This window comes from Notamacropus eugenii, chromosome 1 (genome assembly GCF_028372415.1).
Source record: "Notamacropus eugenii isolate mMacEug1 chromosome 1, mMacEug1.pri_v2, whole genome shotgun sequence".
In the NCBI taxonomy this organism is placed as follows: Eukaryota; Metazoa; Chordata; class Mammalia; order Diprotodontia; family Macropodidae; genus Notamacropus; species Notamacropus eugenii.
In genome coordinates, this window is record NC_092872.1 from 217,077,851 (window position 1) to 217,138,798 (window position 60,948).

Here is a 60,948-nt window from a genome sequence, read left to right on the forward strand (position 1 = left end):
TGACCTATCAGGTACCTTCCTACTCATTTTGTTACACCCCCATTTTAATGTGGATATGTATGTGCTTACAGCAAGATTTGAAATCAGGTGTTCCTGGCTAGAATTAAGAACCTTCACTGAGAAATGCATTATCTACATAGGTTTCTACATCTAGTGATGGAAATTACCTGAGAGGTCATTTGGTCCAACCTGCTCATTTGAATAGGTAAGGGGGGCATTCAGGTGGTGCAGTGGATAGAGCATGGGCCCTGGAGGCAAGAGGATTTGAGTTCAAATCCAGCCTCAAGCACCTACTGACTGTATGACCCTGGGAAAGTCACTTAACCCTAATTGCCTCCAAATAAAAATTAAAGGTAAGAAAATAAAACGGAGGGAACTTCCCTGGTTGGCCTTTGAGCTGACAGCAGAGAAAAGTGATACGCACAAAACCCTCTGGGTAGCTGAGAACCATGAAAGGGACAGGCAGTCACCATGGAAGAGGGGCAAGAGAGATACTTCTTTAAAGTGTCAGTTTCCTTATCTGTAAGAAAGAGCAGATCAGTAATACCTGTACCCATGACAGACCTCAGGGCTTAATGGATAGGCTGCTGGCCCAAATTCCAACCATGATTTTGGCTGTCAGCCTGCTTGCTCTTTCCAGCCAATCACACATGTTTTTGATGACATCCTTTACACCAATCTTAATTTGTCATTTCCTGTTGGTGCTACATTATCACCAAGTCATACCTGCCATATCCTTCTCCTTGACTCTTTGAATGATGTTCCCCTTCTCTTCGTTGAATGAAGAATTGTTCCATGCTAGAAGAACAATTACAACTAACTATAGGGAATTGTTAAGGAGTGAAACCTTCTGTATCCTTTGAAGATATCCTGAAATATCAACAGTGTTTCTTTGCATACAAATTCATCTCCCTGGTCAATCAGAGCTTCTTTACTCCTTGGATATCCATGAAACACAATGACTCTCTGTAGTCCCAGGCTTCCAGTGTGTGCAGGGCTATATTTTTCAGCCAGCTTAAAAAGTGATCTAAATGTTGGTTTCTAGTCATACATAAGCCCATAAGGCATAGCTTGGGCAGACAGTTACAAAGCTGTTTATTAAAACCCATCATTGCCACTTGATTTAGGAACATACTCCTTTGTAGATATGGCATGGCAGCCAACTGATGAGCAGAAATGAGCCTGGACATTACTCTAAAAACCTCCTACAGTAGCAGTTAGCCATCACTTGGGGTGACATGGGGGGAACTGCACTCCAACATTGATAACTTTTTTCGAATTTCCCCAGATTACCACTCTCTCTTCTTATCCCTCTCTCCACTTTCCTTTACATACTAGGAGAGAAATCGGTTCCAGGACTTGAAGGAAGGACTCAACAGACTCGTAATCTAGCTGTGTTTCCACTACATTGCCTCTGTGAAGAAAACAAGAACCATGGTCACTCATAGGGAGAAGTCATGTGCACCTGGCATGGTCAACGACAGGTCCTTCAGGTGAAGGGAGGATTGGAAGGAGGCCTTGCAGAGGTAGGATGTCAATACATTAGAAGGAAGGAAAGATCATCCCAGGAAGTTTTGAAAATAGATTAGAGAGGCTCTGTCTTGGAGGCAAGGAAACTGACAAAGAGGTGATTAGAATGGAAAAGTGAATAAGAACCTCATAAAATTCAGAAAAAAAGTGAAAAGGAGTCATGGAGAGTAGAGACATTTTGAAGTGAGCACTCATCTTGTCAGAGATAAAACTAAAAGTTACATTATTTTTGTACCCAGAATAACGAATCAAACATGTAATTTTCTAAACTGGAGCCTGGACTAGCTTTCATTTCTTAGCTTAACCTTTCTGGGTCTCAGTTTCCTCTTATGTCATCCAATGAGGGTGAGCACAATCCTTTCCAAATCTAATGCTCTGTGACACTGAGTCTATTAAGTAAAAACAAGTAGAAATAGGTACCTTCCTATGTCTCCAAGCTTCTGATGTACGCAAACATTTGGAGACTCAAGAGTGAATGCTAAAACCTTGTCCTCCCTAGCTCTTCCCAGTCATCCCCATGCCCTTAATAGTTAGTTAGACACTGGAAAACATAATCCTATATTGAGAGCCTCTGGTAAAAGTACTCACTGGGATTCAAACTCTATTCTGATCCAGTGGGGAGGAGTTGCCTGACTTCTCATTTTATCTTTTAGCCAAGTACAGTGATTAATGCATTTAATTATATCTATTGGTGCCTTTTGTTTTGACATTCTCCTGCAGGGCTTCTTACATCTACTTGTGACCCTGCATGTGGGTGGCAATTGCTGTGTATGTGCAGTGCAAAGTATGCATGTTTAGTGGTCAGAATAAAGACTGCAGTGAAGTTGCATGATGTTATACAAACATACAAACAGGCATACATGCTTACAGTCTTGTGGAAGTATGAGGCTGTTTGTGTGAAATCACTTCTAAGTTGTGATTCCTTTACTCCTCAAGAAACAACACTGTAACCACATTCCTTTTTCATCATTGTCTTTTTCTGGGCTAACCATCCCCAGTTCCTTCAACAGATCCATTCCATTGTGTGATCTCAAAAAAATTCACTGGTTCCCCACTCTGGACACACTCCTGCTTATTGAGGACTTTCCTCATGTGGGCAGAACCAATGACTGAACACTGTGGTGGTCATGGTTTGATGAATACAATGGGACTCTCACTTCTTCAGTCCTGGACTCCAGGCTTTCCTAGTAAAGCCTAAAAATGAGTTGCCCATTTTAAGGGTAGCTCCAGTATACTGTTGTTTCTTATGGAGCTGACACTGCCCTAAAACCTCTGAGACCTTTGTCAGATAAATTGCTGTCCAGTAATGCCCTCCACCTTTTATCCCTGGGCATTGAATTCTTTTAAACTGAGTTAGAAAATTTTACATTTATTTCTAATCCACTGTGTCTTGCTGGACCCAATCCAGTGTTCTAGCATATCAAGATCGTTTTGAATCCTAACCATCATCTTGTCTCTGCTAGATATCCCTCCCCATTTTCTGTCTTGTGCAAAACTTGTAAGAGTGTCCTCTTGGATTTTATCCAAGTTATTAACAAAAATGTTCACGGTACATGGTAAAGCAGAGCTCCTTAGACACTCCATTAGGTGTCTTTTTCCAAAGTGAGGTAGAACAGTTAACATCTATGTTTTGATTTGAGCCATTCAATGAGCTTTGAATTTGCCAAAGTACATGACTGTGTAGCATGTATCTCTTCAACTTGCTCCCAAGATTCCTCCTAGACTAATATGGTGCTTTGTTGGGAATGAATTCATATATGTATGCATATGTGTATTACTGTGTCAAGAGTGAGCCTACTGTAGCTAGAGACCAAGATGGTGTAGGCAAAAGTATATGCCCCTGGTGCATTCGGGGAAGGTTGGAACTTTATTCTTGCTACATCTTTGAAGTTAATTCCCTTTCAAAAAGTTAATGACTCTTGAGTGATTACATGGAACTGGGGTCAGTCAGTAGCACAAAACATGCACTCAAAAAGCATTAAGTGCTTACTGTGTAGCAGGGATTGTGCACTAACATTAGTGCTGGCAGTAATGGGTGGAGATGTAACCCAGTATGCCAGGGCTTGAGACAAAGGCCATAGAGAAGAAACACCTCACAAATCCTTTAGGGTGCCCTGGAATACTGAAAGACAGATGTAATAGCCTGACTTTGAGATGGTGGGCTACAAAGGATCAATAGATAGATAGATAGATAGATAGGTAGATAGATAGATAGATAGATCGATAGATAGATAGACAGACAGAAAGATACAAATGTATATCTATATGTATATGTGTATAGACATATATTTTATATATACATATACACACATATACATGTATACAGACATATTCAGTCTTCTTGAATTAAGACCCTTTTTGGGTAGAAACAATTCTTGGGGGGGGGGCGGAGCCAAGATGGCAGAGTAGAAAGACAGACATACACTAGCTCTGAACCCACAGCCCATAAAATGCCTGTAAAAAAGAACTCCCAACAAATTCTGGAGCAGCAGAAGCCACAGAACAATGGAGCAGATGGGATTTCTGTTCCAGAGAGCCCAAAAACCTCTCGCAAAAGGTCCTTCATGCTTCGGACCCAGAGCCAAGCCAAGCCCTGCCTTGGCCACACAGCACCAAGAGGAGTGGATCACAGCAGGCTTCAGGAACAGAATCTCCAGAGCCCGCGTGGGTCCCTCCACCCACAGGTGACAAGGGTCTGTGAGAGGGTCTCTTTGGCAGGTTGAGAGGGGTGTGGGGAGCCCCCATGGCTCAGGGCCCCTCGGAAGGCAGCAGCAGAGGTGGGAGCAGAGCAGGGCTCCCCATGAAGGCAGGAGCTTGGAGCCTTTTTTGAAGGTCTCTGCATAAACCCCCTGAGGGAACTGAGTCCTGTGGGGCAGCCCTGCCCCTACCTGAGCAGCTGAACTTAATCTCACACTGAAGAGCAGCCCCGCCCCTGCCCAAAGCCCTGAGGTTGGGAAGCAGCATTTGAATCTCAGCCCCCACGCCCTGGCTGGGTGGATCTGGAGGCAAAGTGGGTGTGAAGAGAATACTCAGAAGTCAAGTCACTGGCTGGGAAAATGCCCAGAAAAGGGGAATAAAATAAGACTATAGAAGCTTACTTTCTTGGTGAACAGGTATTCCCTCCCCTCCTTTCTGATGAGGAAGAACAAGGCTTACCATCAGGGAAAGACACAGAAGTCAAGGCTTCTGTATCCCAGGCCACTCAATGGGCTCAGGCCATGGAAGAGCTCAAAAAGAATTTTGAAAATCAAGTTAGAGAGGTGGAGGAAAATCTGGGAAGAGAAATGAGAGACATGCAAGCAAAGTATGAAAAATAAATCAACAGGGGGGCGGAGCCAAGATGGCGGAGTAGAAACACACAAATACGCTAGCTCCAAACCCACAGCCCATGAAATATCTGTAGAAAAGAGCTGCCAATAAATTCGGGAGCAGGAGAAGCCACATAACAGCGGAGCGGACAAGATTTCTGTTCCAGAGAGCCTGAAAACCTCTTGCAACAGGTTCTTCGCACCACGGACGGGGAGCCGAGCATAGCCTTGCTGCGGTGACCTGGTGCCGAGAGGAACAGATCCGAGCAGGCTTCAGGGACATAATCTTCAGCAGCCGCCCACAGGTCCCCCACCCACAGGTGACAAGGGTCTGTGAGAGGGTCTCTTTGGCAGGTCGAGAGGGAAGTGGGGAGCCCCCATTACTCAGGCCCCCTCGGGAGGCACCAGCGTAGGTGGGAGCAGACCAGGGCTCCCCAAGCAGGTAGGAGCTTGGATACATTGTTGAAGGTCTCTGCATAAACCCCCTGAGGGAACTGAGCCCGTGAGGTGGCCCTGCCCCCACCCAGGCAGCTGAACTTGATCTCACACTGAATAGCAGCCCTGCCCCTGCCCAAAGCCCTGAGGCTGGGAAGCAGCATTTGAGTCTCAGGCCCCAAGCGCTGGCTGGAAGGATCCAGAGGTGAGGTGGGTGTGAGGAGAATATTCAGAGGTCAAGTCACTGGCTGGGAAAATGCCCAGAAAAGGGAAAAAACCCAAGACTATAGAGGGTTACTTTCTTGGTGAGCAGGTTTCTCCTCCCCTCCTTTCTGATGAGGAAGAGTGGTGCTCACCATCAGGGAAAGACACGGAAGTCAGGACTTCTGTATCCCAGCCCACTCAATGGGATGAGACCTGGGAAAAGCTCAAAAAGAGCTCAGAAAATTTTGAAAATTATGTTAGAGAGGTGGAGGAAAAACTGGGAAGAGCAATAAAAGACTTGCAAGCAAAGTATGAACAGCAGATAAGCACCCTGCTAAAGGAGACCCAAAAAACTGCTGAAGAAAATAACACCCTGAAACATGGGCTAACTCAATTGGCAAAGGAGGTTCAAGAAGCCAATGAGGAGAAGAATGCTTTCAAAAGCAGAATTAGCCAAATGGAAAAGGAGGTTCAAAAGCTCACTGAAGAAAATAGTTCTTTCAAAATTAGAATGGAACAGATGGAGGCTAATGACTTGATGAAAAACCAAGAAATCACAAAACAAAACCAAAAGAATGAAAAAATGGAAGAGAATGTGAAATATCTCATTGGAAAAACAACGGACCTGGAAAATAGATCCAGGAGAGACAATTTAGAAATTATGGGCCTACCTGAAAGCCATGATCAAAGAAAGAGCCTAGACATCATCTTTCATGAAATTATCAAGGAAAACTGCCCTGAGATTCTAGAACCAGAGGGCAAAATAAGTCTTCAAGGAATCCACAGAACACCGCCTGAAAGAGATCCAAAAAGAGAAACTCCTAGGAATATTGTGGCCAATTTCCAGAGTTCCCAAGTCAAGGAGAAAATATTGCAAGCAGCTAGAAAAAACAATTCAAGTATTGTGGAAATACAATCAGGATAACACAAGATCTAGCAGCTTCTACATTAAAGGATCGAAGGGCATGGAATAGGATATTCCAGAAGTCAAAGGACCTAGGACTAAAACCAAGACTTGCCTACCCAGCAAAACTGAGTATAATACTTCAGGGGAAAAATTGGTCCTTCAATGAAATAGAGGACTTTCAAGCATTCTTGATGAAAAGACCAGAGCTGAAAAGAAAATTTGACTTTCAAACACAAGAATGAAGAGAAGCATGAAAAGATAAACAGCAAAGAGAAGTCATAAGGGACTTATAAAAGTTGAACTGTTTACATTCCTACATGGAAAGACAATATTTGCAACTCTTGAAACTATTCAGTATCTGGGTACTGGGTGGGATTACACACACACACATGCACATGCACATGTGCACACACATAGAGACAGAATGCACAGAGTGAATTGAAGAGGATGGGATCATATCTTAAAAAAAATGAAATCAAGCAGTGAGAGAGAAATATATGGGAGGAGAAAGGGAGAAATGGAATGGGGCAAATTATCTCTCATAAAAGAGGCAAGCCAAAGACTTTTTTAGTTTGTGCAAAAAGAGGGGAGGTGAGAGAAAAACATGAAGTTTACTCTCATCACATTCCACTAAGAGAAGGAATAAAATGCACACTCATTTTGGTATGAAAACCTATCTTGCAATACAGGAAAGTGCAGGATAAGGGCATAAGCAGGGTGGGGGGGATGATGGAAGGGAGGGCATGGGAAGGAGGGAGCAATTTGAGGTCTACACTCACGGGGAGGGACAGGATCAAAAGAGAGAATAGGAGTAATTGGGGGCAGGATAGGATGGAGGGAAATATAGTTACTCTTATACAACACGACCATTATGGAAGTCATTTGCAAAACTACACAGATTTGGCCTGTATTGAATTGCTTGCCTTCCAAAGGGAAGGGGTGGGGAGGGAGGGAGGAAAAGAAGTTGGAACTCAAAGTTTTAGGAACAACTGTCAAGTACTGTTCTTGCCACTAGGAAATAAGAAATACAGGTAAAGGGGTATAGAAAGTTATTTGGCCCTACAGGACAGAGGAGAGGATGGAGACAAGGGCAGAGAGGGATGATAGAGGAGAGAGCAGATTGGTGATGGGGGCAATTGGAATGTTCAGTGTTTTGGGGTGGGGGGAGGGGAGAATGGGGGAGAACATTTGGAACCCAAAATTTTGTGAAAATGAATGTTAAAAGTTAAATAAATAAATTTTAAAAAAAGAAAAGAAACAATTCTTAGATGTGATTCCTTTATTTCTCTACAAAGAGGACTATCACCAAATTTGAAAACAATTACCAGGTCATGAAGGACAATCTGCAAGCTTTCAAGAACTTCTTAAGATTGGGAATGAATGCTTAAATTGAGCACACAGCTTCCCTTTGATGCAGCTCTTTGCTGCTGCCAAGGCAGAGTGGCCAAGTATTAGGCAGTGGTGACTCCATTGTTTCTTGGTCTGGTTCACTTCTCTTGCAGGAGTTGTCCCAACACTGCTCCTCACCTAAAGCAGGTAAAAGTGTTTTCCCAACATCAAACACCAAGGTGATCATTTACATAGAAATTAACTGTGCTGGTAATTTATGGGAATAAAGCAATGAAGCTGTGGCCACAGGACATCTTTATCTAGGAAGAAGAGATAATTTATAAACTGGGGGGATATTGAGAAGTCCAGTTGTGAGTGGGGTGATGTCAAGTTCCTTTGGATCAACCAAGGGCTTCAAGGTGAAGTTCTGCAGGATAGTGGTCAGGAAGAGAAACACCTCCATCCGAGCCAGGCCCTCTCCAAGACAGAGACGTTTTCCTAAAAGGAACCAAAGAGTCTGCTTGATGATAGCCATTTAATTAGCTTCTACATCAAGAGAGACTTACACACGTTGATGAAGGAGAAGATGAGAGAAGAGTTATCTTAAGTTGGGTTCTCCCAGATGGTCAGTGGAAGTGGCAGTGTCTTATACTAGAGAGGCCAAACATATCTGGTGGTCCCATTGTCAGATGAGCAGGGAAGGAAATGGGTGCTAATCCAGGGGCCTGACAAGCTCCTGAGATGGGTTTCAAGTGTCATCATCAGAGATGTAACATAAACATGCAAAATTTTCAAGATTTGAATTGAAAATCTGGTGAATTTTGTTCCTAGAATAAGCAATGGATAGAAAGAAACTTTTGAGGAAAAAGGAGTCAGACATGAGCTAGCTGGGGAAATCCCTTTGTGATCCATAGGTACAGGTCACGTACCTGGTGAGCAGGTGGGAGGGTTGCTGAACTGAACTTGTGATTTCATGATACCCTTCACAGATACAGGTAGGCAAATCCTCCATAACTGAGAGTCTTACAAAATTTCCTAGGGACCTCAAAAATTAAGTGACTTTCTCCACACACACAGACACACAGTGACTATATTTCTGAGACAGAACTTTATTCCAGGGCTTTCTGACTCCAAGGTCAGGCTTCTGCTCACTTTACCTCACATTGTCTGTCTTCTGCTAATATGTGTGTTGAAAAGTCCAGGTCATTTAAAAACAAAAACCTGACCTTCACATAGGATTTAAGTTCCAAAATAGTAGACAGTGTTATCCTCATAATAACCTTGTAAAGCAAGTACCAAAGGAAATATCATCCCCATTTTGTAGAGCAGGAAACTGAGGCTCAGATAGATTAAATGACTTGCACATGGGCATATAATTAATATATTTATAACACAGGATTAAAATCTCAGTTTCACATCAGTTCCAAATTCAGCATTCTTAAAAATCAATCAGCAAGCAGTAAGCTCCTGTTCCTACCTTTAAACAGATACAACTGTTAAACACCAAATACTACCTTTTAATTTTCTTAATGAAAGAAAGAAACTAATAATGATAGCAATAATTCCTTTTATGTAGTGCTCTAATGTTTCCCAAGCACTTTTTCCATAACAACTATAAGATATAGGTATTAGTATCCTTATATTACATCTGAGGAAACTGAGGCTGAGAGATTAAGTGATTTGGCCCTTAGCTATATCTTTAGAAGTGTCAGAGTTGAGATTCAAACCATCATCCCCTGAGCCTGCTTTCCCCTAATCCATGTTGTATTCAAACTGTCTGAATATTTCTGTGTTTCCAACAATGAGATCAAACGCCTTTGAGTTTGGAGTTTGATTACCAATGCCTGTATCATGGTGTGGTCAATGAAACTGACAAATGGACAGAAGCACGCATTATTTTTACCCAAAGAGAAAGGTGTAAAGTATTCATTCTTCCAAAAGTTGCCAGACTTGTCCAAGAAGTTCTCTGGGTCAAACTGGTATGGGTTGGGAAATGCTTTTTTATCACGCAAGACAGAGTGGAGGGAAGGGAATATAATTGTACCCTGGAATCAAAAAATTAGGGTTTTAGCTGGGATATTGTCATGTTCATACATGTATTATAAAGTATCTAACATGAATACTTCATGGCATATCCATTTAATGTACACAAATTCTGAGTAGTTCTCAACGACTTTTTTGAGAACAAATGGCTACAGGAAAGACTTTTCATTTAACAGCACTCTATCTGGTGATACATTAGTTATTTTTCTAAAAGTGATTTTGATAGAACATGCTGTAGCTGATAGTGTAAATACAGTATTGATGTATGAGATTCATAGAAAATGCAGACAAATTTCTTACATATCCTAGATGTTTTTTGAGACTGGTTTCAATATTAGGACACTAGTTTATCCTAAGAGTTATGATTTTTAATATAAAATATATTAACATTCAACTAATATTTTTAAGTTAAGTAAATGTTACTTAATGTTTCGTATTCTCCAGGCATAAAATAGTCATCATACAATAGTTTTTTTTTTTCAGTTCCTTTGTGATAAAACTAAACCTTAGAGAAGTTATGACCATATCCAAATCACTCTGTAGCTCACCTCATTACTCCCTATCCAAAGGAGTTGGTGGCAGGTTTCCTAGTTCCCCTTCTCTCCCCCTACCATAGGAAAACCACAAATCTCTGTTCCATTCTTACTAGCATGATTTGCTTTAGCTCCACATAGATATATGCAGGTTATGAGAGCTACATTGGAAGCTGGAAACCATATATATAACCATTCTTCCCATAGATGATGTCAAGGCCCAGAGGGATGATATGAAATCCTCAGTTACAGTGCTACTAGGTGGCAAAGCCAGAAGTAGGTCCCAGATCTCCTAACTCTTAGACTTGGGATAGAGGCAATATAACATAGCTTTTCTTCTATCAGTGAACAGTATAAAAGGACCTGGCAGTTCACCAATACAGGGAATCAGAGTTGGGATTGCTGGGAAAATTCCATCTGCCAATGTAGATACCTACTTTAAAATATGGATTCTTAGATGCCTGGGCCCCTGAGAAGTAAGGTGGCTGCCCAGTATGTGTTAACATGGCCAACGTGTTAGAAGCACACCCAGAACACAGCTCTCCCTGCCTCTAGAGGCCAGCTCTCTATCGTCTCTGATACAGTTCCTTCTCTAAACAGCTCTCTACAACAAAATAAACAAATAGAGCTGATATTCTGCACCCACTGCCAATAGGGTGCTTTTAGGCCTTGTGAAAATCACAATGAAAATAAAGACATATGACCTTGGGAATCACATAGTTTCTGAAGTGGATGTCCTGGGGTGCTGATCGAGGAAGACTGATGGGGAGAAGATCAATATATCTCTGTATCTCATGCACAACAGCATCCACATAGGGCATCTTGACTCTGTCCTGCATGGAGGACCTCCTGCTTGAGCCAACCACTCGGTCAATTTCTTCATGAACCTTGGCTATATGGAGATGAATGCCAATGAATAGCTCCCAGGGTTGCAAAATCTAATGAGCATGTTTATTGGTTAGTCACTCAGCAGCCTTTATTAAGTGCCAACTGTGTGCCAGGCATTGATTGAAGTGGTGGTAGTACAAAGAAATGAAGAAAATAGCTTATACTCTGATAGTTTGTTCTCAATCTAACGAAGAAGACAAAATGCCAACAACCATGTACTAACAAGATATAGCAGGTCTGAAAAGACTCAAGGCCGTCCTAAGTTTTATTAGGCTTTCCAAGTCATCCAGAGGATTTATATTTGACCATGGAGGTAAAACTGGAGTCACTTGTCTTTACTGAGTTGGGATGCTGTAACCTGTGCTTTAGGAAGACTAACTTGGTAGTTGATGGGAGGGTGGGCTGGAGTGGGGAGAGGTTTGAGGCAGGGACACCCATGACAGGCTCTTACAATAGCCCAGGAATGAGATGGTGGGCAGCTCTTTTGAGGTAGTAGGAATGTGAGAGGAGAGCAGGGCTGAGATGTGAGCGATGTTAGGAATGGGCGTAGCAGGCACTGAAGTGGTGTTCATAAAAAATCACAACTGTAACAACAACTAACCATCATGTAGTGCTTACACTGTGCTGAACGCTTTCAGTGATTATCTCATTCGATCCTGCCAACAGCCCTGCAGGGTAGGTGCAATTATTATCTCCATTTCACAGATGAGGAAACTGAAGCAAAGAGAGCTTCAGTGACCTGCCCAAGGTCATATAGCTAGTAACTACGCAAGGCCAGATTGAAACTCAGGAGTTCCTGAGTCCAGGCTGACACTCTCTTCACTGAACAAACTACCTGGTGTTAAGTCAAAGGGCAGTAGAATTTAATCTCCCCAGGCAGAGGCACTATGCCTCACTGCACCTTAGCATCTCTCCCAAGCCTAGAAGGACACTATATCCTACACACACTGGCCTCCTTATTGAGCAGTTAGGAGTGGCACTTTATGAAACCCCAAAGTATAGTTTCTAATGCCTTTATTAACTTGTTTTTACAAATGCCATCTCCAAAGATACATGTGTATGTATATATCTATATACAAGTGTATATATATGTTTGTGACTGTGTGTATGTATGTCAGTATGTATATATTTATTCCTCAGGGACTGGATCTTTTCTCCTAACTTGTACGAAATTCTTTGCAAAGTATCGGTATAAAGGAAATGATCAACACTCATTACAATGAGATGAAATTTTAGCTATTCTTCAAAATATTTCTGTGAATGATCCATACTTCTAGAGTAGAATTTCTTAACCTAGGGTGCATGAACTTCTTTTAAAATATTTTTTAAAAACATTTTGACAATTTTATTTTAATATAAACTTCTTTCCTTTGTAATCCTATATGTTTGATTTTATATATTTCAAAACATTATAGTGAAGAAGAGTCTCCAGGATTCACCAGTCTTCCAGGAAGTCCATGACCCCCCAAAATGTAGGAATCACTGTTTAACAGCAAGTGTTCCTTAAGCTTTCTTGCTGGAATGACTAACAAAAACTCAACTTTTCTATCTCCTTACTATGATTTCACAGGAAGTTAAACCTTGGAAAGTCCTCAGCAATTAGTTTATTTTATAAATGAGAATAGAGAGGCCAAGAAAATTTCAGGTTTTATTGCCAAGATAATATAGCTCTTTATTGCCTGAGCAAAGATTCCAACTGGGATCTCATATTTCTTCTTGTTGATGAACTTTTGTTTTCATTTGTTTGGGAAAATTTTGTTTGACAAACTGTGGTATATGATTATAATGGAATATTATTGTGCTATAAGAAATGACAAGCAGGGTGATTTCACAAAAACTTGGAAAGACTGACATTAACTGACAAACATTAATGTAAGCAGAACCCGGAGGACATTGTATACACTAACAGCAATATTGTGAATGACTTAGCTATTCTCTTTGGGATTGAAGACAATCCCAAAGCACTAATGATGAAGCATACTATCTGGCTCCAGATGAAGCATTGATGTTGACTGAATATAGACTTAAGCATGCTATTTTTCAATTTTTTCTTTCATTTTTTCCCCTTTATTCTAGTTTTCTTGTAAAAAATGACTGACATGGAAATATTTTACATAATTGCACATGGATAACCTATATCTGATTGCTCATCATGTCATGGTCAGGGGAGGTAAGGAAAGGGGAAGGCAGAGAATTTGGAACTCAAAACTTTAAATAAAAAATGTTTAAAAATATTTTTTAAAAGCAAAAAGAAAAACTGGTTTCAAATCCAGTGACTCTAAGCTATTGTCAAGTGACTTTGAGACTCAGTACTTTCACTTCTGACAGGCCAGCTGAAATCATCATCCGCATCATCTCCATGACTAACAGTCTCCATGACTAACAGTAACAGTAATGGGGAGAGAATCCTTCATTATGATTTGAATTCAGTTCACCAAAGACAGAAATTAAATTTCTACATCATTTTAATAATGAATTATTAATTTATGATCCATTTTTTCCTCCTATATTTGTCAGGACACAGCTCCTGAAAAGGCTGAGCAGTCTCTGTAAATCATGACTGAGTGATATGATCACTCCTAGTCCCTAAGGCATCTGCTCCTTAACTAGTTGGTCTGGGCCCAACCAGATGGGACCCAATCTACTGTTTATTCTGTAACCAGGATTCAGTTTCAGTTAGATCCATTCCCAGGGAGAATGAGCTTTGTCATTAAAGTTTGAGGTGATCTGGCCTACAAAGGGGAGAACAAGTCACTGAAAACCTGATTGAGATGGCTTATGTTTTTCTAGTTAGGATTATGAGCAATTTATGAGTCCCTTAGCAGTTAGAGGGGGCATGATCAGTCACATCTGAGGGTCAGCACACTGCCTTTCCCCCTCCCAAAGACTGAGAGGAGCTGACAACTCTTAGGGCAGTTAGGTGGTGCAGTGGAAAAGAGTGCTGGCCCTGGAAGCTGGACCCATTTTGCTGAGTTCAAATCTGACTTCAGACACTTAAGAGGTGTATGAACCTGGGCAACTCACTTAGCCCTGTTTGCCTCACTTTCCCTCACATGAAAAAATGAACTGGAGAAGGAAATGGCAAACCAGTCCAGTATCTCTGTCAAGAACACTTCAAATGGGTTCAGGAATAGTTAGACAGGACTGGAAAAAAAACAATTCAAAACTAAACAACAATAAAAAGAACTCTTAGCCAACCTCCTCACATTAAAATATCCATCAAGTGGGATTGCCAGGGGAGGTCCCAATGATGTACCATCAGACCTACCAGAAGAAGGTACACCAAGATATAAAAGACCCCACTGCTCTCCCTCAGGTTCTTAGGCACCAATGGAGGCATGCCATTGATCTGTCCTTTATTAATACATCACATGAACCTACTAATAAATGATATTATGCTCAGAGAAATGGCCTCATTTTACATATTGGTTAAATTTCCCCTGAAGACAGTAAGCATGGGTCAAATAGCTGCTATGTTTAAGGTTTTGTATCAGGTGGAGTATTGCTGCTCACAGGAACCAGTCAAGACCAAGGCCAGGGCTTAATATATTTTCTGTCTTCCACCTTAATGTCTTCTCAATTGTGTGGGTTAAGTGAATTGTTCCTCTTACCTTGAATCTCTGGGTATTTCATGAGCAGTAAAAGCCCATATCTCGCAGTGCTGGATGTTGTTTCTGCACCAGCAGCAAATAAATTAGATCCAGTGGCTAGCAATTCTTCATAGCTGAATTCTGACTGTGGATTCGTTTTCTCCTGAAGACAATATTATTAAATGTATCAAAGATGCAGATACGTGAAGTCTCAAAGATCTCTGATTTGGGGGCCCTTTTACATGTAATATCACTCAATACGACCTTTTTGAACACGTTTAGATGGTGAGGCAGATACTTATAATTATTTAGACTACAGAATAACTGATGGCTATATAGAAGAAATGGATTGAATCTATATGCTGTGAGTTTAGAGGAACCATCTTCTCTTCCCTTCCAATATTTATAATCAATCTTGTAGGACAAAGAAATGGAGGCTGAAGGTTGTGAAAATTAAGACATATTCTCAATCTATATTCTATTGTGATTCTATTTCAAAGGGAGGCCTCAATTGTCTCAGACCTTGGTCCTACCTTGGGAAGCTAGGCGGCACAGTGGATCAATTGCCAGATCTGGAATCAGGAAGACTCCTCTTGCTGGGTTCAAATCTGACCTCAGATATTTACTAACAGTGTGACCCTGGGCAAGTCTCTTAACCCTATCTCCCTCAGTTCCCAATTCATCAAATAAGGTGGAGGAGTGAATGCGAAATCACTTCAGTATTTTTGTCAAGAAAAACCCAAGTGGGGTCAAGAAGAGTTGGACATAACTGAAAAGTGACTCACCAACAACATAAATCTATTTTGATTCTATCTCAAAGGGAGGCTTCCATTGTCTTAGAATTTGGTCCCACCTAGACATTCCAATTAAATAAGATTAAGTAGACCTATGGTTACATCTGAACATTCTGAGGTTATGGAGACCCCATGTCCTACAAAGACAGTTTAATGAGATTAACTAGACTAGACATTCTGAGACAATGAAAGCAACATATGTATATATACACTCACATATATGTGTATATATACATACGTGTCCTTGCCTATCTGCCCTTAATTATAAGCTATAGTTTGTTTCTCTGAATGTCAGTCTGTTGATTGTCATTTCTCTTCATTTAATCTTCAGAAGACCTAACCTGAAAACCCTACAGATAACTGAAAAAACAGTAGGAACAGGATTTTATATGTGATCCATCACCACTAAGTAGAGAAGTATGATGAGGTAATCTAACCTCCTTGCTATCTTTCACAATGTCAGAGTGAATTGTTGTCATCCTCTGGCCTTTGAATAAATGTGTGGAAGATTGTGTTCTACCCTTATCCCTTTAAGTTCCCTGTCTACCAGACCAGCAGATGAATGAATGATTCCCAAATCAATCACACAGATTGAGGGGACTTTTCCCTTGGTAAATGGAGGGAGGATACTCTAGACTTAATAGGAGATACAAAGATTAGGAGAAGCAATGGTGCTTTCCTTGAAGGGTATGAGACTCTCTCTCATTCCCAAACTCCTTTTTTACAATACCAAGAGGCACTGTTTTACCCTTGGGGAACAGAGTTGAGGAGTCATTTTGATTGCAAGTTATGTGACCTAATGTAACAGTAACTATCAGACAGGATTTCTGAAGTCTTGCTTTGGACTTTGCTCAGTGTCTCTTCTCTCTGACTGTGGACAAAACAGTTGCCTCTAGAACTGTCTCTATCCTTTCTTTCCCCTCCAGGGGTCCAGAACAAGTTTGCCTTTGCCTCACACCCTCCTAGGTGGCCACAAGAGAACAGAACCATGACTTTGTTTGTTGCCTTGGTTATGCTCCAATCTGAAGTTGGGCTGAGTAATGGAAGCCTGACTCTTCTCTCTAGATGTTGAGAAATTCTCATGACCTCATGTCTGGGTAGGTCCCACAGGGACCAGGACAGGTATTGACTACGATCTAGTCTACTTTATAGTATGACAGGTGGATCAATTCTCTTGGAGGAGAGCACAAAAAAAATTTAAATTGCTAAATCCAAAGTCTTTTCTCACTCCTTGTTGAACTTAAGCAAAAAAATGCTTTATCTATACAATCTCATTTGATTTTCATAATAACTCCAGGAATTAGATATTATCTCCATTTTATAATGGAAGAAACTGAGGCTCAGAGACATTAGTTGACTTGCCCAGAGTTATCTAGAAAGCCAATGTATGTATATGTATGTATTTTTATGTATGTGTGTATATTTATATATACATTTATGTCTATATACCTGTATCTATATATCTATCTATACCCATATCTATATCTATCCATATACACACACACACACACACACACACACACACACACACACACACACACACACATATATATGAGGTAGAATTTGAAATCAGGTTTCCTAACTCCAACTCTAGCACTCTATTATAACACCTAGTTTCCCCGTGCTATGGAATAAGCTGATTATCATGCCCTCTCCTTGGCCCATCCTAACTTCTCTAGGAGGCCCTCTTGGGGCTCAAGGGACTCTCTCTTTTGTGCTGATGGTGGTTTCCAAGGGTCTTTCCCCTTCCCTTAAAGGACTTCAATGAACATTATGGTTTTACAACTCAAGCTTACTCTACAGGAAAGTTTATTCAAGTACCAGGATTGCCAGTTTCAACTCTAGAGGAAACATAGGCCCCTTACTGTACTGTACCTGATGCATTTTGATGAGGTGACAGTCAATATAGACCTGAGGGTTGTTTGGATCCAGGGTTTCTTCATGTGTCTTCACCTGATCCATTATAAAACTCTTCATATACAGACCATTTTTATGGATGGTCCTATGACTTCCAGGAAGATGCTTTATGAGTCAAGGGTAAATATTGTAGAGCTAAAAAGGCAGAAAACCCCAACCCATGTCCCCCAAAAAGAATTAATAAAGAGTAAACAATGTTTACCATTAGTTGTTTGCTGTTCTGGCAGAAATTTCTTTATTTCAGGCTAGAGGTGGAGGATTCACCTTATAGCTGTCTGAAACCAAGCACCTGAATATGCATTCTTAGCCACCATCTAAGAAAATGGCCCTCCTGAGCATTTTGAAGGTATCCTAGAGGAATACCCCATGCCAAGAGAGGGAGGCAAGTAAGCACTCCTCAGAGAGAATTGATGGATGGATCATCTGCTCTCTTAGAACTTTGAGATAACAGGGATCCTATGGCTCTCTCCTCAACTCCACACCTTGATCCACCTTCCCTTTTGGGGTTTTGGGATTGCCTCCCTCTGAAATGGTGCTGTATTCATAATGTGGTAGAAAATAGCTAGGGCTCATTGGAAACCGAGGCTATGTGACTGATCCCAAGTTCAGTTCACTTTACACTGCACCCTAGTCAGCTCTGCGTATTAATTAGGAGGAAACAGAGAACACTCTTCCATGAGTGAAGTAAGCTCATTTGCTCTCTCCACTCTGAGGCACTCTCTCTTCTTCTCCATAATGCCATGACCTATTAGAGATTTGGCTGTGACTGCACTTCTCAGAGAGCTGATGTCTCCCCTAGCCCACAATTCAAACAGGAATTCAGTGACCAGCCACATCAACACAAGCCAACCCTGAACTTACCTGGATCCATGATGTGTTTAGGAGCTTAAAATTTTCAATCAACATTCCTGTCAGGTGCAGAAATTTCTCATCATCATGGCTGAAGTGTTGGTTAAAGAGAATGGAGCAGATCACATTGCTGGAAGCACAGGTGAATATGAAGGTGGGGTCGAATGCCTGAGCTAAAGGGTGAGGAAGTCACCAAAGGAAAAATAACCTTAATGCCATGGTTCCCAATCATCCATCACTAAGAGGGCATGGACTCAACTTCTTTCCACCTCAGTTCTGAATACTGACTACAGATATCTTAAGATTGGCCAAAACAGGGATAGGGAAACCTGTGGCCCTCTAGGTCCTCAAGTGCAGCCCTTTGACTGAATGCAAACTTCAAAAAACAAATCCCCTTAAGAAAAGGATTTGTTCTGTAAAATTTGGACTCAGTCAAAAGATCACACCTGAGGACTGAGAAGGCCAAACTTGTGGCCTTGGGGCCACAGGTTCCATATCCCTAACTTAATATTTTCACTTGAATAGTTTCCTTTAGTACTAATTCTGACATTAGTGTTAAATAACAATTCCTATTCCTGATATACATTACTTACATCTCCAACCTCAAAGTGCCCATGTACAGTTCCATACTTGCCTCCAGGTATGGAATTTCCTTCCTCTTTTCCTGTCTCTTGTAATCTCAAACTCCCTTCAAGACTCGGATTTGGTGGCACTTTCTACACAAAAGATTTTGTAATTTTACCAGTTGTTCATGTCTCACTCTCATCCTTAAATGACCTTGTATTTCCTTATTACACACACATATAAGGAAACAAATAAATAAATATATGTGTGTAAAACGTGTATTTCCTTTCATGTACTATTTACTTAGTTCTCTATATGTCCTATTTTCCCAGTATATGGTAAGCTCTTTGAAGGTAAGGTTGTCCTGAGATGGGCTACTGGGCCATCAACATCTACCTTGCATTGCCTTGCACTACTTCATTACAAAATGTTGTTGAAAAGAATCATTGCATAGATGTCTCATACCAGTCAGTGGGGTCAGGGAGACAATGAGATCCTCCAACCTCAGAGAAGCTTTGAAAATGAGGCTGGTGGAGTAGACAGGCACAATATTCCCAGGAGATGAACAGTCCAAACTAACCCTTTGGCTTTTGGAGCTTCTCCACCAGATGCTGGGCTTCCTCCTGGACTCTCTCCTCAATAGTTCTCTTTCCCATCCCAAAGTTCTTCATGGTTGTGAGTGAGAAACATCAGATCTGCTTCCACTTTTCACCACTGGATGACAGGATACCTGGGGAAAAGTCAGCAGAACAGGCAGGATGAGAAGCTTGAAAGAGGGCAAAATCCACGTGTTCAGAGAGTATTTGTGAATGGCAGAGAGTTGGAAGACTAGACAAGTGGAAGGGAATCTGCAACAGGTGGGCAATTGTCTCCTTAAGCATCAAGATAGTATAGTAGGTAAGATGTTAGAATTGAGGCAGGTAGATCTGAATTCAAATCCTATCTCAGCTACTTCCTAGCTGTATGACCTTGGGCAAATAGACCTCTCAAACCCTTAGTTTCCTCACTCACAAAAGGAGGATAATAACACCCATAGAACTACTACTCAGAACTGTGGAGAAGCTCAAATGAAATAATGTACATAGAGGTCTTTGAATTGCTGTGTAAATAAAAGTTGTTTTCCCTATTGTCATTTATGATGATGATGATGATGATGGCAAAGCCAGGACAAGGGATGTAGAGACAAAGCCTTCAATTGGGTGATCTCATGGTTAGCCTGGATTCAAAGCAGAATATCTCTGTTAATAAAATGCCTCCTTGGATCTGTGTCCATGTGTGTCATGGACTTCAAGACACTATGCAATGTAATGAAAAGAGAGCTAAACCTAGAATGAGAAGAGAATTAGGTTCCAATCATGTCTTTGCCTCTTCCTACATATATGGCAATAGGCTAATGATCTTCCCTCCTGGTTGGTAAACTAGGAATTGAGGAATTTTGGTTGAGTCACATCAACCTTTCTCCCACTGGGTAAGCTTTCACCTTTGACCCTTGTGCTACTGGCCAACTCTTTCCATGAATCTGGAGGACAAAGGCCCAAGAGTAGAGATGCTGTAGATGGAGATGATGAGAGATGTGGGCTGTCAGGAACATTTGAAGTGTCGCATCTCAATAGGAAGAGGAAAGGGCAAAGGGGTTTCTCTCCACTGACCTTGAGTATACTATTCCACTCTAGTAGTGATTAAAAAAAACTACTGTAAATTGCAATTTAGAACCCTAATGACTATCATCCTTAAGCCAGAGATGCTGCCATCAGTGAAACTGAGTGGATAACTTGAGTCCCCAAGAGCTGGAATAACAATTGAATATTCAGTATGTGAATGAAAAAGTCCTGAAGATATTTGCCAAGTTCAGCATTTGGGATGACTCCTTCCCCTGATGGTACAAGTGAGTCTAGGCATTTGAACTATGTCTGGAAACCAAGGGTTTGAGGATGTGCCTATAGACTGACTGTGAGTAGAGTGATTCTGGAAGAAGCTTTGAGTGTGGGGTACTTGTTTGTTGGTTTCTTTGTTTTCTGAACATATTTTGATTCTTATCATTCTACTTCTTTGGTCATTTGTAAAGACTGTACACTTTATCCATGCTTAGGATAAACTCCATTATGCCATGTCTACATGATTGAGAATCATTAAATGCAGCAAACCAAGGAACATGGCAGAATTTTCCTCTTGGGTAAGGTCTGGAATCACAATTCTAATTGGCCAAATAAACTCTGAGAACATTTCCCCCAGACTGCACTGAGGTAGGTAAGCCACTGCCACCCATTTATATTGCCTGCTGTCCAGTGTCTCATGAGCCACAGGGCCCCTTCTTCAATCGTTGTTCTTTATACCCTTTGAGCATCAAAGAGAAAAGGATTATGGGATTGAGTAGCTTCAGAGGAGTATAGGAACCTGAATACCAGAGGTAACCCAAGTGTCGTATGATAGAATAAGAACTCGAGTTTCTGTGGGTATAGGGGTGCAAGGGAATGATCCAAGAAAATTATGAATTTTCATGGGATAAAATTGCATCCTTATATTTGAAAGAAACCATAACAAAGGCACTGAAAAGAAAAGGATCAATTCCATCCATGCATGTGCAAATAGCATGGATAAGAAACTCAGAACCTAGCCCTACTCAGTAAAATCTCAGTGTACCCTCTGCTTGCTAGAACAGATACTGCACTCCAACTGTCGATTGACCTCAGGGCCAGTGGAATCGACCTTAAAATTTCTTTAGAATACCTAAATCATGTACCCATTTGGACTTTATTCTTGTGTACGGTGTCAGGTATGGGTCTATGCCTAATTTCCGCCACACTGTTATCCAGTTTTCCCAGCAATTTTTGTCAAACAATGAGTTCTTATCCCAGAAGCTGGGGTCCTTGGGTTTATCAAACAGAAGGTTGCTATATTCCTTGCCTACTGCATCTTGAGTGCCAAGTCTATTCCACTTGTCTACCTCTCTGTTTCTTAGCCAATACCAAGTGGTTTTGATAATTGCTGCTTTATAGTACAGTTTGAGGTCTGGTAGCGCTAGGCCACCTTCCCAAGCATTTCTTTTCATTAGTCCCTTTGATATTCTGGACCTTTTGTTTTTCCAAATGAATTTTGATATTATTTTGTCCAGCTCTAGAAAGTAATTGTCTGATAGTTTAATTGGTATGGCACTAAATAAGTATATTAATTTGGGTAGAATTGTCATTTTTATTATATTAGCATGGCCTACCCATGAGCAACTAATGTTTTTCCACTTACTTAAATCTGACTTTATTTGTGCAAAAAGTGTCTTGTAATTGTGTTCATATAATCCCTGGGTTTGTTTTGGCAGGTAGACTCCTAAGTATTTTATACTGTCTACCCTAACTTTAAAAGGGATTTCTCTTTCTATCTCTTGCTGTTGGACTTTGTTGCTAATATATAGGAATGCAGAAGATTTGTGTGGGTTTATTTTGTACCCTGCAACTTTGCCAAAGTTGTTTATTAATTCAAGTAATTTTTTACTTGAATCTCTGGGATTCTCTAGGTAAATCATCATATCATCTGCAAAGAGTGATAACTTAGTTTCTTCTTTGGCTATTTTAATTCCTTGGATATCTTTATCTTGTCTAATTGCTACAGCTAACATTTCTAGTACCATATTAAATAATAGTGGTGATAATGGACAACCTTGTTTCACCCCTGATCTTATTGGGAATGCATCTAGCTTATCCCCATTGCATATAATGCTTGCTGAAGGTTTTAGATAGATACTGCTTATTATTTTATGGAAAGTTCCCTTTATTCCTACATTCTCCAATGTTTTTAGTAGGAATGGATGTTGTATTTTGTCAAAAGCTTTTTCTGCATCTATTGAGATAATCATGTGGTTTTTGTTAGCTTTGTTGTTGATGTGATCAATAATGCTAATAGTTTTCCTAATATTGAACCAGCCCTGTAGTCCTGGTATGAATCCTACCTGATCATAATGTATTAATCTCGTGATAAGATGCTGTATTCATTTTGCTAGAATCTTATTTAAAATTTTTGCATCTATATTCATTAGGGAAATTGGTCTATAATTTTCTTTCTCTGTTTTGTCTCTTCCTGGTTTGGGTATCAAAACCATATTTGTATCATAGAAAGAATTTGGGAGGACTCCTTCTTCCTCAATTTTCAACAATAATGTATGTAGTATTGGAATTAACTGTTCTTTAAATGTTTGATAGAATTCACTTGTGAATCCATCTGGCCCTGGAGATTTTTTCCTAGGGAGTTCATTGATGGCTTGTTCAATTTCTTTTTCTGAGATGGGGTTGTTTAAGTATTCAACTTCCTCTTCTGTTAATCTGGGCAATTTGTATTTTTTAAAATATTCATCCATCTCGTTTAGATTATCGAATTTGTGGGCATAAAGTTGGGCAAAGTAGTTTCTAATTATTGTTTTAATTTCCTCCTCATTGGAGGTGAGTTCACCCCTTTCATTTTTAATATTAGTAATTTGGTTTTCTTCTTTCTTTTTTTTAATCAGATTGACCAAAGGTTTATCAATTTTATTAGTTTTTTCATAAAACCAACTATTGGTTTTATTTATTAATTCAATAGTTTTCTTAATTTCAATTTTATTAATCTCTCCTTTGGTTTTCAGTATTTCTAATTTGGTATTTACTTGGGGATTTTCAATTTGTTCTTTTTCTAGCTTTTTCAACTGCAAGCCTAAGTCATTGATCTCCTCTTTCTCTATTTTATTTATGTAAGCATTCAGAGATATAAAACTTCCCCTAATAACTGCTTTTGCAGTATCCCATAAATTTTGGTATGTTGTCTCACTATTGTCATTCTCTCGAATGAAATTGTTGATTGTTTCTATGATTTCTTCTTTAACCCAACCCTTCTTTAGAATTAGATTATTTAGTTTCCAATTGATTTTTGGTCTCTCTTTCCATGGCCTTTTATTACATGTAATTTTTAATGCATTATGATATGAAAAGGATGCATTGATTATCTCTACCTTTCTGCACTGGATTGTGAGATTTTTATGTCCTAGTACATGGTCAATTTTTGTAAATGTTCCATGTACCGCTGAGAAAAAAGTATATTCCTTTCTATTCCCATTTAATTTTCTCCAAAGATCTATCATATCTACCTTATCCAGAGTTTTATTTACCTCCTTAACCTCTTTCTTGTTTATTTTGAGGTTGGATTTATCGAGTTCAGAGAGGGGGAGGTTGAGGTCCCCCACTAGTATAGTTTTGCTATCAATTTCTTCCTTCAGCTCCCCCAACCTCTCCTCTAAGAATCTGGATGCTATACCACTTGGAGCATACATGTTTAGTAATGATATTGCTTCATTGTCTATGGTGCCTTTTAGCAGGATATAGTTTCCATCCTTATCCCTTATGATTAGATCTATTTCTGCTTTTGCTTTGTCTGAGATTAGGATTGCTACTCCTGCCTTTCTTACATGAGCTGAAGCACAATATATTCTGCTCCATCCTTTGACCTTTATCCTATGTGTATCCCCCCGTTTCAAATGTGTTTCTTGTAAGCAGCATATTGTTGGATTATGGCTTTTAATCCATTCTGCTATCCGTCTCCGTTTTATGGGAGAGTTCATTCCATTCACATTCACAGTTATGATTACAATCTGTGTATTTCCCTCCAACCTCTTTCCCACCATTTGTGCTTTTAGCTCTCCCGTCTCCCTTCCCCTCCTCAATAGTATTCACTTTTCTCCCCCTCCTCCTGCAGCCTTCCCCTCCTTCTTTTGACCCCCCTCCCTTTTAGTCCCCTTTACTCTTATTGCTTCTTTCCTCCCTTTTAGCCACCCTCCCCTTTCTTCCCCCTTCCCCTCCTACTACCTATAGAGCTAGTTAGGCTTATCTACTTAAGATTATTGTTCCCTCCTTTGAACAAATCAGATGAGAGTACCTCTCAAACAATGCTCATCTCCCTCCCCTCCTTCCCTCTACTATAGTTTTGTACTTCATCCTGTGATATAATTTGCCATTTTCTGCTTCCCCCTTTCCACACCTCCTATTACATTCCCTTCTCATACTTAAATCATATTTTTGACATGACATCATTTACTTTATGCCCGTTCCCTCTACATATATCCCTTTTATCATAATAGCTGCACAGTTCTCAAGATTAACAGGTATCATCTTCCCTTATAGGGAGGTAAACAGTTTGCCCTAATTGAGTAGCAAGTTTTTGTTTTTGTTTTTTCCCCTCTGTTTACCTTTTTATGATTCTCTGGAGACCTGCATTTGAAGATCAAATTGTCTATTGAGTTCTGGTGTTTTGGTCAGGAAGCTCTGGAAATCCCTTATTTCGTTGAATGACTTTCTCCTTGCCTGAAATGTTATGCTGAACTTTGCTGGGTAGTTGATGCTTGGATGAAGTCCCAACTCCTTTGCCTTACGGAATATTGGGTTCCAATTCTTTCAGTCTTTTAATGTAGAAGCTGCAAGGTCCTGTGTGATCCTGACTGTGTGTCCTTGATATTTGAATTGTTTTTTTCTGGCTGCTTGTAGTATTTTCTCCTTCACTTGATAGCTCTGGAATTTTGCAACTATATTTCTTGGGGTTTTGAGTTTGGGATCCCTTTCAGGAGGGGAACGGTGGATTCTTTCGATGACTATTTTGCCCTCTGAGTCTAGTACTTCTGGACAGTTTTCCTTGATGATTTCCTGGAAGATATTGTCCAGACTCTTTTCTTCATCATGGGTTTCTGGCAGGCCAATAATTCTTAGATTTTCTCTCCTGGATCTATTTTCCAGGTCAGTTGTTTTTCCAATTAAATATTTTACATTTTCTTCTATCTTTTCATTCTTTAGATTTTGTTTGACTGATTCTTGTTGCCTCATTGAGTCATTAGTTTCTACTTGCCCAATTCTAATCTTCATCGTAGTGTTTTCTTCAGTTAGCTTTTCCATCTCCTTTTCCATCTGACCAATTTTTCCCTTTAAGGAGCTATTTTCTCCATTTAATTTTTGTACTTCTTTTTCCATTCGACCAATTTTCCCAGTTAGGTTTTGGGTTTCCTTTTCCATCTGATCAATTTTCCCAATTAGGTTTTGGGTTTCCTTTTCCATTTGATTAGCTCTTCCTTTTAGGGAATTATTCTCTCCAGTTAATTTTTGAACTTCCTTTTCCATTTCTTCAATTTTCTTTTTCAGGGTGATGTTCTCATCAGTGAATTCTTTTTTTATAGTTTTAAAATCATTGGCCAGTTTTTCTTTTATATCCTTCTTCAGACGTTCCAGGTAATCTAGTTGTGCTTGCGAGAAATTCATAGTCCCATCTGAGGTTTCAGATGGAAGTACAGTCTCAGCTCTAACCTCTTTGGTGTTTGTGTTTTGGTCCTTATCCCCATAGAAAGATTCTATGGTTTTTTCACTTTTCGTCTGCTTTTTCCGATTCATGATGTTGGCTGAGTGTTGTAGCTTTTGGTTCTTTCAGTCAGAAGGTACAGATCTTTAAGTTGAGCTGATGTGTGTCTAGGCTAAAAGCAGGCTTTTGTTTTTTGTTTCCCCCATCAACCCTGGGGTTAGCTTGTTAGGTGTGTGGGGGAGGGGTGGTCTGGTCTCAGAATATCTCCTCAGCTGACTTGAGGCAAAGGCAAGGTCAGGGGATGGTGATCCCAGCTTCCCTATTGTCTTCCCTTTTCCCCTGGAGGGCTGGGGCACGCCTAGAAGCTAACACGTGTTCCCGCCCCTCCTGGGGCTCGTCTCCCGGCTCTGAGGCTTGCCTGGGTCTCAGTGCGAATTTTCTCTGCCCTGGGTCATCTGTCCCTCCAGCCGTCTCCGCCACCGTAGGAAGAATCCCCCTTTGCCACTTTTCCAGCCTCTGGTGTTATAAGACCACCCGCCCCCTTCTGCTGTTCCCGCTGATCCAGGATTAATCTGGGGAAGAATTTTATGGTTCCTTCACAGTCATCAGGGGGGAGGAGAGAGCACTTACTGATCACTCTGCCATCCCAGTTCCTGGAAGTTCAAGTAGTGACCCACCGAAGTCCGTCTTCAGGCTGAAGATTTCAAGGGCTGCTGCGCTGATGTCTGGCACTCAGCGGCTCTCACCGGCTCGGCCTGGCTTATCTCCTGCTCCGCTGGTCTCGCCCGCCACTCTCGGGCTCCTCTGGTCCCCTCCGCCCTGCCGCGCTGACCGCGCTGCGCTGTGTGCCGGGGTCTTACCCCCGCGGAACAGATCCCTCCCGTGGACCCTCCGGTCCAGCCTGGGCTCCGAATCCGTCAAAGTCCGTCACCCACTGGATTCTACACCTCCAAAGTCTGGTCAGACTCTCCCCCCAGAGATATCCAGAGGAGTTTTTCCAGGAGCTTGGATGAGTCGTTGCTTTCACTCCGCCATCTTGGCTCCGCCCCCCCCAATTTCTTTATTGAATATAAATGCAAAAATTTTAAGTAAGATTTTAACAAAAAGAATACAGCAACTTATCACAAGAATAATACATCATGATCAGGTAGGATTTATACCAGGAATGCAGGGATGGTTCAATATTAGGAAAACTATTAGCATTACTGATCATAACAACAAACCTAACAGAAACCACATGATTATCTCAATAGGTGCAGAAAAAGTTTTTGACAAAATAAAATACCCATTTCTATTAAAAACACTGAAGAACATAGGAATAAATGGAACTTTTCATAAAATAATAAGCAGTATCTACCTAAAACCTTCAGCAAGCATTATATGCAATGGAGATAAGTTAGATGCATTTCCAATAAGATCAGGAGTGAAACAAGGATGTCCATTATCACCGCTATTATTCAATATGGTACTAGAAATGTTAGCTGTAGCAGTTAGAGAAGATAAAGAAATTGAAGGAACTAGAATAGGCAAAGAAGAAACTAAGTTATCACTCTTTGCAGATGATATGATGATATACTTAGAGAATCCCAGAGATTCAAGTAAAAAACTACTTGAAGTAATAAACAACTTTGGCAAAGTTGAAGGTTACAAAATAAACCCACACAAATCTTCTGCATTTCTGTATACTACTAACAAAGCCCAACAGCAAGAGATAGAAAGAGAAATCCCATTTAAAGGTAGGGTAGACACTACAAAATATTTGGGAGTCTACCTGCCAAAACAAATCCAGGGACTATATAAACACAATTACAAAATACTTTTCACACAAATAAGTCAGATCTAAGTAAGTGGAAAAACATCAGTTGCTCATGGGTAGACAGAGCCAATATAATAAAAATGACAATTCTACCTAAATTAATTTACTTATTTAGTGCCATACCAATCAAATGATCAGATAATTATTTTATAGAGCCTGAAAAAATAATATCAAAATTCATCTGGAAGAACAAAAGGTCCAGAATATCAAGGGAACTAATGAAAAGAAATACTCAGGAAGGTGTCCTAGCTCTACTAGATCTCAAATTGTATTATAAAGCAGCAATTATCAAAACCACTTGGTACTGGCTAAAATACAGGAGGACAGACCAGTGGAACATGTTAGGTACTCAAGACACAGTAGTCAATGAATATAGAAATCTACTGTTTGATAAACCCAAGGACCCCAGCTTCTGGGATAAGAACTCACTGACAAAAATTGCTAGGAAAACTGAACAATAGTGTGGCAGAAACTGGGCATAGACCAAGCCTGACACCATACACAAGAATAAAGTCCAAATGGGTACATGATCTAGGTATGAAGATTGATACTATAAACAAATTAGTGGAGCAAGGAATAGTGTATTTATCAGATTTATGGAGAAGGGAAGAATTTTTGCCTAAACAAGAGATAGAAAGCATTATGAAGTGCAGAATGGATAATTTTGGTTCCATGAAACTGAAGAGTTTTCGCACAACCAAACCCAATACAACCAAGATTAGAAAGGAAGCAGAAAACTGGGTGAGAATTTTTGCAACTAGTGTCTGTGATAAAGTCCTCATTTCGAAAATATGTAGAGAACTGAGTCAAATGTACAAGACTACAAGTCATTCTCCAATTCATAAATGGCCAAAGGATATGAACACACAGTTTTCAGAGGAAGAAATTAAAGATATGTATAGTCATATGAAAAAATGCTCTAAATCACTACTGATTAGAGAGATGCAAATCAAAACAACTCTGAGATACCACATCACACCTTTCAGATTGTCTAACAGACAAAATAGGAAGATGATAAGTGTAGGAGAAGATGGGGGAGAGTCAGAAAACCAATTCTTTGTTGGTGGAGCTGTGAGCTAATCCAACCATTCTGGAGAGCAATTTGAAACTATGCACAAAGGGCTACAAAAATGGGCATACCATTTGACTCAGCAGTACCACTTCTAGGACTGTATCCCCAAGAGATCATAAAAATGGGAAAGTGTCAAACATGTACAAAAATGTTTATAGCAGCACTCTTATCGGTGGCCAAAAACTGGAAATCAAGGGGATGCCCAACAACTGGGGAATGGCTGAAAAAATTGGCATTTGAATGGTATATGAATGGTGGTGTATGAATGTAATGGAATACTATTGGGCTGTAAGAAAAGGTGAACAGTAAGATGTCAAAGACTCCTGGAAAGACTTATATGGTCTGATGAACTTTGTACACAACAACAATCACAGTGTGTGAAGATTTTTTCTGGCAGACTTAGAACTTCATTGCAATGCAAGGACTTAAGAAATTCCAATGGTCTTTTAAGGCAAAATGCCTTCCACATCCAGAGAAAGAACTATAGAATTCAATCGCAGAATGTAGCAGATCATTTTTGGTTTGTTAGGTGATTTTCCCCATTCTTTTTCATTCTCCTATACAACATGACTATGGTGAAAATGTATTTAATAGGAATGTATGAGTAGAACCTATATAAAATTGTATGGAGGCAAAGAAATAATCAAGGTTATATGCTAGTGATTGTGGAACACCAGAGTGCAAACCAGCCAAGGCACAAGGGGCCAGAACTCTCCCCTTAAACTTCAGAACACAGACCAGCTGCATCACCAGCAGATTTCAGGAAGGTTACACTCACCTGAATCTATTATATCCTCAATGAAAACCCTTTCCTTTCTGTGAATACCCTTGCCATGCTGGGAGCTAAGGAAACCTCATTTTGTTAACTGTTATATGGACCATAAGTGTCTTATTTCATCTGAATTCTGAATTAAAGGTAACTTAATTGTCTGGTCAGATCTCACTTGTAACACTTTGCAATTGGACCTGTTTTATGGAGCCCAGAACCCAGGAGGAATGGGATTCCTAAACAGAGTGGGTATGTGTGCACTTCACTGCACCTTTGAAAGTATAGTCTTCCCTGTGACACCCTTCCTCAGTTCAAAATAAATTTCAGTCTCTTCAAATTGCACCTGGTATGCACATACTTTAGACCAGATGTAGAGATGTGAAGCATAAATGAGAGCTTTAGTGAAGAAATTACAGCAAAGAAGATGTTCATCCATTGGGGACTGGCTATACAAGTGGTGGTGTTAATCTCCTGTTATGGCATTATAAGCATGATGCACATGAACAATAGAAAGAATGGTAAGAAGTCTTATATGAAATCACATAAAAAGAGAAATATACAGAAACAAAAGTTATAGATACGATGACTATGATAATTTAAAGGACAATAATAATCAGAAAGAAACTAAATACTTATAATGTCCTCTTGGCCAACACTTCTGAATGCCTTCCCAGATGTTAAATGATAAATATTCAGAGCCTGAATGAGGAACTTATGAGAGAGGACTATCAATCATCTAAAATTCACTTATTCTTTCATATTTCAAACCTTCCCCTAGTTTCCTTTCCCAAATGACCAAAGCAAAACTGAAAATAAAACTTTACCAGTTGCACAGGTTTTGAAGTTGTATTGGACAACATGACCTATCAGGTCCCTACCTACTCATTTTATTATGCCCGCATTTTTGAATGGGGCATGTATGTGCTTATAGCAAGATTTGAAATCAGGTGTTCCTGGCTTCAAGTCCAGGATTCTCCCCACTCTGCTACCAAAACAAATATGAGGTATGTGTAAGACTTTGAATTATTGAAAAATGCTCAGACCCTTTGACCAAGTGGAAATCCAGACAACCTTACAAGAGAGTTATAGGTCAAGACAGTCTTGGCTGATCTCTATGAACAAAGGTTCATCAGAGAAATCCAGATCACTTTCACTGGAGGGAAGGGACACAGAAGCGAGATATTATTTACACCTTGACTGAAGAAGTATCCATACAAGTAGCAGAAATTTGGGTCTACAGTAGAATAAAGAGTGCTGAGTCACTAACAGATGAACTGTGGTGCTTTGCTGTTACTGAGCTATAGGAACAGGATGGTGTGTGGAGAGATAAAAAACCAGTTCATTTCTTGTATTTTTAATAGGCTGACTACTATCATGGAATCTTGTGACTTCTAAAAGCCTTCTAAGAGTGCAGTGTTAGGGATCTACAGGAATCATTCCTGACACAAGCAAGTTGTTGTCTATTTCTCTCCTACGATGCTGACCTATGGCAGGGCAGTCAGAGAAAGCCATGAGAGATATATGAGTCTTCCCTCCTATTCAGAATCTTGAGCATTTTGGCCACATTTGGTACCTGATTTAGTAGAACTCAGTCTGTTACTACAGGCAAATCTTGATGACATGGATACACCCTTACATAAATTCCCAGGGAACTAAAGCATAGTGTTACCTCTTAATTAGCAGTTATTGATATTGAGGAAATGCTCACCCTAAGTCAAACCAACCTAAGTTGTTAATGTCATGTAAGATGGAGGAGAGCATTGGGAATGCTTTTGGGAACTAGAATTAAGAAACTCCACTGATAAATGGGATATCTACATCGGTTTCTACATCTAGTGATGGAAAGTACTTAAGAGGTCATTTGATCTAATATGCTTATTTGTATAGGTAAGGGGGGCAGGTGGTGCAGTGGATAGAGCATGGGCCCTGGAGGAAAGAGAATTTGAGTTCAAATCCAGCCTCAAACACTTACTAGCTGTGTGACCCTGGGCAAGTCACTTAACCCTAATTGCCTCCAAATAAAAAATTAAAGTTAAGAAAATAAAATGGAGGGAACCTTCCTGGTTGGGACTTGAGCTTTCAGCAGAGAAAATTGGCACCCACAAATCCCTCTGGGTAGTTGAGAACTATGAAAGGGAGATGTAGTCCACCTGGGAGAGGAGACAAGAGAGATACTTCTTTAAAGTATCAGCTTCCTTATCTGTAAAAAAGCACAGATCAAAAATACTTGTACACGTGACAGACTTTGGGGTTTAATGGATAGGCAGCTGGCCCAAGTTCAAATGATGATTTTGACTGTCAGTCTCCCTACTCTTGCCAGCTGACCAGCCCATCTTCTCTTTCAGTTACACATGTTTCTGATGACATCCTTACAATAATCTTCATTTCTAATTTCTTGTTCATGCTATATTACAACCAAGTCATACCTACCATATCCCTCTCCTTAATTCTTTGAGTGACGTCCCACTTCTCTTCTTTGGATAAAGAATTGTTCCATGGTAGAAGAATAATTACAGCTGACTTTAGGGAATCTTTAAGGGCTGAAATCTTCTGCATCCTTTGAAGATATCCTGAAATATCGGTACTGGTTCTCTGTACACAAACATCTCCCTGGTCAATCAGAGCATCTTTACTGCTTGAATATCCATGCAACACAATGACTCTCTGTAACCACAGGCATACGGTGTGCATGGGGCCATATTTTTCAACCAGCTAAAAAGTGATCCAAATGTTGTTTTCTAGTCATAAATAAACCCCTGAAGACATAGCATGGATAGAATTTCAGTTTTTATTTTAAAAAGATTTTTAAGCTTTTATAAATAAAGCTTTTTTATTAAAACTCATCATTGCCACCTCCTTTAGGAAAATACTCCTTTGTAGATATGGCATGGCAGCCAACTGATGAGCAGAAATAAATTTGAACATTATTCTAAGAACATCCTACAGTATCAATTAGTACTCATTTGGGGTGACATTAATGTTGGGCTCCAACATTAATAACTTTTTTCCCAATTTCCCCAGCTTACCACTCTCTCTTCCTATCCCTCTCTCTATTTCCCTTTACATACTGGTAGAGAAATCTGTTCCAGGATTTGAAGGTAGGACACTACAGACTCTCAATCTAGCTATGTTTCAACTATATTGCCTCTGTGAAGATAACAAGAAGCGTGGTCATTCATGGGGAGAATCATGTGCATTGGCATGGTCAAGGAGACGTCTTTAAGATGGAGGAAGGATTGCAGGGAGGCATTGAAGAGATAGCATGTAAATACATTAGAAAGAAGGGAAAGGTCATTCCAGGAAGTTTTCAAAATAGATCAGAGAGGCTCTGTCTTGGAGAACAGAAAACCAAAAAAGAGATGACTGGAATGGACAGGTGAAAAGGAGCCTAATAAAGTTCAGGAAAAAAGTAGGAAGAAGACATAGATATTAGAGACATTTTGAAGGGAGCATTCATCTTGGCAGAGATAGAACTAAAACAAATTATTTTTGGCTCTGAACAACGAATTACAGCTGTGGTTTTGTTTTAGAAGTACTAAATGGGAGCCTGGGCTAAATTTCTTTATGTGAACTAACATTTCTGGGCCTCAGTTTCCTCTTATGTCATCCAATGTGGATGAGCATCATTATCTGTATGATCCTTTCCAAATCTAATGCTCTATGAGCCTGTGTCTATTAAGTAAAAAGAAATAGAAAGTATAGGTACCTTCCTGTGTCTCCAAGTTTCTCATGTATGCTAACATTTGGAGATGCAAGAGTGAATGGTAAGAACTTGTCCTCCCTAGTTCTTGCCAGTCATTCCCATGCCCTTAATAACTCAACTTTGGAGGCAGATCCAAGATGGCAGAATAGAAGGACAGACCTGTAGAAGCTCCCACACACACCCCATAAAATACCTGTGAAAAATGACTCTAAGCAAATTTTAGGGTAGCAGAAACCACAAAATGACAGAGTGAAAGAGACTTCTAGTCCAATACAGCCTGGAAGGCTGACAGGGAGGTCTATCACACCAGGCATGGAGCGGAGCACCACCCAGCAAGGGCCACCCAGTGCAGAAGGGACAGGACCTGAAACAGGCTTCAGGGAGTCACCAGCAGCAGCAGTTCCCAGATTGCTCAATCCACAAATGCCAAAGACAGCTTCAAAGGTCAGTGAGAAAGCTCCTTCACTGAGGAGAAGGGAATGAGGTCTGGACTGCTGGCAGCAGTCACTATAGTGGCAGCGTCCATTTTTGGAGCCCTCCACCTAAAGACCTTGGGGGAATTGAGCTACTGATCTCAATCTCAGCTCTGAAGGTAGCCCTGGGGTGAGGAGGAGCGCTGGCATGGTGGAGCTGGAGGCAGTTGTGGAGAAGAAATTCTACTCCCAAATTCTGTGCAGAAAAGTTTTTGGTTGCTCCCAGACCAGTGCACAGGCCAGGAGAGGAGTAAACTCCTCTCCCTTGATTGTACCACCTTGAAGGAACTGAGAACTTATAGGTCTCCAGAGTATAACCTCTTCTTGACAAAGGACTCAAAAGTCAAGTAACTGATTGGGAAAATGCCAAAAAAAGGGGGGGGGGTGGAAATAAAACAATAGAAGGTTACTTTCTTGGTGAACAGGTTTTTTCTTCCATTCTTTTGGATAAGGAAAAACAAAGCATACTGTCAAAGGAAGTCAAGGCCTCTGGATCTAAAACCTCCAAAATAAATATGCAACGGACTCAGGTCATAAAAGAGCTCAAAAAGGATTGTGAAAATCAAGAGAGGTGGAGGAAAACGTGGGAAGAGAAATGAGAGTGAATCAAGAAAATCATGAAAAGTGACTCAACAACTTGCTAAAGGAGATTCAAAAAATGCAGAAGAAAATAACACCTCTAAAAATAGGCCAACTCAATTGGAAACAGAAGTCCAAAAAGCCAGTGAGGAGAAGAATGCTTTAAAAAGCATAATTAGCCAAATTGAAAAGGAGGTTCAAAAGCTCACTGCAGATAATAGTTCTTTAAAAACTAAAATGGAGCCAATGGAAGCTAATGACTATGATATTCCACAAGTCAAAAGAACTAGAATTAAAACCAAGAATCACCTACCAAGCAAAACTGAGTGTAATACTTTAGGGGAAAATGGTTATTCAGTGAAATAGAGGACTTTCAAGAATTCTTGATGAAAGGACCAGAACTGAATAGAAAATTTGACTTTCAAATACAAGAATCAAGAGAAGCATGAAAAGGTAAACAGGAAAGAGAAACCAAAAGGGATTTTCTAAAGTTGAACTGTTTACATTCCTACATGAAAAGACAATATTTGTAACTTTTGAGACTTTTCTCAGTATTTGGGTAGTTGGAGGGATTATACACACATACACACAAACATACAGAGAGCAGAGGGTGAGTTAAATGAGAAGGGATGATATCTAAAAAAATAAAATTAAGGGATGAGAGAGGAATATATTGGGAGGAGAAAGGGAGAAATGGAATGGGGCAAATTATCTCTCATAAAAGAGGCAAGAAAAAGACTTTTCAATGGAGGGAAAAAGAGGGGAGGTGAGAGGGAAAAAGTGACACTCACTCTCTTCACATTTGACTTAAGGAGAGAATAACATGCTCACTCAATTTGGTATGAAAATCTATTTTACACTACAGGAAAGTAGGGGAGAAGGGGACAAGTGGGGGGGATGATAGAAGTGGGGGGCAAATGGGAGGAGGGAGTAATAAGAAGTAAACACTTTTGGGGAGCGACAAGGTCAAAAGAGAGAATAGAATAAATGGGGTGCAGGATAGGATGGAGGGAAATATAATTAGTCTTACACAACATGACTATTATGGAAGTCTTGCAAAACTACACATATATAGCCTATATCAAATTGCTTGTCTTCTCAGTGGTGTTGGGTAGGGAGGGAGGAAGGGAGAGAAGTTAGAACTTAAAGTTTTAGGAACAGATGTTGAGAATTATTTTTGCATTCAACTGGAAAGTAAGAAATATAGGTAATGGGGTATAGAAATCTATCTTGCCTTACAAGAAAAGAGAAAAGTTGGGGATAAGGGAAAGGAGGGGTGTGATAGAAGGGAGTGCAGATTGGGGGAAGGGTAATCAGAATGCATAGCATTATGGGGGAGAGGGGAGAGATGGGGAGAAAATTTGAAACTCAAAATTTTGTAGAAATGAATGTTGAAAACTAAAAATAAATAAATAAACATTTTTTTAAAATAGCTAGACTTTGGAAAACATAATCCTTTATTGAGAGCCTAACTCCTTCCTGACTTTGGCAAAAGTAGCCAATGGGATTCAAACTCTATTCTTATCCAGTGTGAGGAGGAGATGACTGACTTCCCATTTTATTTTTTATCCAAGTACACCCATCAATTCATTGAATTATATTTATTAGTGCCTTTTGTTTTGACATTGTGAAGCAGGGCTTCTTACAACTTTATGCACTTGTGACCCTGCGTTTGGGCAGCAATTGTTGCGTATGCACAGTGCAAAATGTGCATGTTTTGTGGTCAGAATAAAGACTGCCATGAAGTTGCATGATGTTATACACACACATACATATGCATACATACATACAGTCTTCTGCAACTGTGAGACTTTTGTGTGAAAACATTTGTAAGTTGTGATTCCTTTATTTCTCTGTAAACAGCACTATAACCAAATTTAGAAACAATTACCAGGTCATGAAGGACAATTTGCAAACTTTGAAGAACTTCTTAAGATTGGGAATGAATTCTTAAATTGATCATATGATTTCCTTTTGAAATTTTCTTTGCTGCTGCCACGACAGAGTGGCCAAATATTAGGCAGTGGTGACTCCATTGTTCCCTGATTGTTTGTCTCTCTTTCAGGAGCTGTCCAAACATTATTCTTAATTTGAAGAGGGTAGAAGTGTTTTCCCAACACCAAAGACCAAGATTATTACTTAAAAGAGACATTGACTGTCCTGTAAATTTGTGGGAACAAAATAATGAAGGTGTGGCCACAGAAAATCATTTATCTAGGAAGAAGAGATAATTTATAAACATGGGGGACATTAAAAACTCCGGTCCTGAGTGGGGTGATGTCAAGTTCCTTTGGATCAACCAAGGGCTTCAAGGTGAAGTTCTGCAGGATAGTGGTCAGGAGGAGAAACACCTCCATCCGAGCCAGGCCCTCTCCAAGACAGAGACGTTTTCCTAAAAGGAACCAAAGAGTCTGATTCAGGATAGCCATTTAATTAGCTTGTACATCAAGAGAAATTTAAACAATATTGATGAAGGAGAAGATAAGAGTAGGGATGTGGTGAGTTATCTTAAGATAGGTTCTCAGAGATGGTCAGTGGAAGTGACAGTGCCTTAAACTAGAGAAGCCAAACATATCTGGTGGTCCTATTGTCAGGTAAGCAGGGAAGGAAATAGGTGCTAATTGAGGAGGCTGACAGCCTCCTGAGATGGGTCCTCTTCAGAGAAGTAACATTCCCATTCAAAATTTGCATGATTTGAATTGAAAATTTGGTGAATTTTGTTCCTAGGATAAGCAATAGTTAGAAAGAAGAATTGAGGGAAAAGGAGCTAGATAGGAGCTATCTGGGCAAATCCCCCTGTGATCAAGAGATCCAGGTCATGTACCTGGGGTGGGGGGGGGAGGGTTGTTGGACTGAACCTGCAACTTCATGATACCCTTCACAGATACAGGTAGGCAAATCCTCCATAACTGAGAGTCTTATAGAATTTCCTAGGCATCTGAAAAATTAAGTGACTTTCTCCACAGACGCAGAGACAAAGTGACTATATCTCTGACGCAGAACTTTATCCCAGAGCTGTCTGACTCCAAGGACAGGCTTCTGTTCACTATGCCTCACATTGCCTCTCTTCTGTGAATATGGGTGTTGAGAATGGCTGGGTCATTTAAAAACAAAAACCTGACCTTCATATAGGACTTAAAGTTCCAGAATACTGGACAGTGTTATCCTCACAATAACCTTGTAAAGTAGGTACCAAAGGAATTATCATCCTCATTTTGTAGATTAGGAAACTGAGGCTCAGACAGATTAAATGACTTGCACATGGTCATATAATTAATATATGAATGAAATAGAATTAAAATCTCAGTTTCTCATCAGTTCTAAATTCAGCATTCTTAACAATCAATCAGAAAGCAGTAAGCTCCTGTAGCTACCTTTAAACTGATACAACTGTTAAACAATGCCTTCCAATTTTCTTAATGAATGAAATCAACAATCATAATGATAACAATAATTCCCTTTATGTAGCGCTCTAATGGTTCCTAAGCACTTTTCCCACAACAACTATAAGATGTAGGCATTACTATCCTTATATTATACCTGAGGAAACTGAGGCTGAGAGATTAAGTGATTTGGCCCTTAGTTATATCTTTAGAAGTGTCAGAGTGGAGATTCAAACCATCATCCCCTGAGCCTGCTTTCCACTAACCCATGTTGTATTCAAACTGTCTGGATATTTCAGTGTTTCCAACAACGAGATCAAACACCTTTGGGTTTGGAGTTTGATTACCAATGCCTGTATCATGATGCAGTCAATGAAACTGACAAATAGAAGCACACATTATTTTTACCCAAGGAGAAAGGCATAAAGTAGTCACTCTTCCGAAAGTTGCCAGACTTGTCCAAGAAGTTCTCTGGGTCAAACTGGTGTGGGTTGGGAAATGCTTTTTTATCACGTAAGATAGAGTGGAGGGAGAGGAATATAATTGTACCCTGGAATCAAAAACAGAGGACTTTAGCTGGAATATTGTCATGTTCATACATGTATTATAAAGTATCTAATATGAATAGTTCAAGGCATATGCATTTAATGACAATAAATTATGAGTAATCTCAACCACTTTTTTGAAAGCAAATGGTTTCAGGAAAGACCTTTTATTTAATAGCACCCTATCTGGTGATATCTCAGTTCTTCTAAAAGTGATTTTGATAGAACATGCAGTAGCTGATAGTGTAAATACAGCATTGATGTATGAGATTCACAGAAAATGGAGACAAGTTTTTTACATGCCCTTAAGGTTTTTACGACTCTGGTTTCAATATTAGGATACTGGTCTATCCCAAAAGTTATGATTTTTAATATAAAATATATATTCTCCAGGCATGAAATAGTCATCATACAATAGACTTTGTTGTCAGTTCTTTTGTGATAAAACTAAAGCTTAGAGAAGTTATGCCTATGCTCAAATCACTCTACAGCTCACTCCCTATCCATAGGAGTTGGTGGCAGGTTTCCTAGTCCCCTTCTTTCCTCCTACCGTAGGAAAACCACAGATCTCAGCTGGTATACTATTCTCACTAAAATGATTTGCTTGAGTTCCACATAGACATATCCAGGTTATGAGAGTTATTTTGGAAGCTAGAGACCATCTAGATAACCATTCTTCCCATAAATGATGTCAAGGCCCAGGGAGATGATACAACAATCTCAGTTACAGTGCTACTGGATGGCAAAGCCAGAAGTAGGTTCCAGATCTCCTAACTCTTAGAGGTGGGATAGAGGCAATATAACATAGCTTCTCTTCCATCAGTGAACAGTATAAAAGGACCTGGAATTTCACCAATACAGGAATCAGAGCTAGGATTGTTGAGGAAATGCCCTCTGCCAATCTAGATACCTACTTTACAATCTGGATTCTTTCATGCCTGGGGCCCTGAGAGGTAAGTTGGTTGCCCAATCAGTGTTAACATGGCCAACATGTGTTAGAAGCAGGCCCTGAACACTCTCCCTGCCTCTAGAGGCCAGCTCTCTGTTTTCTATGATACAGCTCCTTCTCTAAGCACCTCTGCATAACATAGTAAGATGTGCTCACTGCCAACAGGGTGTTTTTATGCCTTCTGAAAATCACAATGAAAATAAACACATCTGACCTTGGGAATCACATAGTTTCTGAAGTAGATGTCCTTGGTGGCCAATCGGGGAAGACTGAAGGGGAGTAGACTGATATATCTCTGTATCTCATGCACTACAGCATCCACATAGGGCATCTTGACTCTGTCCTGCATGGAGGGCCTCCTGCTTGAGCCAACCACTCGGTCAATTTCTTCATGAACCTTGGCTACATGAAGATGAATGACAATGAATAGCTCACAGGGTTGCAAAATCTAATGAGCATGTTTATTGGTTAGTCACTCAACAGCCTTTATTATGTGCCTGCTGTGTGCCAGACATTGATTTAAGCGGTGGGAGTACAAAGAAATGAAGGAGATAGTTTGTACTCTGAAAGTTTGTACTCAGTCTAATGAAGAAGGTAAAATGCAAACAACTATGTACAAACAAGATACAGCAAATCTGAAAAGACTCAAGGCCATCTTAAGCTTTATTAGACTTACAAAGTCATACAGAGGCATTTTTATTTGATCAAGGAGGTATAAAGGGAGCCATTGTCATTATTGAGTTGGGATGCTATGACTTGTGCTTTAGGAAGACTAATAGCTGATTGGAGGGTGGGCTGGAGTTTAGAAAGGTTTCAGGCAGGGACACACATGACAGGCTCTTACAACAGCCCAGGAATAAGATAGTGGGGACCTCTTTGAGGTAGTAGCAATGTTAGAGGGGAGAAGGGATGAGATTTGAGAGATGTTAGGAATGGGCATAACAGGCACTGAACTGGTGTTCATAAAAAATAACAACTGTAACAACTAACCATTATAGTGCGTACACTGTGCTAAATGCTTTCAATGATTATCTCATTTGATCCTCACCACAACCCTGCAGGGCAGGTGCCATTATTATCCCCATTTTAAGATGAGGAAACTGAAGCAAACAGTCCTTAAGTGACTTGCCCAAGGTCATATAGCTAGTAACTACTTAAGACCAGATTTAAACCCAGTAGTTTCTGACTCCAGGCTGACACTCTATCCACTGAGCAAACTACGTGGTGTTAAGTCAAAGGACAGTAGAATTTAATCTCCATAGGGAGAGGCATTATGCCATACTCCAACTTGGCATTTCCCCCAAGTCTAGAACAATACTGTATCCTACACAGAATTGAGCAGTGAAGAGCGGTACTTTATGAAATTTCTAATGCCTTAATTGTTTTTACAAATGTCACCTCAAAAGATACATGCTTGTACATCTATTTATATACATGTGCATATACATGTATGTATGTTTGTGAATGTGTGTATAAGTATATAAATATGTATGTGTGTATTTGTCTAGGACTGGATCTTTTCTCCTAACTTCTATGAAATTGTTTGCAAAGTATCAACATATGGGAAATGATCAACACTCATTACAATGAGATGGAATTATTACTTATTCTTCTAAATACTTCTGTGAATGACCTATTCTTCCACAGCAGTATTTCTTAACCTAGGATCCACAAACTTGTTTTAAAATATTTTTTAAAACATTTTGATAATTTTATTTTAATATAAATTTGTTTCCTTTGTAATCCATTATATTTGGTTTTGTGCATTTGAAAATATTATGGGGAGGAAGAGTTTCCAGGATTCACCAGTCTTCCAAGAGGTCCGCGACCCCCCAAAATTTAGGAATCCCTGTTTAATAGCAAGTGTTCCTTAAGCTTTCTTATTGAGAATGACTAATAAAAACTCACCTCCTACTGTCTTCATACTATTATTTCATAGGAAATTTAACCTTGGAAAGTGCTTAGCAATTATCTTATAGATGAGGATAGTGAGGACAAGAGAAGTTAAGGTTTTATTGCCAAGATAACACATGGAGGCATTCCATTGATCTGTTCTTTCTTAATGGGTCACAGTACCCTACTAATAAATGATATTATGCTCAGGGGAATGGCCCCATTTTATTTATTGGCTAAATTTCCCCTGAGACAATAAACATGTTAAGCAGCTGCTATGTTTAAGGCATTGTAACCACGTGGAGTACTGGGCTCACAGTAAGCAGTCAGGACCAAGGTCAGGGCTTAACATGTCCTCTCCCAACTTGAGGTCTTTTCAAATGTGTAAGTCACAGTGAATTGTTTCTCTTACCTTGTATCTCTGGGTATTTCATGAGCAGTAAAAGCCCAAATCTCAGAGTGCTGGCTGTTGTTTCTGTACCAGCAGCAAATAAATTAGAGGCAGTGGCCAGCAATTCTTCATAGCTGAATTCTGACTGTGGATTCATTTTCTCCTGAAGACAACATTATGAAATGTATCAAAGAAGAAGCAGACATGTCAAGTCCCAAAGATCTCTGATTTGAGGGGCCCTTTACATGTAATATAACTCAATGAGACCTTTATGAACATGTTTAAATGATGTAGATACCATCTACAATGATTTCAACTACAGAAGCTGTGTGGAGGAAATGGATTGAACCTGTATGCTATAAGCTGAAGGGAACCACTTTCTCCCTTCCTCTAATATTTAAAAGTAACCTCAGAGGACAAAGAAATGGAGGCTTCAGGTTATGAAAATAAAGACATATTCTCAGTCTATATTCTATTGTGATTCTATCTCAAAGGGAAGTCTCCATTGTCTTAGACCTTGGTCCAACCCTGGGAAGATAGGTGGCACAGTGGATAGAGTGCCAGGCCTGGAGTTAGGAAGACTCCTCTTGCTGAATTAAAATCTGGCCTCAGATATTTACAAGCTGTGTGCCTGGGCAAATCACTGAACCCTGTTTGCCTCAGTTCCTCCTCTGTAAAATGAGTTGGAGGAGGGAATGGCAAACCACTCCAGTATCTTTGCCAAGAAAAACCCAAATGGGGTGAAGAAGAGTTGGACATGACTGAAAAGTGACTCAACATATTATCTTCTGATCCTGTACAGAGAGAAGTTTCTATTGTCTTAGACTTTGGTCCCACCTAAACATTCTGATTAACTAGATTAACTAAGATTAGCTAGACCTATGGTCACATCTAGACATTCTGAGGCTATAAAGATTCCCTGCCCTACCAGGATAGTCTAATGATACTAACTAGACTTCTTACTCCACCTAGACATTGTGAGATTACACATGCCATATAATGTATATATATATACTTATGTGTATCCCTATCTCTATCTGTCTATCTCTCTACCATTAGTGATTATATCATTTTTTCTCTCAATGTCAGTCTGTTGACTGTCATTTCTCTTCATTTTATGTGCAGAAGACCTAACCTGCAAATCCTATAGATAATTGAAAAAAAAACAGTAGGAATGGGAATTTAGAGAAGTATGGTGAGGTGATTTAAGCTCCTTACTATCTTTAACAATGTCAGAGTGAATAGTTGTCCTCCTCTGACTTTTGAGTAAAGGTGTGGAAGATTGTGTCCTACTCTTACCCCCTTAAGTTCCCTGTCTACCAGACCAGCACGTGGATGAACGATTCCCAAACTGATCACAAAGGTCGAGGGGAACTTTTCCCCTTGTAAAGGAGAGGAGGATACTCTTGACTCAGTAGGAGCTACAAGGATTAGTAGTATCAATGATGCATTCATTGAAGGGTATGAGACTCCCTCTTATTCACAAATTCCCTTTGTTCCAATATCAAGAGGCACAGGTTCACCCTTGGGGAAGGGACCCGAGGAATCAATTTGATTGCAAAGTATGTGGCCTAACTTAACAGCAAGTATCAGACGGGATTTCTGAAGTCTTACTTTGGACTTAGCTTACTGTCTGTTCTCTCTGGTTGTGGACAAGAACAATTGCCTCTAGAACTGTCTCTGTCCTTTCTTTCCCCTCCAGGGGTCCAGAACAGGTTCTCCTTTGCCTCACACCCTCCCAGGTGTCCACAAGAGAACAGAGCCATGACTTTGTTTGTTGCCTTGGTTATGCTCCAATCTGAGTTTGGGCTGAGTAAAGGAAGCCTGATTCTTCTCTCTAGAAGTTGAGAAGTTCTCATGACCTCATGTCTGGGTTGGTCCCTTTAGGACCAGGACAGGTATTGACTGCAATCTACTATACTTTATGATATGACAACTGGATCTATTTTCTCTGAGGAGAGCATAAAAAAACATTTAAATTGCTTAATTAAAGGCCTTTTCTCAGTTTTCATTGTATTTGACTTTGTGCAGATATCCACATTTTGGACCACCCCTTCTTAGGGTAGATATTTTCTTCTGTATATGTGCATTTAACATTATGTACATAGAAACCTACATACACATATTTTATATATATGCATGTGTGTGTATCTCTCTATATCTATCTCTCCATCCATCTATTGATCTATGTCTATCTCCATCCATCCATCTATCTCTATCTCCCTATCCATCTCTATTTATGCAACTATCCATCTATCTCTTTCTATCTCTATCTATGGGGTAGCTAGGTGGTGCAGTGGATGGAGCACCAGTGCAGGAATCAGGAGGACCTGAGTTCAAATCTCACCTCAGACACTTGACACTCACTAGCTGTGTGAACTTGGCCAAGTCATTTAACCCAATTGCCTCATCCTAGGTCATCTCCAGTCATCCTGATGAATATCTGGTCACTGGATTCAGATGGTTCTGGAGGAGAAGTGAGGATGGTGACCTGCACAGCCCTCCCTCACTCAAAACAAAGTCAAGTGTGTGTCATGTCATTTATCTCTGATGGCGTGGTCTTCTTCGGCAACAAAGAACGAACACACACACATCTCTATCTATACATACACACATACATAGGGAGGAAAGTCCATCCAAGGAATAAAAGCATCTAGATTCATTTCTCAAAAATGCTTTTGACATCTAAAATGACAGACAAATTATTGTTAATTAAATATGGTCATTATTAATTGGAATTAATGCATGAGAGCTTTAAATCTCATTTCTTATTGTGACATGATTTTCTTTCTTCTTTGGATATAAACTGAAGTCCCTTGTGTAATCAATATGTATAATACCTTACTATCATTTTTAAAGAAGCTTAAGCATAATTTTTAGAGAAGTATTCTCAATGGATCTTTTCTTCTTCTGACCAGATCTTTGACTTAAGAGATCCTGAAAGTTTGTCAGGGAGAAAATTCCCAGTTATAGCATTGTTCCTCAGATGGAATGGAGGACTGAATCCAAGTTACAATGATCTACCTTATGAATGAGCTTTGCAAGAACACATACTGACAAAATTAGGATTTGCTCATGTATATATAAATAGTGTAACCTAATGTAATTAATGAAAAAATGTGTATACAAGTGTATATTTACAACTATGCCAAAATGATTATGCAGATTATTAGTGAGAAGAAAAGGTCAAAATTCTAGGGAAGATTACGTTTTAGGATTATCTGCGGAATTCATTTACCTACATCTCTTTCCATCACTGGAATAGAATAATTGGAGTTATGGTTTTCTCTGATAACAGTACCTAATATTTATGTGTTTATATAGGTCCTTTAAGGTTGTGAAGGTACTTTACCATTATTATTTCATTTGATTTTTCATAAAACTCCATTAATTAGGCATTATCTCCATATTATAATGAAAGAAACTGAGGCTCAGTGATGTTAGTTATCTTTCCCAGGGTCATATGTATATATGTGTACATATGTGTGTATATATACAAGACACATATGCATGCATATATACATACGTACATGTATGTACATATAAAAATATATATGAGGTAGGATTTGAACTCAAATCTTCTTAAATCCAAGTCTAGCACTCCATCTACTATAACACCTAGTAGCCTTGTGCTAGGGAATGACCTGACCCAATCATGGCCTCTCCTTGGCACATCCTAACCTCTCTAGCAGGCCCTCTTGGGTCTCCAGGGACTCTGTCTCTTGCCCTGATGGTGGTATCAAAGGGTCTCTCATCTTCCCTAAAAGGCCTCAATAAAAGTTACGTTTTTAGAACTTAAGTTTATTCTACACAAAAGCTTGTCCAAGCACCAGAATTGCCAGTTTCAATTCTAGACAAAAGGTAAGGCTCTTACTTCCAACTGTACCTGTTGTTTTTTTATGAGGAAACAGTCAATGTAGTCCCGAGGGTTATTTGGATCCAGGGTTTCTTCATGTGTTTTCACCTGTTCCATTAAGAAACCCCTCATTTGGAGAACATTTTTATAGATGGTCCTATGACTTCCAGGAAGATGCTTTATGAGTGAAGGGCAAAAATTGTAGAGCTAAAAAGGCAGAAAACCCCAACCCAGGTCCCCCAAAAAGAATTAGTAAAGAGAAAATCATGTTTTCCATTAGTTGTTTCCCATCCTGGCAGAAATTTATTTCATTCTAGAGGTAGAGGATTTACCTTACAGCTGTCTGAAGCCAAACATGTGAATATGCATCCTCAGCCACCATCTAAGAAAATGGCCCTCCTAGGTATTCTGAAGGTATTCTACAGGAATACCCCATGACAAAAGAGGGAAGCTAGTCAGCACTCCCCAGAGAGAATTGGTGGATGGACCATCTGGTCTCTTACAGGGATCCTATGGCTCTTTCCTCACCTACACACTTTGATCCATTTTCTCTTTTGGGGTATCAGGATTACCTCCATTTGGAATGATGCCATATTCATAGGATGATAGAAATAGGGCTGGAAGGGACCCTAGGGGTCATTGGAAACTGAGGCTATGTGTGACTGATCCCAAGTTCAGTTCCATATAAATTAGGAGGAAATGAAGGACACTCCTCAATGGGGTGAAGTAAGCTCATAGAGTCTCACCACTCTTAGGCACTCTCTCTTCTCCATGATTATATGACCTATTGGAGACTTGGCTGTGACTGCACTTCTCAGAGAGCTGATGTCTCCCCTAGCCCACAATTCAAACAGGAATTCAGTGACCAGTCACATCAACACAAGGCAACCCTGAACTTACCTGGATCCATGGTGTGTTTAGGAGCCTAAAATTTTCAATCAACATTCCTGTCAGGTGCAGAAATTTCTCATCATTGTATCTGAAGTGTTGGTTAAAGAGAATGGAGCAGATCACATTGCAAGGAGCACAGCAGAGGATGAAGGCAGGGTCGAATGCCTGAGCTAAAGAGCAAGGAAGACATCAAAGGAAAAATAACCTTAATATCATGGTTCCCATGCACTAAGAGAAGAGGGACCCAACTTCTCTCCACCTCAATTCTGAATGCTAGTTGCAGATTTCTTAAGATTGGCCAAACAGAGGTAAGAAACGTGCAGCCTTGAAGTCAAACATGGCCCTCTAGGTCCTCAAGTGCAGCCCTTTCACTGAATCCAAACTTCATAAAACAAATCCCCTTAAGAAAAGGATTTTTTCTGTAAAACTTGGACTCAGTGAAAGACCACACCCAAGGACCTAGAAGGCCACGCTTGTGGCCTCAGGGTCACAGGTTCCCTACTCCTGACCTAATATTTTCCCCTGGACTGTTTCCTCTATTCCTAATTCGCACATTACTATTAGATAATAATTGTTATTCCTGATATACAACATTCCATCACTTACATCTCCAATCTCAAAGTGCCTTTGTACAGGCTGATTTCCAGGTATAGAATTTCCTTCCTCTCTTCCTCCATCTCTTGTAATCTCAAGCTCCCTCAGATTTGGTGGCACCTTCTACACAATTTGTATTTGTACCAGCTGTTAATGTTTCAGTCTATCCTGAAATTACTTTATATTACTTTTTACACACATATATAAAGAAACAAATAAACCAATGCATATGTGTATAAAATATGTGTATTTATTTACATATACTATTTGCTTAATTCTGTATATGTTCTATTGCCCCAGGACATTGTAAATTCTTTGAAGATAGGATTGTCCTGAGTTGGGCTGCTGTACCATCAACATTTATTTTGCATTGCCTTGCACTACTTCACTACAAAATGCTTGTTGAAAAGAATTATTGCATGGATGACTAATGCCAGTCAGTGAAGTCAGGCAAACAATGAGATCCTCCCACCACAGAAGAACTTTGACATTGGGGCTGGTGGAATGGGCATATTCCCAGGAGATGAACAGTGTAAACTAACCCTTTGTTTTCTGGAGCTCCTCCACCAGATGCTGGGCTTCCTCCTGGACTCTCTCCTCAATAGTTCTCTTTCCCATCCCAAAGTTCTTCAGGGTCATGAGTGAGAAACGTCGGATCTGCTTCCACTTTTCACCATTGCTTGACAGAATACCTGGGGAAAAATCAGCAGGGCATGCAGGGTGAGAACTTTGAGGGAGGGTAAAACCCAGATGTTAGGAGAGTTTTTGTGGATGGGAGAGAATTGGAGGATAGGAGAAGTGGAAGGGAATCTGTGATAGGTGGGCAATTGTCTCCTTAGGCAACAAGATAGTATAATAAGTAAAATGCTAGAACTGAAGCATATAGACCTGAATTCAAATCCTTCCTCAGATACTTCCTAGTTGTATGACCTTGGGCAAATCATTTAACCTTTCAAACCCTCAGTTTCCTCACTCACAAAAGGAGGATAATAACACCCATATACCTACTCCTCAGAGCTGTCAAGTACCTCAAATGAAATAATGTATATAGAAGTCTTTGAAGTGCTGTGCAAATATCAGTTGTTTTCCCTGTTGTCATTTATGATGATGATGATGATGATGGCAAAGCCAGGACAAGGGATGTGGGGACGAAGCCTTCACCTGGATCATCTCATGGTTAGTCTAGAATCAGAGCACTATCAGAATTCTTCTGCTCATAAAATGCCTGCTTCGATCTGTGCCCATGTGGGTCATGGACTTCAAGAGGCCATGTAATGTAATGAAAAGAGAGCTAAACCTAGAACAGGAAGAGAATTAAGTTCCAATTATGTCTCCGCCTCTTACTAGATACGTGACAATAGACTAAAGTCTGTGACCTTCCTTCCTGGCTGGTAAACTAGGGCTTGGGGCAGTTTAGTGTTGTCTTATCTACCCTTAGCCCACTGGATAAGCTTTCACCTTTGGCCCCTGTACTATTTGGTCAGCCTTTCCCATGAATCTGAGAGGACAAAGGCTCAAGAGTGGAGGTATTGGAGATGGAAATGATGAGAGATATGGGCTGTCAGGAACATCTGAAGGGTGGCATCTCAAAGTGAAGAGGAAGGGGTAAAGCGGTTTCTCTCCACAGATGGCCTGACCTTGGGTGTACTATCACTCCCAATTAAAAAAAACCACAAAATTCTTCCCCCAGAAGCAACAGCAAGTGTTCTTGAAATGCAGACGCCTATAATTCCTCTCTCTGTAAAATGGATACAGATGGAGGCTAGAAGGAGAGAGATGAGCATTTCTGTCTCCACTGGGCAGAGCACAGAGCTTTTGGGGGGCTTCCTTGTGTCCTATTCTGATCCATTGTTCTTTTTTTTTTTTATCAAGTAACAAAGAATTTGGAGAATCAATGGCCTCCTTTCACATCTGACTGTACACAATTGCCTTTGCTCCCTAATTCCCCATGATTCCTCTCTGCATTTTTTATCATTGATTTCTACATATAAAACATATTGCTGGGGGCAGAGCCAAGATGGGGGAGTAGAAAGACGCACATACACATAGCTCCGAACCCACAGCCCATAGAACAACTACAAGGAAGTAACTCACGGAGAATTCTGCACCCAGAGGCCACAGAACATTGGAGCGAGGGAGATTTCTGTTCCGGAGAGACCTGCAAACCTCTCGCAAAAGGTCCTTCACGCTGCGGACTGGGCGCCGGGACTGGGAGCTGAGTACAGCCCTGCCATGGCCGCGGCACCAAGAGGAAAAGATCCGAGCGGGCTTCAGGGACGGGATCTCCAGCGGCCACGCAGGTCCCTCCACCCACAGAGGGACCTGCAAACTTCTCACAAAAGGTCCGTTGCGCTGCAGACACGGAGCCCAGCCCAGACCTGCCACGGCCGCGGCACCGAGAGGAACAGATCCGAGCAGGCTTCAGGGACGGGATCTCCAGCGGCCGCACAAGTCCCTCCACCCACAGGTGATGGGGGTCGGTGAGAGAGTCTCTTTGGTGGGTCGAGGGCAGAGTGGGGTGCCCCCATGGCTCGGGCCCCCTCGGGAGACAGAAGCTGAGGGGCGGCAACAGACCGGGGCTCCCCAAGCAGGCAGGAGCCTGGATCCATTGTTGAAGGTCTGTGCATAAACTCCCTGAGGGAACTGAGCCTGAGAGGTGGCCCTGCCCTGACCTGAGCACCTGAACTTAATCTCACACTGAATAGCAGCCCTGCCCCCACCCAAAGCCCTCAGGCTGGAAGCAGCATTTGAATCTCAGACCCCAAATACTGGCTGGGAGGATCAGGAGGCGAGGTGGGTGTGAGGAAAATATTCAGAGGTCAAGTCACTGGCTGGGAAAATGCCCAGAAAAGGGAAAAGAAATAAGACTATAGAAGGTTAATTTCTTGGTGAACAGGCATTTCCTCCCTTCCTTTCTGATGAGGAAGAACAATGCTTACCATCAGGCAAAGACACAGAAATCAAGGCTTCTGTGTCCCAGCCCACCCAATGGGCTCAGGCCATGGAAGAGCTCAAAAAGAATTTTGAAAATCAAGTTAGAGAGGTGGAGGAAAAGCTGGGAAGAGAAATGAGAGACATGAAGTCAAAGCATGAACAGCAGATCAGCTCCCTGCTAAAGGAGACCCAAAAAAATGTTGAAGAAAATAACACCTTGAAAACTAGCCTAACTCAATTGGCAAAAGAGGTTCAAAAAGCCAATGAGGAGAAGAATGCTTTCAAAAGCAGAATTAGCCAAATGGAAAAGGAGATTCAAAAGCTCACTGAAGAAAATAGTTCTTTCAAAATTAGAATGGCACAGATGGAGGCTAAGGACTTTATGAGAAAGCAAGAAATCACAGAACAAAGCCAGAAGAATGGAAAAATGGAAGATAATGTGAAATATCTCATTGGAAAAACAACTGACCTGGAAAATAGATCCAGGAGAGACAATTTAAAAATTATGGGACTACCTGAAAGCCATGATCAAAAGAAGAGCCTAGACATCATCTTTCATGAAATTATCAAGGAAAACTGCCCTGAGATTCTAGAACCAGAGGGCAAAATAAGTCTTCGAGGAATCCACAGAACACCGCCTGAAAGAGATCCAAAAAGAGAAACTCCTAGGAACACTGTGGCCAAATTCCAGAGTTCCCAGGTCAAGGAGAAAATATTGCAAGCAGCTAGAAAGAAACAATTCAAATATTGTGGAAATACAATCAGGATAACACAAGATCTAGCAGCCTCTACATTAAGGGAACGAAGGGCATGGAATAGGATATTTCAGAATTCAAAGGAACTAGGACTAAAACCAAGAATCACCTACCCAGCAAAACTGAGTATAATACTTCAGGGGAAAAATTGGTCTTTCAATGAAATAGAGGATTTTCAAGCATTCTTGATGAAAAGACCAGAGCTGAAAAGAAAATTTGACTTTCAAACACAAGAATGAAGAGAACCATGAAAAGGTGAACAGCAAAGAGAAGTCATAAGGGACTTTCTAAAGTTGAACTGTTTACATTCCTACATGGAAAGACAATATTTGTAACTCTTGAAACATTTCAGTATCTGGGTACTGGGTGGGATTACACACACACACATGCACACACGCACACATACACAGAGAGAGAGTGCACAGAGTGAATTGAAGAGGATGGGATCATATCTTTAAAAAAAATGAAATCAAGCAGTGAGAGAGAAAGATCTTGGAAGGAGAAAGGGAGAAATTGAATGGGGCAAATTATCTCTCATAAAAGAGGCAAGCAAAAGACTCATTAGTGGAGGGATAAAGAGGGGAGGTGAGAGAAAAACATGAAGTCTACTCTCATCACATTCCACTAAAGGAAAGAATAAAATGCACACTCATTTTGGTATGAAAACCTATCTTACAATACAAGAAAGTGGGGGATAAGGGGATAAGCAGGGTGGGGGGGATGATAGAAGGGAGGGCATGGAGAGGAGAGTTCAATTCGAGGTCGACACTCATGGGGAGGGATAGGATCAAAAGAGAATAGAAGTAATGGGGGACAGGATAGAATGGAGGGAAATATAGTTAGTCCTATACAACACAACTATTATGGAAGTCATTTGCAAAACTACACAGATTTGGCCTATATTGAATTGCTTGCCTTCCAAAGGGAAGGGGTGGAGAGGGAGGGAGGTAAAGAAGTTGGAACTCAAAGTGTTAGGATCAACTGTCGAGTAATGTTCTTGCCACTAGGAAATAAGAAATACAGGTAAAGGGGTATAGAAAGCTATCTGGTCCTACAGGACAAAAGAGAAGACGGAGACAAGGGCAGAGAGGGTGATAGAAGAGAGAGCAGATTGGTCATCGGGGCAATTAGAATGCTTGGTGTTTGGGGGGGAGGGGATAAAAGGGGAGAAAATTTGTAACCCAAAATTTTGTGAAAATGAATGTTAAAAGTTAAGTAAATAAATTTAATTAAAAAAAAAAAGAAATGTCCATGACAACAGAAGTATATTTTTCCTCTAAAGAAAAAATATGGCACTTAAAGACTTAAAAAGTTCTCTCCTTACATTAGCATTGATACATGTAGATGGTAAAGAGAGTATGACTATCTATATTTCACAAATTACAGAACTGAGGCCCAGAAAGTTGCCATGATTTGCCCATAATCCAATTCAAGTCCAGGTCTCCTTAATTCAGGTTCAGATACCAGACTTCTTAAAGTCATAGTTCATAGGATTATAGATTTGAAGCCAAAAGGGACATCAAGGGACATCTAATCTAACCCATTCATTTAATAAATGAGTAAACTGAAGCCCAAACATGTCCGCTCCAGCAGAGTCAGTGTTTTCATCACTGTTCCATTCACTTCCTGATCTATGTATGTCTTCTCAGTATATATGACTCTTACCCCAGTACTTTATAGATAAAGATTTAACATTAAAAAAAAAACAAACAAACAAAAAAAACCGTATTGCTTTATGCAATTCTATACATTTTTCCATGGGATTTTGATTGCTATTGCCTCGGATCTACAAATGAATGGGGCAGCTAGGTGGCCCAGTGGAGAGAATGCCAGGCCTGGAGTCAGGAAAGAATGAGTTCACAATGGGCCTCAAATACTCACTAGCTGTGTGATCTTGGGCAAGTCACTTAATCCTGTTTGCCTCAGTTTTCTCATCTGTAAAATGAACTGGAGAAGGACATGGCAAACCACTCCAGCATCTTTGTTAAGAAAACCCCAAATGGGGTCATGAAGAATCAGACATGACTGAAAACAACTGAGCAACAATATCACTGTCATCCTTATGTTACTTAGCTAGATCATATACTGTCCATCCCTTTCACATTATGCAATTGTTACTTCATTTCTGCTAAAAATTATTTCATAATTGTATTTCTCTAAGTCCTATAGGTGTGTTGGTGGGTTATCCCCTTAAAATGTGGCACATTCTGCCATTTATAAATAGTGTTTCACTATCTTCTTTTCTCCTGATTTTTTTGGGGGGAATGGATGTGACTTCTATTTTGTTATTTTACCAAAATCACTTATTGCCTCAGGTGGTTCAGTGCAGGAGATGCTGTACTTGGAGATACCCCTACCATTTATTTTTTATGGAGCCCTGGGCAAGTCACTTAACCTCTATCTGACTCAGTTCCCTTATCTGTAAAATAGGAATAATACTAGCATCCACTTCACAGGGTTATTGGGAAGATCAAATGAGATAACACTTTTAAAGCACTTTGCTAATCATCTTCAAGCACTATACATGATAACTATTATTATTATATTTTTGAATCACCGAAGTTTTCTAAGTATGCCATAAAGTTATTGTTAATATTGTTCAGTTGTTCCAGAAATGTCTGACTCTTTCTGACCCCATTCAGGGCTTTCTTGGCAGAGACACTGGAGTGCTTTGCCATTTACTTCTCCAGTTCATTTTATAGAAGAGTAACTGAGGCAAACAGAATTAAAAGCCTTGCCCTGAGTCATTACAGTTAGTAAGTGTCTGGGGCCAGATTTGAACTCTGGAAGATTCGTTTTCCCCACTGCAGGCCTGGCACTCTATCCACTGTGCCACCTAGCACCTATATATTCATTTCTTTTCTTTTAATTACTTTGTTATTTTAGTTACTTTTGCTGACCTTATTGCTACATTTAGGATTTTTAAGCTAGATGAATTATCCCCATTTCACAAATGGCCAAAGAATATGAACAGGCATTTTTCAGAAGAAACAATGAAAGTTATTACCAAGCATACGGGAAAAATGCTCCAAATCACCACTTACAAGAAAAATGTAAATTAGAACATTTCCAATGTTCTACCTATATTCACTAGTTTAGCAGAGAGAGAGAGAGAGAGAGAGAGAGAGAGAGAGAGAGAGAGAGAGAGAGAGAGAGAGAGAGAGAGAGAAACTTAAAAACTGTTGTAGAATCTCTTTAGAATTTACTTATGCACTGTTATTGGACCTATAACCACTGTTATTGGACGTAGTTTGTTCATTCTGGAAAGGAGTTGGGAATAATACTCTTAAAATTACTAAACTATGTATATCCTTTCACTTAGAGGTACTCTTACTGAACTTTGAGCGTGAATGTACATGACCAAAGACAGAGAGGATGGACATAAGTATTTCTTAAATTAGCAACTATTTTTATCAGAGCAAATAGTTGGAAATAAAGCTGGTGTCCATCAACGGGAGAATGACTAATAACAGAGTGGAATATAATTGTGCCATAAAAATAATGGAAAAGATGGTTTCAGAGAAACCTGAGATGACTTGTATTAACTGATGCAGAGTAAAGTGAACAGAATCAGAACAATTCATATATTGACTACAGTACTGTGGAGGACAACAATTTTGAAGACAGGAAATCTGATCAGTAAAATGACTAATCACAACTCCACATGTATTGATTCTACCTCTTGGCAGAGAAGTGAAGAACTGTAGTAAAGAATGAAATATACACCCTCAGACATGATCAATGCTACATAGATTTGTTTTTCTTCACTCCCTGTTTTTACAAGAAATTGATTTTTTGGTTGGGGAAAGTTGTGGGCAAGAGTGAGAGCAGTAAACGTGATGGAATGAAAAGAGGGAGGAAAAAGAGAAGAAGAAGGAGGAGGAGGAGGAAGAGGAGGAGAAGAAGAAGAAAGCAGCTTACCTTAGGTAACCTCTAAGGGTTGAAACTTACCATTTCCTTGCATGATAGTGTTAAATATTTCCAGTGGTTGTCTGTGTATAAACTCGTCTCCCTGGTCAATCAGAGCTTCTTTTACTGCTTCATATCCATGCAACATAATGACTCTCTGTGGCCCCATGTATATAGTGTACACAGGGCCATACTTTTCAGCCACCTGAAAAGAGATCCAAAAATAGTTTTCCAGTCACAATTAAGTCCCTAAAGACTTATGTAGGATAAACATTCCCAAAGTTTTTATTAAAACTCATCACTGCCACCTGTTTTAGGAAGACACTCCACTCTAGATGTGGAGTGGCAGCCAACTGACGGGCAGAAATGAGCTTGTACATTATTCTCAGAGTATCCAATAATATCAAGCAGTCTTAGTAGCCACTGTCATCACTTGACTGACAGGGGGAGCCAGGTTCCAACACCAATAACTTTCCTTGCCAATTTTCCCAGCTTACCACTATCTCCTCTTTTCCTCCTGTCTACTTCCCTATACATACTGGTAGAGAAATCTGTTCCACAGGAGAACAGGGTAGTGTATCCCAATTTTGAAGATGGTATATGGCAAGAAAAGGAGTTCCTGATTTTCTATAGGACCCATGAAGGAGGCTGTCCTAAGAATCTAATTGGGTCAGAAGATTAGGGTTCCAAGAGTTCCAGCTATGGGGAGCCAGGAAATCCTGAGATTTAGCCACAGGAATGTCTTTTTTTGCCACTATAAGGTCCAACTTAAGATTTGCTTCACCATCAATTGGGTGTCTTGATCAGAAGTAGGAGATTAGGAGAGCCCCTGAGGAAGAAGAACATGTTTTGTGAGAGTCTTCATGGTGGCTACCACAGTGATGGACTTGACTGGCACAATATATCTTGAATAATTATGTAATGGAATAAGATCAAGCTTCTTGGCTTGAGATGGGAGAAGAGGTCCAGTAGAATGAATTATCCTGTCAGATGCAAGTAAAAAAACATATCATGTATCTTCAGCCCTGGAGCAGCTAGGTGTCACTTTAGTGGTCTTTTTATTCCATTATCAGTTGTTCATATTATTTTTAAGGTCCTGTTACTTCACTGTTTATCAGTTCTTACAAGTCTTCCTACATTCTCTTCAATTCCTTATGTTTGTCACTTTTCCTGGGACAAAAAAGCAATCTACAAAGTTCACAATTTCTTCAGCCGTTACCCAACTGACGGCTACTAGCTTTGTTTTCAAACTTTTGCAACTGTGAAAAAATGCCCCAATGAATACTTTGGCACACATAGGACCTTTCTTTTAGGCTTCGACCTCTTTGCAGTGTATCTCCAGTAGCAAAGTATCTGAGTCAAAAGTGAGCAACAGTGGGGTACTAATTAATTTCAGAAGAGCAGCTCTGTTTAGGAAAGCTGTGAAAATATTAAGAAACCTTTTTTTATGGTGTAGCTAGTTTTGATCTTTTCTGGAGAGGGGGGATTTCAGAGAAGAATAGGAACACACTGTCTTTGCTTTCAATCCATCAACAAGGATCCATAAAGCAGGTGCTGTGTGCCAGGCACTATGGGACAGGCTAAGTATCAAAAGACAGAAGTAAAATAGTGTTTGCCTTCCAAGACCTCATGCTGCCATGCTGTTTTGACCATAAACTTATTCTTTAGTGCTAACATGAGCCACTGGATTGAGTTTAATTGCATATAATAGAAGTTCAATAATCTCCCCCCTTCCAGAAAACTTATGGGAATCCTGGCTCTGTAGAATCCTGACAATAGAAAGAACTATCTTACCCTGGTGATCTTGTTACTTTGTTAATCTTGGCCTCAATTTCCCCATCTGTAAAAGGAGAAATTGACTAGACGTCCATTACAGTTCTAAATATTTGATCTACTTTTCACTAGAATAGTTCCTACAGTCTGTCATGTGCCACTTGTTTTCCATCCATGAAATTCCTTCTCTGCATAGTCAGCTTCCTGTGTCTGGAGGGTTCTCTGCCACCACCTCTGCCTCTCACTACCTTTCCTTCCTTCAAGGTTTAGCTGAAACAATCTTCTCAGGACACATGTTATAGGACAGTAGAAAAAAGCCTGGTTTTGAATGTGCTACTTGCTGTCTTTGCAACCTTGGCCTCTTGGACTCCACAGCCTCTTAGATTACTTCTGACTCTAAGTGATTAGTCTAATTATCAGGAACCTTTCTTCATTCTCCTAATTGCCAGAATTCACCTTCCACCTTAATCGATATTGTCTTTACTTTGTATACGACTAATAGTTGCTTTTCTGTGCTGTATTTCTTTTCTAGAATCTAAGGTCTTTCAGGGTAGGAGTTTTCTGCTTTTTTTTGTATTCCCAGTGTCCAGAGCAGTGTCTGGCATGTTAATGGCACTTGAATCCCTGCTGAAGTGGAACTGAGTTGAAATAATTGCCATTAACATGACTACTAATCCTCATAGGAGTCACCCAGGGATGGCCCACCTGCTACCATTGAACCACAGGATAAAACCCCTTTACCTTGTCTAAAAATGTGAGGATATTCTTGGAATCCATCTGTAGCATGTTCCCAAGCAGGGGAAGAGGAGTTGGGCCAGGAGGGAGCCTTGCTTTATGTCCTTTGCTCCATGCTAACTGGAAGAACAAGAAGAAGACAAGAGCCACCAGGGCAAAAGTAGTGAGGCCCCCCAGATCCATGATGGCTAGAGGGCTTAACAAAATGTCTGGCCACAAACCCCCAAATTTCAATGAGAGATAGCAAACAAGGGGTGGGACTGATCAGCCAGTGACAAGACTGGGATCCTAAAAGCAGATGGAATTTGGCATTGAGTTACCTTTGATTGCATCATCATTGGGCAAAGATCAAATTAGATGGTATTTCTCCTACAAGTCCCTCTGTTACTACAGTGGTTAATCTTTATGGTTAATCTTTATTGAAATGAAAATAGTTAGCCTAAGAGTGATCCTGGGTCTATTAAATCTTTATAAGTCATGTTTGAGTTTCCTTCCCTTCTCTAACCTGTAGGTAAATGACTATACTTGTGGAAAGTTCATGGGACACCTTTTGTGAGTTTAGGGGTATGGAGAAAAGGGGGAGAGATCTGTCTTTTCCCAAGACAAGAGCAGCAAATTGAAGGTTTAATTATTCCCTACTTTTGGAGAATGACTACTTCACTCTTAAGGGCAGTGACAAAGACAGTCCAGTGTAGCCTTTTGCTTTCTGGAATCTGAAGTAATTGTTTTTACACAATGCTAACAGTATAATATCCAGTGGTCACTGGACAACTCCTACTTTTGGAGGGCAACACTTACCTCTTAGAGAATTGTTGGGAGGTAACTTGATTTTTGACAAAAGGGGAAAGGTGAAATTGTCTACCCCTCACCTATGAGAGAAGTGAGACTGTCCCTGAGAAGAGACCTCTCTCTACTAGGGTAAATATTTGGTATTTCTTTTATGTACCTCTAAAGGATGAGGAAGCCCTAGAAGATGGTACAGGGAGATTCTTGGTATCTTGGGACAGAATGCACACAGGAGGACAATGATCTCTTAGCCACCTTACTAGAGAGTCCCTAACCCAAGATGGGGCTAGGTGACTTTGTAAGGAATGTTCCTGCCTGACCTGAAGATCTAGCGTTTTCTTGTGGTGCTCCTATTCATCATCACCACTTTATACTAGAAGACCTACTACAACCTGAAAAGATTTGGCAACACCCATCAAATGGAACAGATGCTTCAGATCTAAGACTCAGCCCAAAGAGTTCAAGGAAAGTTTGGGTTTTCTGGTCTTTTCCTTCAGGGAATGATTACACCACTTATTGTCCTTTGTGTTATATTTTTGTTTTGTTCTGTTGTTGCTGTGTTTCTTTTTCTTTTTTATTCCTCCTATGCTTCTTATGTCAGGATTCTTGCATCCCTAAGATCAGGGTCATCTAGTAATAGCTCTAAAGTTATTTAAGTAGTGGAAATTCCTTCAAAGATTCTAGGACATCATCACCAAGGGATGTGGTGTGGTAAGAGCATATACTCAGTCTCCATCTCACACCGGTTAGACTAGATTTTTCTTTAAAAGGTATTGAAACTGTCCTTGAAATTTAATTGGTTTAGGAGTTTATAGAGCAGGTAGACAGAGCAATGGATAGAGTGCTGAACAGTATCTTTGCCACAAAAATCCCAAATAGGGTCACAAAGATTCTGACATGACTGAAAAACAACTGAAACAACAACAAAGGAGTTAAAGGTCAGACTGTTGACAGAGCCTTCTGGACAGCTGGGTGCCAATCAGCCAAGACACAAGGGACCAGAACTCACCCCTTAAACTTCAGACCACAGACCAGCTGCATGACCAACAGATTTCGGGAAGCTTGAACTCACTTGAATCTACTTGTATCCTCAATGAAAATCCTATCCCTTCCCTTGCCATACTTTGAGCTAAAGAAAGCTCATTTTGTTCAGTTATATAGACCATAAGTTCCTTATTTCATCTGAATTCTAAACAAAAGATAACTTATTAGCCTGGTCAGATCTGATCTGTAACACCCTGCTATTGGACCTGTTTAGCGGGGCCCAGAACCCAGGATAGATGAGATTTTTAAACAGAGTGGGTATGTCTTTATTTCATCATACATTTGAAAGCATAGTCTTTATATCAGATTGTACCCCATCATGTAGAAGGGTTTGGGGAGGGTTTGGAGAAAACTAAAACTCAAAAGTTTATGGAAATGAATGTTAAAAGCTAAAAATAAATTAATTAATTTTAAAAAAAGAAAACATAGTCTTCACTGTTATATCCTTCCTCAGTTCAAAATAAATTTCAGTCCCTTCAAATTGTCCCTGGTATGCTCATACTTAGGATACTTTAGACCACATGTACAGATGTGGAGCACGAATCAGAAATTCAGTGAAGAACTGACAGCAAAGTAACTGTCTATCCACTGGGGACTGGCTACCCAAGTGGTGGTGTTAATCTACTGTTATAAGCATGATGAGCATGAAAAATAAAAATAAGGGTGAGAAGACTTATATGAACTTATACGCAAAGGGAAACATGCAGAAACAACATAGTTATATGTACAATGACTATGATAATTTAAAAGACAATAATAATACCAAAGAATCTAATACTTATAATGCCCAAGATGGCTAGCACCTCTGCCTGCCTTCCCAGATGTTAGGTGATAAATGTTCAGAACCTGAATGAGTAATCTATGTGAGAGGACTACCAATAATCTAAAATTCACCTATTCTTTCATAGTTCATACCTTACCCTAGCATTCTTTCCCAACTGTCCACAGCAAAACAGGAAATAAAACTTTACCAGCTGACAGGTCTTGAAGTTGATTGGACTAGATGAATTCTCAGGTCACTTCCTATTCTCACTCACCATTTTTAAATGGGGTACATATGTGCCTATAGGACTGTACATTGGGAAATAGAATTTTCTCAAGGAAGGACTTTTTTCGTTGTGTTGTTCAATCTTTTTCAATCATATCTGACTCCTTCTGAATCTGTTTGAGGTTTTCTTGGCCGAGATACTAGAGTTGTTTGTCCTTGCTTCTCCAATTGATTTTGTACATGAGGAAACTGAGGCAACCAGGGTTAAGTGACTTGCCCAGGGTCATACAGCTAGTAAGTATCTGAGGCCAGATTTGAACTCAGGAAGACAAGTCTTCCTGACTCCAGGTCTGGCACTCTATCCACTGTGCCTGCTAGCTGCCCTAGTATAATTATATTAACTATCATTTATATTGCACTATAGGGTTTACAAAGAATTGTACATATATTTTCTCATTTCATCCTCACAAAAACATGGACAGATAAATGAGGTGGTTATCATTTTAAAGAGAAGGAAGCTAGAACAGACAAGGTTTATCTAACTTGCCTAGGATCACATAGCATAGGATCACATGCAAGATGTGAATTCAGGTCTTCCTGATTCCAAGTCCAGCAATCCCCCCATTCTGCTACAAAAACAAATGTGAGGTATGTGCGATCTCAGATTGGTGACAGAAGCTGAGGCCATTTGACCAAATCGAATCTCATAAAAGATGTTCTTCATAGGTGAAGATGTTCTTCGCAGCTCTCTGAGTACAAAAGTTCATCAGAGAAATCCAGATCAACATCAGCAGAGGAAGAGGATATAGAAGTGGGATATTGTGTTTGTCTTTCATTTTTGAAGAGGACCGTGATAGCAGGAAAATGATCACATGACTTGCAGTTGACTTTGATTTGAGTGAGGGAGGGCTGTGCAAGGTTAC

The 60,948-nt window shown here is 40.1% G+C and overlaps 1 protein-coding gene and 1 pseudogene across 2 annotated transcripts; both read right to left on the bottom strand.

The window, feature by feature from the left end:
* Positions 1–7,645: 7,645 nt before the first annotated feature.
* On the bottom strand, positions 7,646–34,073 carry LOC140512346 (cytochrome P450 2C44-like; annotated as a pseudogene).
* A 2,112-nt stretch (positions 34,074–36,185) lies between these two features.
* Positions 36,186–57,471, bottom strand: LOC140516199 (cytochrome P450 2C44-like). Of its 2 annotated transcripts, none has more exons than XM_072627225.1 (9): positions 57,214–57,471; positions 54,742–54,904; positions 47,644–47,793; positions 46,517–46,677; positions 45,635–45,823; positions 41,782–41,923; positions 39,691–39,878; positions 38,391–38,532; positions 36,186–36,991 (listed from the first exon to the last, which is right to left on the bottom strand). In XM_072627225.1, exons 1-9 carry the CDS (start codon positions 57,388–57,390, stop codon positions 36,810–36,812), a joined length of 1,494 nt encoding a protein of 497 aa, XP_072483326.1. In that variant the 5' UTR covers positions 57,391–57,471; the 3' UTR covers positions 36,186–36,809. The 2 variants fall into 2 exon arrangements, with proteins under 2 accessions (XP_072483326.1, XP_072483333.1); XM_072627232.1 differs by having other exon boundaries at positions 45,647–45,823; positions 57,214–57,470.
* Positions 57,472–60,948: the final 3,477 nt, after the last annotated feature.

Coding starts and splice junctions, on each gene's coding strand:
- LOC140516199 (XM_072627225.1), bottom strand. CDS start 57,390: ATGGATCTGGGGGGCCTCACTACTTTTGCCCTGGTGGCTCTTGTCTTC. Junction 39,879..41,781: donor GAAATACCCAGAGATACAAG/GTAAGAGAAACA, acceptor ATCTTCATGTAG/CCAAGGTTCATGAAGAAATT. Junction 38,533..39,690: donor GAAACTATGTGATTCCCAAG/GTCAGATGTGTT, acceptor TTTTGATTCCAG/GGTACAATTATATTCCTCTC.